This window comes from Rutidosis leptorrhynchoides, chromosome 2 (assembly GCF_046630445.1).
Source record: "Rutidosis leptorrhynchoides isolate AG116_Rl617_1_P2 chromosome 2, CSIRO_AGI_Rlap_v1, whole genome shotgun sequence".
In the NCBI taxonomy this organism is placed as follows: domain Eukaryota; kingdom Viridiplantae; phylum Streptophyta; class Magnoliopsida; order Asterales; family Asteraceae; genus Rutidosis; species Rutidosis leptorrhynchoides.
This window is the reverse complement of record NC_092334.1, coordinates 461259345-461331433: the sequence shown is the minus strand read 5'-3', so window position 1 is coordinate 461331433 and position 72089 is coordinate 461259345. Positions and strand designations below refer to the sequence as shown.

General features: G+C 33.4%; 2 protein-coding genes and 2 long non-coding RNA genes across 7 annotated transcripts; 2 read left to right on the top strand and 2 right to left on the bottom strand.

Annotated features, from left to right (window-relative positions):
* Window positions 1-287: 287 nt before the first annotated feature.
* Window positions 288-2072, top strand: LOC139892538 (uncharacterized). The gene is made up of 3 exons (XR_011774127.1): window positions 288-516; window positions 969-1030; window positions 1641-2072. It is a non-coding gene; the product is annotated as an uncharacterized lncRNA (long non-coding RNA).
* Window positions 2073-2865: 793 nt separating this feature from the next.
* On the top strand, window positions 2866-8492 carry LOC139892537 (uncharacterized). 4 transcript variants are annotated; one of them, XR_011774124.1, is made up of 3 exons: window positions 2866-3449; window positions 3747-7800; window positions 8063-8492. It is a non-coding gene; the product is annotated as an uncharacterized lncRNA (long non-coding RNA). The 4 variants fall into 4 exon arrangements; XR_011774123.1 differs by having other exon boundaries at window positions 2866-5106; window positions 5212-7800; XR_011774126.1 differs by having other exon boundaries at window positions 2866-5860; window positions 5975-7800.
* A 20305-nt stretch (window positions 8493-28797) lies between these two features.
* LOC139889323 (UPF0481 protein At3g47200-like) lies at window positions 28798-31906 on the bottom strand. Its single transcript, XM_071872283.1, has 2 exons — window positions 31505-31906; window positions 28798-30159 (listed from the first exon to the last, which is right to left on the bottom strand). The coding sequence occupies exons 1-2, from the start codon at window positions 31904-31906 to the stop codon at window positions 28798-28800; spliced, it is 1764 nt and encodes a 587-aa protein (XP_071728384.1).
* Window positions 31907-33577: 1671 nt separating this feature from the next.
* Window positions 33578-44583, bottom strand: LOC139889322 (uncharacterized). The gene is made up of 3 exons (XM_071872281.1): window positions 44004-44583; window positions 43274-43911; window positions 33578-33640 (listed from the first exon to the last, which is right to left on the bottom strand). Exons 1-3 carry the CDS (start codon window positions 44581-44583, stop codon window positions 33578-33580), a joined length of 1281 nt encoding a protein of 426 aa, XP_071728382.1.
* Between the last annotated feature and the right edge of the window lie 27506 nt (window positions 44584-72089).

Sequence of the window (72089 nt, the reverse complement as noted above, 5' to 3'; positions counted from 1 at the left end):
AATGAAGTTTAAAATAACCGACCCAATTGGTATGTGCTACATAACTAAATACTTATATAACTATACTTTCTTTATATGTTTTTTTTTTTATGTTCTTGCACCAATATGTATTTTTTTATTTTCTTGCACCAATATGTATTCATGTATCAGCAGGAAAAAAAGTAGAATATAAATAATCATTTTTTAAGTTAACTATATCAGTATACATATAATGTACCATTAACAGAATGATTCTTTCAATTTTGAGAGCATTGACAGTTTTTTGTTCTTTTGATTCCGAAGTTTTTTTCCCCTTTATGTTAATGTCAATTTTGATTGATTTTTATTAGAATTGGGATTATACCTAATTAATAAGTCATCCAGCGGCGGGATTGATTACGAACAACAAACCCTAACCTTACGAGGAACACATAATGGAATGATACAGGAGATTTGAAGAAAAATGTTAGAACATGTTTTATATGTGGATGAATCAATTTCAGATGAATCAACTTGGAGGGGGTAACAACCTTTCAGGTATACATGTTTGTTTTTAAACGACAAGCATTTATTTTATTTGTAAAACAACGAGATTCTAGCAAGAAACTAGAATCTTAACAAGGAAATTACATAGGTATACATCTATTCTACTGTTACTAAATCAAGTTGTATTTTTAATAGTATTTTTACCTACTTATAAATTTGCTTACGATGGTTATGATTTTGGTTAAATGATTACTTGATTATTATTATTATTATGACTGTCTGTTAGAACCAGATTGGAGTATTAAGTGAAACCATTTGCTTTGTTAGTATGTAATTTTAACCTGTATACGTTTGTTAAAATAATATATGTGATTTAATATTAGATATTGTTACAATTCCAGGAATCAGCAAGTTACATTACAGCTAATTTGAGGTCGAATGGTTGGATCTAATAAATTTACTTTAAACTCAATAATATGTTTTTATAACTCTTGTACTTTCAGGTGCTGGCTTAACTGGTATAATTGGAGGTGGTTATGTACATAAAGCATGCGGACCTTAACTGGTAATTAATCCTTTTATTTCTTTCATCCATAATGTTTTGGATTCTCACTGATCTAGAAAAGAGCAATTGTTGCATTTAACAGGCGGTGGTGTGCTTAAACAAATTATCATCATGTTATTATTAACATAATTTGGTATTAGTATAATGTTATCATCTCTGACTTTAGTTGTTAAGTTATATATTGGCAGACACATTACTGTAGTATTATTAAAACATTTATATTAATTGATGTATGGCAAAAAGATGATGTTGTGTGCTTCGAAGTAGATAACACAGTTTGTGTGAACGAAGAAGGCATTGATGTACTTTCTGAGTTTTGTGTACCTCGTAAATACTTTAAGAATAGACTGCTAGGTTAAAAAATTTTTGTGGTTAGTTTAAAAATGGCTTTGCTTTAGTACATCAACTTCATTATATCAGTTTCATTAATTTCTTTTTTACTAATTTCAGTATATCATTATTTTTGTTCACTAATTTTAGTATATCAATTTCGCATTCAAAGGAATTATCAGTCAAACATATTAATGACGAGTACCTATTTTTTATTGTCGAATACGGACAACATGACTGGTGAATTTGATGATGTTGTTTGTTGTGTTGATGATTATAGGTAAATTGGATAAGGGTCTAGGAAGCTTTGAATTGGAAGAATGATGTGAGTTCGACTGAAGACTATCATATCTCTAATAATTATTTGAAATCATTGACTACCTGAAGCTGAAGGTAGATGATTTTGGTAACATTAGCTTAAATTTTCATGTGCTCATTTTCATTTTACTAAGTTACAACTATGTGTTTATTGTTTCTTCTATCTGGATGTGGCAATCTGAACCTCAATAACAACATGGTTCAAACAGGGATGGTGTTACTTTAATGGGGGCATGACCCTGCCGTAAAGTCAATCAAAAGAGTAGATAACAAGGGCCATGTTTTAGTGTCAATGACTTCATTTTTGCCATGGTTTATTTTACATGGAAAGATAATGAACAAAGTGTGTGTGAAGTTCGTGGTATTATTAACTTATTAAGAATATAATTTTAGAATCATGTATAATAAAATATATTTTTAGAATCATGTATGATAAAATACTCACGAATGCGCGGGTTATCTATAGTTAATATTAAAAGGCTATAATGATGACATCATAAATAGTCATTTTCCTTCATTGAAAAAAATCAAAATAAAAATAGAAAAAAAATCTAACCTACTTGGATGACATCATAAATCAATTTAATTTACAATTAAAAGTTAATCTTGACAATTAGTTATAATTTAATTTTTATGATTAAGATATAAAGGCATTTATTATTAGTTATAATTATTATTAAAAATATAAATACTCAATTTTTAAGCAAATTTTATTATTATTATTATTATTATTATTATTATTATTATTAATTATTATTATAATAATTATTATTATATTATTAATATTCAAATATTGATTCTCTTTACGAGATTAATTACGTTACATATGTATGTGAAAATACATGTCTCTATATGTTTGTAAAAACAACGACAAGTTTCTTAGTCAGAATCCGTGGTTTTACGGGTCATTAAACTAAACGACTTTAACATTTACATTCACTTAATTTCTAAAAACATATCATTAAACTATTTTGTTTAACCAAACCCGTGGTTCCACGGGTCATTTCACTTGTAAACTAGTTATTTCTAATTAGGGTTTTCTTTTGATTTTGTTATTATGTTATATATTCTGAGTATCATATATCATATACGAGATTAGGGTTTTTTGTTTTATCTGTTGTTGTTAAAATTCTTAAAAACTAGTTTTTTTTATCTTCTTTTCTTTTTATTTCTTTTATCATGATCTTTACTTTAATTTTCTTACGAAATTATGACTCTTTTTTTTTTTTCCTGGTGTTGTTAATTTATTTTAAAAATTAGATGCTGAATTTAGGGTTTCTTATTTTTTCTCAGGGTTTCTTTTGATCTTGGTCTTTTTATAATTCGAATTAGGGTTTTTTTCTTCTGATATTGTTAACATTTTTTAAAAAACTGGGTTGTTGTTTTGATTTTGTCAAAATTAGGGTTTTTCTTCTTATTCTGTAATTTCCATAAAAAAAATTAGAGATTTTGGTTGTACTTATGAAATTGGTTCTGTTTTGTTAAATTTAAGTCAAGAGGTTTTAATTCTCACCTTAATGGTAAACGTAGCGAAACACAGTGGCTCTTTGTAAGAGTTCTTTAATGCAAGAAAAAGGACCAAGAATCTAGCAAGGTAAAGTTTAAGGCATGGTGACAGACAGGGTGATATAGTGTGAGTATATAATTGTAAAGAGTTCTTTAATGCTCTCCAATTCCTAATTTATTAACCCAGATTGATACGGACAGTTCGAAGATTTCCAACTTCGGATGACAAGGAGTTTATTCATGACCCTGATCGAAGACCCATCAAGTAAAATCGTATATTCTACTTTTTTCATAAGTTGTTTTGGTTGATTTATATTTTCTACTTTGGCATTTCGTTTATTATATAAAACTTTATATGATATGATGCACACGACATGGATGCATATATATATATAGCTTAATAAACCGAGTCATGGATATACGCTAGGTTTAAAGGTCATTAAGGAACCAGTGGCCAAGAAGTTGAAACTTAAGACATTATCACATAGACAATAGCTTCAATATCCAACTGTAAGAGTTTTGTGTAGTTCTCATCAAATACTTATTTATATTGATATGACAGCCTGAAGATTATGACGAGGAGTTTATTCCTGACCCTGAAGACAAGAAGCCTGAGGTAGTAAGTAATATATATTCATGTATTCTATTTAATATTCAAATGTGAACACTTAATAGTAATATGAAAGTGTTGATAATCATAAAGAGGTTTAAGAAATGTTCTGGAATGTTTTCAAGGTATCAGTATATGTATGTATATTAAGTGAACTCCATGTGTCAAGTAGGTGGTGACTTATGATGAGAAATTAGTTGGAAAATTGGCTTTTATATTATCAAGTAAGTTAGGTTGCTTTTGAACTTTTGTTTTTGTTAAAAGAAGAGTGTTGTAAATATATTAGTGTGAAGATAGAACATGGAACAAGTAAAGGTGAATTACGATATTGATGTTATGATACAAAGGATGTAAAATTAGGAGGTAGTGGGCTGGTCGCGTGTAATCTATGCAATGTTAGCACTTGCTGGTTTATGTGTAACATGATTAATATGAAATATAAGATAAGATGATTAGCACTTGCCGGTTTATGTATAACATGATTATAAAGATAAACATTTTTTATACTGTTTATTAAACCTTAAAAGGTGTGGGACGGGATGATCAGTAGATGGTTTAAAGTAGTGAAATTGATTAAAGTAGTGAAATTGATGTTTAGTTAAATGATAGACGACTGACTGACTATCGTATGTTACGTGCTCGTCTTGCATCTACTTGATTTTAGGTATGTTGAGTGCTCTATGTTGGATTTATTGGTTGCCTTACATTTTTCTATTCATTTTTACATAGGCTGAATTTTGTTTAATTTTCTTTCCGGTTCCTTGCAGTTAAGGGTGCTCCCTATTTTCTTTGTATGCATAGTTTCACAGTTTTCCACTTCTTCCGGAAACATAATAACTAATATATATATGAATATATGATCACTCAAGTTTAGATCTTTTTATTCTGGACCTTTTTCTAGTGTAGTTGATAACAGTGCTTCCAATTTTCAAACATTGGTGGCTAATTTGCAGTCAATCGCGCAGTCTGCTTATAATTATATGGACATATAATGAAGTTCCCAGGCATGCGTATGTAGGATTTGAACGAGATATTAAATTTGAATCACTGGATTTTTTATTTTCTGGTTTAGGCTGACAGCAGTGTGCCTAATTTCGTTTCAGTATCTTACACAAATTGGTAAGAATTGTTTGGTCATTTCATTATTAGAAAAGTCTTGGTTAATGTTATCCCTTGACCCTAATAAGTGAATATTTACTTGTCCTATAACGGCTATTCATACATTTTGCTTGTTATGAATGCTTCTCCAACCGATATCACATTCACAATACCTGTATTACAAGGCAAAATTCTCCAATTGCACCGAGTTCAGGTAGGTTTTGCTACTAATAAAATAAAATACCTGCTTTTAAACCACCTTTGCTTTAATTTGTTTTAATGATGAATAAACTTATGTTAATATTTTTTTGGTGTGCAGATGATGTCAACTGAAAAAATTGGTGAAGAACTCAGCATATGATCCATCATCAGGATGCTTGAGGCTTTCATCAACTTATGTGTTTGTTAGGCCTAGAAACATTCATTCATGAATAGATGAAATTGGCAAAAACTGTTCCCCGAAAAGAGTTGACTTTGGTACGTTTAATCCTACTTTTGTTTATGAAGAGCCTGTCTACCACCTAGCACTATGCATATAGAAAATGATCCATATGCCAGAAGAAGGTACAGTACGGATACTATGCGTGCTTTGGAAACTTATATATTTCTTTATCAGATGTGACAAAGATGGACGGTTTGATTTTAACGGGTAAAAACATGTTTTTGGTTGAAACTGGTCATTTATGGCACAAGTTAAATGGGCCGACACTTTGTATTGCCCATTTTCAATAAAAGCTAGTTATCAGTGACTAACAACATGTTGGTGGTGTTGTTGTAAACTTGACCCTAAGTGAATATTTTTGTACTAATAGTATATATATCCTTCCGGTGCCATAAACAAGTCAAGTTCTTACTTGTCCTGTAATAGCTATTCATACATTTTGGTTGTTATTAATGCTTGTCCAACTGATATCACATTTACAAGCCCCATATTACAAGTCAAAGTGCTGTAATTGCACCGAGTTCAGGTATGTTTCACAACTGATAAAACACCATGTTTTGACACTACCGTTTCTTTAATTTATTTTAATGATACAAAAAAAGTTATCTTAATTTTTTTTTCTTTACTTTTTTTTGGACAGCGATTGGGATCACCCGAGGGGGACTAAACCACCCGTTGCGATCATAACCTCCAAGTAAAACTTATCTTCCAAGCAATCTTGATTTTCTTTCCTTGTTTAAAGTTTCCATATCTCAACAGTAATGTGATTCGATTATTCTGCTTTAATTGTTATGTTTAAAAAGATTTACTGATGAGTTTGTTTGGTTACATATTTTCTAGCAGAGATATATGATGATATGATATAAGAACATCTGCAACATTAAATTGTTTTTAAACTTATTTGAACCATTACATGTAAATATCAACTGACACTTAGTTTATAATTATGCATACACATAGCTCAATGTAAACACTGAAGATTAATACAAAGTAGAACATATCTGGACCAGATGACTTAGAGAAACGCATGAACCCGAAACAGAGAAAAAAAAAAAAAAAAAAGACACACAAAAGCTGAAATGTGTTTGTTGTTTTCATTAGCTGCTAGTGACTAAGTATTTGGGCCCTTGATGGTAAACACAGTCTGAACTATTGTGAGAGAAAATAGGATGATTCCAGCAACTAGTGCAATTGCACTCCATGGACTATTAAAATACGTACTTCTCAACCGCCTAAGATTTCTTAGCCAAGAACTGCTGTAATAGTTTGTCAACTGCATCAGGTCTTGATGTGAACTGAAATCTTCTAGCACGCATAGTTGTCCTATTGCTTGGAGCATATTCGCAGCCTCTTTCTTTGAAGATAGATGGCTGTCAAGGACATTTAGTTCTACTAATGTTGCTACATCTTCTTCATTGTCAACTATAGAATAAAGGGCAGTTGCATATGACGTGAAGTAGTTATGAACGACGTTAGGAAAGGAGTGCTCATATGCAACTAAATTCCTCAAAATTTGCTCAGTTGAGGCGCTGATGTGAAGTGTTGGCACTAGTAAAGTAGGCTTACCCCGACACCAGGAAAAACAAGCAGACAGAGATGATTTGACTTGCATGGCTAGTTCTTTGCCGCGGATCGTAGTTTCTGTTCCGGCTGTCGATGGCGTAGTACTCACAGGCTTGTAACATCTGTGCAGATAACCAAGAATATGATCAGGAGTTGACTCACTGTCAGCGTCTGCGTACGGAAACTCTTTATTATTATGTAAATATTCGAAATGATCGGCACATTCTCCTAGAATATAATTCAAAAGTTGAGTAAGAGGTGGTGTCGAGGCTATTCTTCCACAGGTGCAATCGTACATATCCTGAAGGACAAAAAAGGGGATTTGATTTTCCATTATAATCAAATCAGTGACAGTATCAATGCGTAGTGTCGATGGTAATTCCCCTTTCAACATTTTATCAAAAGGATCTTCTTGATCCTTGAGGCAGAATTCAAGTATGAAACAAGCATCTATAACCATCATATTGGCAAGGTCGGTGTCACTAAAATGAATTACAACCGCATACGATGCCCTGATTTGGTCCATTGAAGCCTTCACCTTTTCCACACATTCTTTTAGTTTTAGTACTTGCTCTGGCGGTGAATTACTAGTACGCTGCAATAGGTCATGCAGGTAACGCTCTTTCACCACTTGAAATTCTTTTGTTTTTTCGTCATCTTTGTGCAGAGGTCCTATAGACACCACCAGAGGGGTGAAACATTCTGGACTAGCATCTCTAAACGAACTATTAACCACACAAATCTTTGGTGGATTTTGCGTGCCACGTTTTCGTCCTCTTTCTAAACAACCAAGGAGAACTTTGAGAGAGGTTCTATCAACATTTGACATCGAAGATAATGTTAACTCGGTTTCGTTTGTAATAGTATCTGAAAGATCCAAGGGAAAACTAACTTCAATCAATGGTAAGACATCATTAATTATTTTATTTTATTATATATTATAAATAAAAATTTATAAATTATGAATGATTGTTTTAACACTTTAGTTATATGTACTTATATATGGTTAATAAAATTTCATTAGCAACCATTTTGATAAACAATTCTTCAACTGATTAATAACGTACATATCATTAGCAAAAAGAGGCTACATTTATACCTGATGTTTCTTGCATAACTTGAGGATCATAAATACGTTGTAATTCATCCCAAACATCTTTTGCAGTGAAATCTGCGGTTGGACGTTGGGATGTAAGATAATCAACAACGTTCATGGCTGCTTCTTCAGAGATGGTTCCAAGAATCCAACTTTTGACGAGTGCATCTGATCTAACTTCCATATCTCCCGCTTTCTTCTTCACATTACCCTCTGGATTTAAGAATTTACCCTTGATGAAACCGACCATATTATGACTAGTTAACAGGCTTAACATCTGTGTTTTCCACACTTTGTACTTGTCTTTACTATTCAGCTTTACAAAAACAAGGTTTGGGGCAGTGGCATGTGATGGGTATGGGTAATATTCTTCTCCAACAGCTTCTACTATGAAGCTTGGATTATTAATGGCTGCCATCTTCACTAGCTAATTGTTTTTATTGTTTCATCTCTTTCACTCAATATATACGTAAATATTTTCTTTATTTTTCTTCTCTTTCACTCAATGTAGAGTTAAAAGTTCATTCGAGAATCATGATAAACGTACAAACTGCGATAAACATTATTTAAGAGAAGGAAATGTTAACGAAGATTAAGGTTAAACTCAAAATAGTTTGAAAATGATTAAAATTAAAATTAACTTTAAAAAATTACGTTTATATTTTTCATTCAGATGTTTACAACGAATTTCAATTTAACACACATTTTGTGATTTTTAACTTGTTTTGACAATAATATGAACGATAAATAACATTAATAAGTATAAATATATTTTGATTTTGATGTGTTTTAGTGTTTACATACATACAAACCATGATTATGTAAAGTAAAAGGTGACAATATATGCATATATTTTTCTTTATTTTCCTTCTCTTCCACTCAATATTATATTCAGTATATATTCGTAAAGTATACAGTGGAATTTAATTACTTTATGCTTTGTGAAACATGATTATGCTTCGTGAAACATGATGCATGGGCCATTTTCACTTGATTATTGAGATTTTTTGTTTAAAAGGCCCATACCAAATTAAAAATCTGGGCCAGGTGTATTTAAAAGGCCCATACAAAATTCAAAATCTGGGAAACATGGTGTTTCTAAGGCCCATACCAAATTTCACATGAAGAAAACCCCAAAAAGGTTTAGTTATAATTCTACAACCTAGACCTCCAAATACTTCTTTGTTGAGGTGGCCTCTGAAGATTACAAACTCAACCATTTTAACCGGCAGCCGAATCAGTAGCAGCAGCAGCAATGGTGAGTTCATACCGCATATTATTTATTGTGTGTTGAGTGTTTTGAATCGATGTTAATTGTTATTAACGTTGATCTATTATATCAGGTGAAATACAAATGTAATTAAGTTAATAAGTTCACGTTTTTTTACTTATCTTACATTATTATCACAGTGATTTGAAATTTAGGTTTATTTAGTGTATATATAGATAGATGTACTTATTAATTTGTATATGCATCGATTGTTTTTTATGAGCTTGCAAAGCTAGGGGTGCTGATCTTAGGTTCCATTTCAAGGTATCTACATCTACATGTTCATTAATTCTTTATATAAAGTTTTTGACAATTTAATTGTTAATATTTTGTTTGGGTGTTACAAGTCCACTGTTTTAAAAGCAATTGTTCTGTCTATGATACGACTTGATGATTGTAGGATTTGCTTGAATATTCAGTGCTGTTATGATATAATGATTTGATATATTTTATACATATAAGCATACTTACAATTATACTTTGATAGTCTGATGTTTTGTGTTGTTTTGTGATGTTTTCTGTAATAGTTTTATACACAAGAAACACACACTCTGGTGCTATTATTTACAGCCACATATGTTACAAAATTATATGTTTTTTGTGTGCTTTTATGCTGATAAAGCTGTTGTATCTGTTTAGAACACCCGTGAGACTACCCATGCTCTTCGTAAGATGTCTTTGATCAAAGCTAAGAGATATTTATAGGATGCTTTGGCCCATAAGCAAGCCATTCCATTCACCCGTTTCTGTCGTGGAGTTGGGCGAACTGCACAAGCCAAGAATTGTCATTTTAATGGACAAGGACGTTGGCCCGCTAAATCTGCCAAGTATATCTTGGATCTTCTGAAGAATGCCGAGAGTAACCCAGAAGTAAGTGGCGTACTTATTATGATCTTCAAAAGCTAGCTTTACAATCATACTTGTTTCAAATTATTATTAGGTCAAAGGGTTGGATGTGGATGCTCTTCACATATCACACATCCAGGTCAACCAAGCACAAAAACAGAGACGTCGAACATACCGTGCTGCATCTTCTTCATCTTGAACTATATAATGAAGGGCAGTTATATATGAATCAAATAGTTGTGAACTTTGGGGAAAGATAGAGCTCATATGCTTTTGCTTCTAATTCAGACTTTCTTTTGTAAAATTGGATGTTAAAGTTATACAATTTCATAATGCATGCCTCAGATATATGATATATGATGATATTATTTAAGAACATCTACACATTTATTTTATAACTTTGTAATTTAACATCTACAAATATCTAAACTCTCTGTAATTCCATCTCTCTTAATTGATTCATATTTACAACATACAAGGAGGATATATATAGACCCGAGATACAAGACCTGACAGCCCAATAAATGCACCAACTCAACTAACTATATTAATTGCACTGACTCAACTAACTACATTAATTGCACCGACTACCTACTAACATTTAATGTGTATACGTATGTATTGTAACACTCCCCCTCAAGCTGGAGCATAGATATTGATCATGCCCAGCTTGTCACAAAACTGACGGATGTAATTTCCAGGTAATGCTTTGGTGAATAAGTCAGCCAACTGTTCATTACTTTTGATATGGGGTGTTTGAATAATTCCTTCTTCTAACTTTTCTCGAGTAAAATGACAGTCAACTTCAATATGTTTGGTCCTTTCATGGAAGACGGGGTTGCTTGCAATATGAATGGCTGCTTTGTTATCACACCATAAATTCATTGGTTCGGACTGAGCAAAACCAATCTCGCTAAGAAGATTACGAACCCAAATAAGTTCACAAGTTGTCTGGGCCATGGCTCGATACTCAGATTCCGCACTTGAACGAGATACCACATTTTGTTTCTTACTTTTCCAAGATACAAGATTTCCTCCAACGAAGACACAATAACCAGTTGTAGACCGCTTAGTTGCAGGATCACCATTATAATCAGCATCAGAAAATCCCTCGATAGTGTGATGACCATGATTCTGGTATAAAAGACCACGACCAGGTGTACCTTTTAAGTACTTTAAGATATGAGTGACAGCATCCCAATGTGAGGTTCTCGGAGATGACAAGAACTGACTAACAACACTCACCGGGAAAGCAATATCAGGACGGGTGAGTGTAAGATAATTTAGCTTGCCGACAATCCTTCTATATTTTTTTGGGTTCATAAGAAGTTCTCCTTCGTCAGTTTTTAGCTTTATACTCGATATCATTGGTGCTTCACAAGTTTTTGAGTTAAACATCCCAGAATCACTGAGCACATCAAGACAATACTTTCTCTTAGATAAGAAAATACCTCTTTTATTTCGAGAGACTTCAATACCGAGAAAATATTTCAAAGGACCAAGGTCCTTTGTTTGAAATTGAGTACTTAAGAATGTTTTTAACCTGTGAATTCCTTCTTTATCACTCCCAGTAATTACAATGTCATCCACATAAACAACAAGCAAGATGCACCCGGAGTTTGATGAAGCGAAGAATACGGAGTGATCATATGCACTTCTTCTTAGGCCAAAGTTCCTAACTACCGCATTGATTTTTCCGAACCAGGCACGAGGAGATTGCTTCAAGCCATAAATTGCTTTTCGTAATTTGCATACTTTACCAGACTCCCCCTGAGCAACAAACCCAGGTGGTTGCTTCATATAGACTTCTTCCTGCAAATCTCCATATAAAAATGCATTCTTCACATCAAGTTGGTGAAGTGTCCATTGATATGTAGTAGCTAAAGAAATGAATAATCTGATAGATGTGAGTTTAGCAACAGGAGAAAAGGTCTCAGAATAATCCACCCCATATGTTTGAGCATAACCCTTAGCAACTAAACGAGCTTTCAACCGTGCCAAAGAACCATCAGGATTAACCTTTACTGTGAAGACCCACTTACAACCAATTGCCTTTTTAGAAACAGGTAAGTTAACTAATGCCCAAGTGCCATTATGATCGAGTGCATTCATCTCCTCAATCATAGCAGCACGCCATCCAGAATGAGCCAAAGCTTCACCAACAGTTTTCGGAATGGAGACAGAGTCTAAAGTGGCAACAAAAGCACGAGAAGAGACGGAAAATTTATCATAAGAGACAAAGGAAGCAATAGGATAAGTACATTTACGTTTACCTTTTCGAAGAGCAATCGGTATATCAGAATCTGAATCGGAAGATTGAGTATCATGAATATCACTAGAAACATTACTCGGTGACTCACCGGGAGGATCTACCGACGATGACTGTGGCTAAGGAGCGGGCACTGATGTAGGACGGGGGTGTCGACTGTATACATATTGAAAATGGTTAGTTTTTTCTGATGGTGTGGGCTCTGGTATGGGATCTGGTGTGGGATCTGGTGTGAGATCTGGTATAGGATCTGGTGTGGGATCTGGTATGGGATCTGGTATGGGATCTGGTGTGGGTACTACATATGTCAATAAGTCATCACTTTCCTGATGATTGCGAGAGGTGGACATCGGAAAGAAAGGTAACTTTTCTTCAAATGTGACATCTCGAGAAACAACATAACGTTGAAGAGTAGGGGAAAAACATCTGTAACCTTTCTGAAGACGAGAATATCCAAGAAACACACATTTGATGGACTTAGGATCTAATTTAGTGAGGTGAGGTTGAGTGTCCCGAACAAAACAAGTACTACCAAAAATCTTTGACTCAATCGGAAATAAAGATTTCGTGGGAAACAAGACTGAATATGGAATCACCATTAAGGACAGCGGATGGCATTCGATTTATAAGGAAACATGTAGTTGAAATAGCGTCAGCCCAAAATGGTTTTGGAACATTCATTTGAAATAAAAGTGCTCGAGCTACTTCAAGAAGATGTCGATTCTTTAGTTCCGCAACCCCATTTTGGGCTGGTGTGTCAACACAAGATGACTCGTGAAGGATACCATTCTGAAGCATATATGACGAAAATGATTCAGAAAGAAATTCTTTAGCATTATCACTTCTCAAGGTTTGAACCGGAACCTAAAATTGCGTTTTTATTTCAGTAACAAATGAGCAAAAGTGAGTAAATGAAATGTCCCGTTCTTATTGATTAAAAACGTTCCATATTAATTGATTTCGTTGCGAGGTTTTGACCTCTATATGAGACGTTTTTCAAAGACTACATTCATTTTTAAAACAAACCATAACCTTTATTTCATAAATAAAGGTTTAAAAAGCTTTACGTAGATTATCAAATAATGATAATCTAAAATATCCTGTTTACACACGACCATTACATAATGGTTTACAATACAAATATGTTACATCGAAATCAGTTTCTTGAATGCAGTTTTTACACAATATCATACAAACATGGACTCCAAATCTTGTCCTTATTTTAGTATGCAACAGCGGAAGCTCTTAATATTCACCTGAGAATAAACATGCTTTAAACGTCAACAAAAATGTTGGTGAGTTATAGGTTTAATCTATATATATCAAATCATAATAATAGACCACAAGATTTCATATTTCAATACACATCCCATACATAGAGATAAAAATCATTCATATGGTGAACACCTGGTAACCGACAATAACAAGATGCATATATAAGAATATCCCCATCATTCCGGGACACCCTTCGGATATGATATAAATTTCGAAGTACTAAAGCATCCGGTACTTTGGATGGGGTTTGTTAGGCCCAATAGATCTATCTTTAGGATTCGCGTCAATTAGGGTGTCTGTTCCCTAATTCTTAGATTACCAGACTTAATAAAAAGGGGCATATTCGATTTCGATAATTCAACCATAGAATGTAGTTTCACGTACTTGTGTCTATTTTGTAAATCATTTATAAAACCTGCATGTATTCTCATCCCAAAAATATTAGATTTTAAAAGTAGGACTATAACTCACTTTCACAGATTTTTACTTCGTCGGGAAGTAAGACTTGGCCACTGGTTGATTCACGAACCTATAACAATATATACATATATATCAAAGTATGTTCAAAATATATTTACAACACTTTTAATATATTTTGATGTTTTAAGTTTATTAAGTCAGATGTCCTCGTTAGTAACCTACAACTAGTTGTCCACAGTTAGATGTACAGAAATAAATCGATAAATATTATCTTGAATCAATCCACGACCCAGTGTATACGTATCTCAGTATTGATCACAACTCAAACTATATATATTTTGGAATCAACCTCAACCCTGTATAGCTAACTCCAACATTCACATATAGAGTGTCTATGGTTGTTCCGAAATATATATAGATGTGTCGACATGATAGGTCGAAACATTGTATACGTGTCTATGGTATCTCAAGATTACATAATATATAATACAAGTTGATTAAGTTATGGTTGGAATAGATTTGTTACCAATTTTCACGTAGCTAAAATGAGAAAAATTATCCAATCTTGTTTTACCCATAACTTCTTCATTTTAAATCCGTTTTGAGTGAATCAAATTGCTATGGTTTCATATTGAACTCTATTTTATGAATCTAAACAAAAAAAGTATAGGTTTCTAGTCGGAAAAATAAGTTACAAGTCGTTTTTGTAAAGGTAGTCATTTCAGTCGAAAGAACGACGTCTAGATGACCATTTTAGAAAACATACTTCCACTTTGAGTTTAACCATAATTTTTGGATATAGTTTTATGTTCATAATAAAAATCATTTTCTCAGAATAACAACTTTTAAATCAAAGTTTATCATAGTTTTTAATTAACTAACCCAAAACAGCCCGCGGTGTTACTACGACGGCGTAAATCCGGTTTTACGGTGTTTTTCGTGTTTCCAGGTTTTAAATCATTAAGTTAGCATATCATATAGATATAGAACATGTGTTTAGTTGATTTTAAAAGTCAAGTTAGAAGGATTAACTTTTGTTTGCGAACAAGTTTAGAATTAACTAAACTATGTTCTAGTGATTACAAGTTTAAACCTTCGAATAAGATAGCTTTATATGTATGAATCGAATGATGTTATGAACATCATTACTACCTTAAGTTCCTTGGATGAACCTACTGGAAAAGAGAAAAATGGATCTAGCTTCAATGGATCCTTGGATGGCTCGAAGTTCTTGAAGCAGAATCATGACACGAAAACAAGTTCAAGTAAGATCATCACTTGAAATAAGATTGTTATAGTTATAGAAATTGAACCAAAGTTTGAATATGATTATTACCTTGTATTAGAATGATAACCTACTGTAAGAAACAAAGATTTCTTGAGGTTGGATGATCACCTTACAAGATTGGAAGTGAGCTAGCAAACTTGAAAGTATTCTTGATTTTATGAAACTAGAACTTTTGGAATTTATGAAGAACACTTAGAACTTGAAGATAGAACTTGAGAGAGTTCAATTAGATGAAGAAAATTGAAGAATGAAAGTGTTTGTAGGTGTTTTTGGTCGTTGGTGTATGGATTAGATATAAAGGATATGTAATTTTGTTTTCATGTAAATAAGTCATGAATGATTACTCATATTTTTGTAATCTTATGAGATATTTCATGCTAGTTGCCAAATGATGGTTCCCACATGTGTTAGGTGACTCACATGGGCTGCTAAGAGCTGATCATTGGAGTGTATATACCAATAGTACATACATCTAAAAGCTGTGTATTGTACGAGTACGAATACGGGTGCATACGAGTAGAATTGTTGATGAAACTGAACGAGAATGTAATTGTAAGCATTTTTGTTAAGTAGAAGTATTTTGATAAGTGTATTGAAGTCTTTCAAAAGTGTATAAATACGTATTAAAACACTACATGTATATACATTTTAACTGAGTCGTTAAGTCATCGTTAGTCGTTACATGTAAGTGTTGTTTTGAAACCTTTAGGTTAACGATCTTGTTAAATGTTGTTAACCCAATGTTTATAATATCAAAAGAGATTTTAAATTATTATATTATCATGATATTATGATGTACGGATATCTCTTAATATGATATATATACATTAAATGTCGTTACAACGATAAACGTTACATATATGTCTCGTTTCAAAATCATTAAGTTAGTAGTCTTGTTTTTACATATGTAGTTCATTGTTAATATAATTAATGATATGTTTACTTATCAAAATATCATGTTAACTATATATATAACCATATATATGTCATCATATAGTTTTTTTACAAGTTTTAACGTTCGTGAATCACCGGTCAACTTGGGTGGTCAATTGTCTATATGAAACCTATTTCAATTAATCAAGTCTTAACAAGTTTGATTGCTTAACATGTTGGAAACATTTAATCATGTAAACATCAATCTCAATTAATATATATAAACATGGAAAAGTTCGGGTCACTACAGTACCTACCCGTTAAATAAATTTCGTCCCGAAATTTTAAGCTGTTGAAGGTGTTGACGAATCTTCTGGAAATAGATGCGGGTATTTCTTCTTCATCTGATCTTCACGCTCCCAGGTGAACTCGGGTCCTCTACGAGCATTCCATCGAACCTTAACAATTGGTATCTTGTTTTGCTTAAGTCTTTTAACCTCACGATCCATTATTTCGACGGGTTCTTCGATGAATTGGAGTTTTTCGTTGATTTGGATTTCATCTAATGGAATAGTGAGATCTTCTTTAGCAAAACATTTCTTCAAATTCGAGACGTGGAAAGTGTTATGTACAGCCGCGATTTGTTGAGGTAACTCAAGTCGGTAAGCTACTGGTCCGACACGATCAATAATCTTGAATGGTCCAATATACCTTGGATTTAATTTCCCTCGTTTACCAAATCGAACAACGCCTTTCCAAGGTGAAACTTTAAGCATGACCATCTCTCCAATTTCAAATTCTATATCTTTTCTTTTAATGTCAGCGTAGCTCTTTTGTCGACTTTGGGCGGTTTTCAACCGTTGTTGAATTTGGATGATCTTCTCGGTAGTTTCTTGTATAATCTCCGGACCCGTAATCTGTCTATCCCCCACCTCACTCCAACAAATCGGAGACCTGCACTTTCTACCATAAAGTGCTTCAAACGGCGCCATCTCAATGCTTGAATGGTAGCTGTTGTTGTAGGAAAATTCTGCTAACGGTAGATGTCGATCCCAACTGTTTCCGAAATCAATAACACATGCTCGTAGCATGTCTTCAAGCGTTTGTATCGTCCTTTCGCTCTGCCCATCAGTTTGTGGATGATAGGCAGTACTCATATCTAGACGAGTTCCTAATGCTTGCTGTAATGTCTGCCAGAATCTTGAAATAAATCTGCCATCCCTATCAGAGATAATAGAGATTGGTATTCCATGTCTGGAGACGACTTCCTTCAAATACAGTCGTGCTAACTTCTCCATCTTGTCATCTTCTCTTATTGGTAGGAAGTGTGCTGATTTGGTGAGACGATCAACTATTACCCAAATAGTATCAAAACCACTTGCAGTCCTTGGCAATTTAGTGATGAAATCCATGGTAATGTTTTCCCATTTCCATTCCGGGATTTCGGGTTGTTGAAGTAGACCTGATGGTTTCTGATGCTCAGCTTTGACCTTAGAACACGTCAAACATTCTCCTACGTATTTAGCAACATCGGCTTTCATACCCGGCCACCAAAAATGTTTCTTGAGATCCTTGTACATCTTCCCCGTTCCAGGATGTATTGAGTATCTGGTTTTATGAGCTTCTCTAAGTACCATTTCTCTCATATCTCCAAATTTTGGTACCCAAATCCTTTCAGCCCTATACCGGGTTCCGTCTTCCCGAATATTAAGATGCTTCTCCGATCCTTTGGGTATTTCATCCTTTAAATTTCCCTCTTTTAAAACTCCTTGTTGCGCCTCCTTTATTTGAGCAGTAATGTTATTATGAATCATTATATTCATAGATTTTACTCGAATGGGTTCTCTATCCTTCCTGCTCAAGGCATCGGCTACCACATTTGCCTTCCCCGGGTGGTAACGAATCTCAAAATCGTAATCATTCAATAATTCAATCCACCTACGCTGCCTCATATTCAGTTGTTTCTGATTAAATATGTGTTGAAGACTTTTGTGGTCGGTATATATAATACTTTTGACCCCGTATAAGTAGTGCCTCCAAGTCTTTAATGCAAAAACAACCGCGCCTAATTCCAAATCATGCGTCGTATAATTTTGTTCGTGAATCTTCAATTGTCTAGACGCATAAGCAATCACCTTCGTTCGTTGCATTAATACACAACCGAGACCTTGCTTTGATGCGTCACAATAAATCACAAAATCATCATTCCCTTCAGGCAATGACAATATAGGTGCCGTAGTTAGCTTTTTCTTCAATAACTGAAACGCTTTCTCTTGTTCATCATTCCATTCAAATTTCTTCCCTTTATGCGTTAATGCAGTCAAGGGTTTTGCTATTCTGGAAAAGTCTTGGATGAACCTTCTGTAGTAACCAGCTAGTCCTAAAAACTGGCGTATGTGTTTCGGAGTTTTCGGGGTTTCCCACTTTTCAACAGTTTCTATCTTTGCCGGATCCACCTTAATACCTTCTTTGTTCACTATGTGACCGAGGAATTGAACTTATTCCAACCAAAATGCACACTTTGAAAACTTAGCGTACAATTCTTCCTTCCTCAATACTTCTAACACCTTTCTCAAATGTTCACCGTGTTCTTGGTCATTCTTTGAGTAAATAAGTATGTCATCAATGAAAACAATGACAAACTTGTCAAGGTATGGTCCACACACTCGGTTCATAAGGTCCATGAACACAGCTGGTGCATTAGTTAAACCAAACGGCATGACCATAAACTCATAATGACCGTAACGTGTTCTGAAAGCAGTCTTTGGAATATCATCTTCTTTCACCCGCATTTGATGATACCCGGAACGTAAGTCAATCTTTGAATAAACAGACGAGCCTTGTAGTTGATCAAATAAGTCGTCGATTCTCGGTAGTGGGTAGCGGTTCTTGATGGTAAGTTTGTTCAACTCTCGATAGTCGATACACAACCTGAATGTACCATCTTTCTTCTTGACAAACAAAACAGGAGCTCCCCACGGTGATGTGCTTGGTCGAATGAAACCACGCTCTAAAAGTTCTTGTAATTGGCTTTGCAGTTCTTTCATCTCGCTGGGTGCGAGTCTGTAAGGAGCACGAGCTATTGGTGCAGCTCCTGGTACAAGATCTATTTGAAATTCAACGGATCGATGTGGGGGTAATCCCGGTAATTCTTTCGGAAATACATCGGGAAATTCTTTTGCAATGGGAACATCATTGATGCTCTTTTCTTCAGTTTGTACTTTCTCGACGTGTGCTAGAACAGCATAGCAACCTTTTTTTATTAGTTTTTGGTGCCTTCAAATTACTAATAAGATGTAGCTTCGTGTTGCCCTTTTCTCCGTACACCATTAAGGGTTTTCCTTTTTCTCGTATAATGCGAATTGCATTTTTGTAACAAACGATCTCTGCTTTCACTTCTTTCAACCAGTCCATACCGATTATCACATCAAAACTCCCTAACTCTACTGGTATCAAATCAATCTTAAATGTTTCGCTAACCAGTTTAATTTCTCGATTCCGACATATATTATCTGCTAAAATTAATTTACCATTTGCTAATTCGAGTAAAAATTTACTATCCAAAGGCGTCAATGGACAACTTAATTTAGCACAAAAATCTCTACTCATATAGCTTCTATCCGCACCCGAATCAAATAAAACGTAAGCAGATTTATTGTCAATAAGAAACGTACCCGTAACAAGCTCCGGGTCTTCCTGTGCCTCTACCGCATTAATATTGAAAACTCTTCCACGGCCTTGTCCATTCGTGTTCTCCTGGTTCGGGCAATTTCTAATAATGTGGCCTGGTTTTCCACATTTATAACAAACTACATTGGCATAACTTGCTCCGACACTACTTGCTCCGCCATTACTCGTTCCGACACCATTTGTTCCTTTCGTTCTATTAACCCCTGGTCCGTAGACCTCACACTTCGCCGCGCTATGACCATTTCTTTTACACTTGTTGCAAAATTTGGTGCAGAACCCCGAGTGATTCTTTTCACACCTTTGGCATAGTTGCTTCTGATTGTTGTTGTTGTTGCGGTTATTATTGTTGTTGGGATGATTGTTGTAGTTGCTGTTGTTGTTGTTGTTATTGTTGTTGTTGTTGTTGTTGGGCCGTTTGTTGTAGTTGCGATTGATGTTGCGATTGTTGGGATAATTGTTGCGATTATTGTTGTAATTGCTGTTGTTGTTGTATTGGTGATTCTTATCACCGTTTTCCTCCCACTTTCTTTTGACTTGCTTCACATTGGCCTCTTCAGCAGTCTGTTCTTTAATTCTTTCTTCAATCTGGTTCACTAGTTTGTGAGCCATTCTACATGCCTGTTGTATGGAGGCGGGCTCGTGTGAACTTATATCTTCTTGGATTCTTTCCGGTAATCCTTTTACAAACGCGTCGATCTTCTCTTCCTCATCTTCGAATGCTCCCGGACACAATAGGCACAATTCTGTGAATCGTCTTTCGTACGTGGTAATATCAAATCCTTGGGTTCGTAACCCTCTAAGTTCTGTCTTGAGCTTATTGACCTCGGTTCTGGGACGGTACTTCTCGTTCATCAAGTGCTTGAATGCTGACCACGGTAGTGCGTACGCATCATCTTGTCCCACTTACTCTAGATAGGTATTCCACCATGTTAACGCAGAACCTGTGAAGGTATGCGTAGCGTACTTCACTTTGTCCTCTTCAGTACACTTACTTATGGCAAACACCGATTCAACCTTCTCGGTCCACCGTTTCAATCCGATCGGTCCTTCGGTTCCATCAAATTCCAAAGGTTTGCAGGCAGTGAATTCTTTGTAGGTGCATCCTACACGATTTCCTGTACTGCTAGATCCAAGGTTATTGTTGGTATGTAGCGCAGCCTGTACTGCGGCTATGTTTGAAGCTAGAAAAGTACGGAATTCCTCTTCATTCATATTCACGGTGTGTCGAGTAGTCGGTGCCATTTCCTTCAAAATAGTTAAATGGAACAAGTTAATCATACAGAATATTAAGAGTAGTTAATAGTATTTCGTAGCATAATATGAACTCATTTATAAAAGCTTTTTCTTCATATTAGCGTTTTATAAGTTTAAATTCGGGTAGTACCTACCCGTTAAGTTCATACTTAGTAGCTAATATACAATTCAACTACTACAATTCTATATGAAAAACTGATTATAATAATATTTCGCGTTCAAACTGTTATACAATATTTTACAAACTTACAATACCGCTTATTTTACATAAAGCATGAAATATAGCACACAATAACTTTGATACAAGATAGTTGTGAAGACAATTCTAGCTAGTACACAAGTCGTTCAGCAAAGGCAATAAAGACACGTAATTCATACGTCCAGAAACAAGTCATGCATTCTGGTTTTACTAGGACTACTTCCCATCCTTGGTCTTGTGCAACATAACCGTTATGGCCGTTGATAAGACAGCGTGTTGTAACGTCATCAAAGGGACGAGGGTTACGTAATGTCCAACAGTCCCGTAATAATCTAAAAACCTCATTTCTTACCCCAATTACCGACTCCGTCACTTGTGGAAACGTTTTGTTTAATAGTTGTAGCCCGATGTTCTTGTTCTCACTTTGGTGAGAAGCGAACATTACTAATCCGTAAGCATAACATGCTTCTTTATGTTGCATGTTAGCCGCTTTTTCTAAATCACGAAGTCCAATATTCGGATATATTGAGTCAAAATAATTTCTTAACCCGTTGCGTAAAATAGCATTTGGGTTCCCCGCAATATATGCGTCAAAGTAAACACATCGTAACTTATGGGTTTCCCAATGTGATATCCCCCATATTTCAAACGAAAGTCTCTTATAAACCAAGACATTCTTGGAACGTTCTTCGAATGTCTTACAAACTGATCTCGCCTTAAATAGTTGTGCCGAAGAATTCTGGCCGACTCTAGACAAGATTTCATCAATCATGTCTCCGGGTAGGTCTCTTAAAATATTGGGTTGTCTATCCATTTTGTGTTTTTAAACTGTAAAATAGACAAGAGTTAGATTCATAAAAAAATACTTATTAATACAAGCAATTTTTACATATATCATAAAGCATAAGAACACTATATTACATATATTACACCACACGAATACAACTATCTTATTCCGACTCGCTCGTTTCTTCTTCTTCGGTTTTGGTTCGTTTTGCCAAGTTTCTAGGGATATATGATGTTCCCCTAATACGAGCCGTCGTTGTCCACATTGGTTTAGAAAAACCTGGTGGTTTAGAGGTTCCTGGGTCATTGTTACAACTTAAGGACTTCGGGGGTTGACGATACATATAAAGTTCATCGGGGTTGGAATTAGATTTCTCTATTTTTATGCCCTTTCCCTTATTATTTTCTTTTGCCTTTTTAAATTCAGTTGGGGTAATTTCTATAACATCATCGGAATTCTCGTCGGAATCCGATTCATCGGAGAATTGGTAATCCTCCCAATATTTTGCTTCCTTGGCGGAAACACCATTGACCATAATTAACTTTGGTCGGTTGGTTGAGGATTTTCTTTTACTTAACCGTTTTATTATTTCCCCCACCGGTTCTATTTCTTCATCCGGTTCCGATTCTTCTTCCGGTTCCGATTCTTCTTCCGGTTCCGACTCTTCTTCCGGTTCCTCTTCGGGAACTTGTGAATCAGTCCACAAATCATTCCAATTTACATTTGACTCTTCATTATTATTAGGTGAGTCAATGGGACTTGTTCTAGAGGTAGACATCTATCACATAATATCAAACACGTTAAGAGATTAATATATCACATAATATTCATATGTTAAAAATATATAGTTTCCAACAAAAATGTTAAGCAATCATTTTTAAAGAAAACACGGTCGAAGTCCAGACTCACTAATGCATCCTAACAAACTCGATAAGACACACTAATGCAAATTTTCTGGTTCTCTAAGACCAACGCTCTGATACCAACTGAAATGTCCCGTTCTTATTGATTAAAAACGTTCCATATTAATTGATTTCGTTGCGAGGTTTTGACCTCTATATGAGACGTTTTTCAAAGACTACATTCATTTTTAAAACAAACCATAACCTTTATTTCATAAATAAAGGTTTAAAAAGCTTTACGTAGATTATCAAATAATGATAATCTAAAATATCCTGTTTACACACGACCATTACATAATGGTTTACAATACAAATATGTTACATCGAAATCAGTTTCTTGAATGCAGTTTTTACACAATATCATACAAACATGGACTCCAAATCTTGTCCTTATTTTAGTATGCAACAGCGGAAGCTCTTAATATTCACCTGAGAATAAACATGCTTTAAACGTCAACAAAAATGTTGGTGAGTTATAGGTTTAACCTATATATATCAAATCATAATAATAGACCACAAGATTTCATATTTCAATACACATCCCATACATAGAGATAAAAATCATTCATATGGTGAACACCTGGTAACCGACAATAACAAGATGCATATATAAGAATATCCCCATCATTCCGGGACACCCTTCGGATATGATATAAATTTCGAAGTACTAAAGCATCCGGTACTTTGGATGGGGTTTGTTAGGCCCAATAGATCTATCTTTAGGATTCGCGTCAATTAGGGTGTCTGTTCCCTAATTCTTAGATTACCAGACTTAATAAAAAGGGGCATATTCGATTTCGATAATTCAACCATAGAATGTAGTTTCACGTACTTGTGTCTATTTTGTAAATCATTTATAAAACCTGCATGTATTCTCATCCCAAAAATATTAGATTTTAAAAGTAGGACTATAACTCACTTTCACAGATTTTTACTTCGTCGGGAAGTAAGACTTGGCCACTGGTTGATTCACGAACCTATAACAATATATACATATATATCAAAGTATGTTCAAAATATATTTACAACACTTTTAATATATTTTGATGTTTTAAGTTTATTAAGTCAGATGTCCTCGTTAGTAACCTACAACTAGTTGTCCACAGTTAGATGTACAGAAATAAATCGATAAATATTATCTTGAATCAATCCACGACCCAGTGTATACGTATCTCAGTATTGATCACAACTCAAACTATATATATTTTGGAATCAACCTCAACCCTGTATAGCTAACTCCAACATTCACATATAGAGTGTCTATGGTTGTTCCGAAATATATATAGATGTGTCGACATGATAGGTCGAAACATTGTATACGTGTCTATGGTATCTCAAGATTACATAATATATAATACAAGTTGATTAAGTTATGGTTGGAATAGATTTGTTACCAATTTTCACGTAGCTAAAATGAGAAAAATTATCCAATCTTGTTTTACCCATAACTTCTTCATTTTAAATCCGTTTTGAGTGAATCAAATTGCTATGGTTTCATATTGAACTCTATTTTATGAATCTAAACAAAAAAAGTATAGGTTTCTAGTCGGAAAAATAAGTTACAAGTCGTTTTTGTAAAGGTAGTCATTTCAGTCGAAAGAACGACGTCTAGATGACCATTTTAGAAAACATACTTCCACTTTGAGTTTAACCATAATTTTTGGATATAGTTTTATGTTCATAATAAAAATCATTTTCTCAGAATAACAACTTTTAAATCAAAGTTTATCATAGTTTTTAATTAACTAACCCAAAACAGCCCGCGGTGTTACTACGACGGCGTAAATCCGGTTTTACGGTGTTTTTCGTGTTTCCAGGTTTTAAATCATTAAGTTAGCATATCATATAGATATAGAACATGTGTTTAGTTGATTTTAAAAGTCAAGTTAGAAGGATTAACTTTTGTTTGCGAACAAGTTTAGAATTAACTAAACTATGTTCTAGTGATTACAAGTTTAAACCTTCGAATAAGATAGCTTTATATGTATGAATCGAATGATGTTATGAACATCATTACTACCTTAAGTTCCTTGGATGAACCTACTGGAAAAGAGAAAAATGGATCTAGCTTCAATGGATCCTTGGATGGCTCGAAGTTCTTGAAGCAGAATCATGACACGAAAACAAGTTCAAGTAAGATCATCACTTGAAATAAGATTGTTATAGTTATAGAAATTGAACCAAAGTTTGAATATGATTATTACCTTGTATTAGAATGATAACCTACTGTAAGAAACAAAGATTTCTTGAGGTTGGATGATCACCTTACAAGATTGGAAGTGAGCTAGCAAACTTGAAAGTATTCTTGATTTTATGAAACTAGAACTTTTGGAATTTATGAAGAACACTTAGAACTTGAAGATAGAACTTGAGAGAGTTCAATTAGATGAAGAAAATTGAAGAATGAAAGTGTTTGTAGGTGTTTTTGGTCGTTGGTGTATGGATTAGATATAAAGGATATGTAATTTTGTTTTCATGTAAATAAGTCATGAATGATTACTCATATTTTTGTAATCTTATGAGATATTTCATGCTAGTTGCCAAATGATGGTTCCCACATGTGTTAGGTGACTCACATGGGCTGCTAAGAGCTGATCATTGGAGTGTATATACCAATAGTACATACATCTAAAAGCTGTGTATTGTACGAGTACGAATACGGGTGCATACGAGTAGAATTGTTGATGAAACTGAACGAGAATGTAATTGTAAGCATTTTTGTTAAGTAGAAGTATTTTGATAAGTGTATTGAAGTCTTTCAAAAGTGTATAAATACGTATTAAAACACTACATGTATATACATTTTAACTGAGTCGTTAAGTCATCGTTAGTCGTTACATGTAAGTGTTGTTTTGAAACCTTTAGGTTAACGATCTTGTTAAATGTTGTTAACCCAATGTTTATAATATCAAAAGAGATTTTAAATTATTATATTATCATGATATTATGATGTACGAATATCTCTTAATATGATATATATACATTAAATGTCGTTACAACGATAAACGTTACATATATGTCTCGTTTCAAAATCATTAAGTTAGTAGTCTTGTTTTTACATATGTAGTTCATTGTTAATATAATTAATGATATGTTTACTTATCAAAATATCATGTTAACTATATATATAACCATATATATGTCATCATATAGTTTTTTTACAAGTTTTAACGTTCGTGAATCACCGGTCAACTTGGGTGGTCAATTGTCTATATGAAACCTATTTCAATTAATCAAGTCTTAACAAGTTTGATTGCTTAACATGTTGGAAACATTTAATCATGTAAACATCAATCTCAATTAATATATATAAACATGGAAAAGTTCGGGTCACTACAGTAAATACTTCGGAACGACTTTTCATCAAGTAAAGCCAGGTAACTCGAGAATAATCATCAATGAAGGTAACAAAGTACTTAAAACCGGGTTTGGAAGTAACTGAACATGGTCCCCAAACATCAGAGTGAACCAATTCAAATGGAGCTGAAGCTCGTTTATTGACTCTGGGAGGTAAGTGGATTCGATGGTGTTTAGCAAACTGACATGACTCACAATATAGAGACTATAAATTAGAAAATTCAGGACATAATTTCTTCATACTCTGAAGAGAAGGATGTCCCAACCTACAATGCATCTCATAAGGGGATGATGACTTAGAGCATACGAAAGAGTGTGGTATTTTAGTTTCAGGTTCAAGTATGTATAGGCCATCAGATACCCTTCCTTTACCAATAATCTTCTTTGTCGATAGATCCTGGAAGACACAACAATCAGGATAGAGTAAAGCAACACAATTCAAATCTCGAGTAATTTTGCTAACGGACAACAAATTAAATGAGAAGTTAGGTAGATCAAAAAACCGATGACAACGAAATAGATGGGGTAAGATTGACTGTACCGAAACCAAGGACAGGAGAGGTAGTACCATATGCAATTGTAACATGAGATGGTTGTGATTTAAAATCGGAGAAAAGATGATGATTACCTGTCATGTGATCTGAAGCACCAGAATCGATGACCCATTTAGAGGCCGATGATAATAGGCATGTATTAGACTTACCTGATTCAGCAAAAGCAGCAAATGGTGTCGTGAGTTTTACGGATCCTTTCAATTGAACGTATTCTTTATATTCCTCCGCAGAGATAGTAAATGTGGAAGAACATTTCACTTGTGATGAGAGTTTATTTTCATCACCCATGATTACTTGTAATGACCATATATAAAAAGGAGCAAATATGTACGGATATAATATAAGCTTGAAAAATAACCAAATCACAATTCCACCAAATCCATAAATATCCGACATATTCATATCCGTATCCGTAATATGCATCAAACTGGAAGCAAAAATAGCAGCCATAAAAAAACCAATCCCCCTTTTTTTTTTTTTTTGCACAAAACCCACTTGGTGTTTATTTATTATATTATTATGATTTTTATTTTAATTACACCAATCATGCACACACCATATCCCCCATCACCTTCTTTTTTCTTTTTCTGGCCACATAATACAACTTTGAAGACTTTTATTTCACCTTTGAAAAATCAACAGCAAATCATACTTGTAAATCAAGAACCCACTTGAAAAAACAATCAACGTATTTTTTCACCACCCATTATTTCTTGCACTCTTCACCTACCTCATATTATATCATACCTTAACTTTATCATAACTCAACTCTGTTTTATTATTATTACAGAAACACACAACCCCAAAAACACCAATTGGATTCGAAAAATCGACATATCAGAATAGACCGAAACACGCCTGGGTTTGGTCGGACTTACATAACGAGCTGATCGGAAGAAGGAACGGCAGCTGAGGTAGTCCCACGCGCTCTCACGCGCATGTGAGTGGGTTGACTGTGACGGTGGCTGGCGGCGCGTGGAAGTTGTGTGGATGTCGTAAATGCAATTAACTTTCAGGGTCAGCAATTCATAGACGTATGTATCAATTGGCGGGGGTGGTGAGACTCAAAAATGACTCGATGTGGATGAATTCAGATGGCAGTGGCGGTACGGTATTTTTTATTTTTATTTTTTTTCTCACTCACACAGAAACTAAATGAAGAGAGTACTCACAGGGTACTCACGACACTTGATTTTGGTGACTTGAAGGGACAACAATCACTCTCGCGGGTGATTTGAAATAGCAGTGGCGGTGGATGGTTGTACTCACGGGATATAACAATGGGCTCAACTTTCACACGTAAATCACTCTTCCTGGGTGATTCTACGTCTCTGACTAAGCACTCTTGTGGGTGCTCTTTCTCACTGTTACACACTCCTGGGTGTAACTTCTAACAAAGTACTCATCGGGTACTTTCACAGGTAACCATTCTCCCGTTACCTAGCTCTGATACCATGTAATTTAACATCTACAAATATCTAAACTCTCTGTAATTTCATTTCTCTTAATTGATTCATATTTACAACATACAAGGAGGATATATATAGACCCGAGATACAAGACCTGACAGCCCAATAAATGCACCAACTCAACTAACTATATTAATTGCACCGACTACCTACTAACATTAAATGTGTATACGTATGTATTGTAACAAACTTATTTGAACCATTACATGCAAAATCAACTCACACTTGATTTATAATTACGCATAGACATAGATCAATCTAAACACAGAAAATCAATAAAAAGTACAACATATCTGGACCATATGTTTGTTGTTTCCATCAACTGGGAGCGAGTATGTATATATAGGATGATTATAAAGGGCCCTTGATGGTAAAGACTGTCTGAACTATTGTGAGAGAAAACATGATGATTCCAGCAACAAATGCAATTGCACTCCATGGACTACTAAAATACGTACTTCTCAACCGTCTAAGATTTCTTACCCAAGAACTGTTGTAATAGTTTGTCAAATGCATCAACTCTTGATGTGAACTGAGATGATCTTCATCAGGGATTAGTTTGCTTAGTGCATCGATCATATATGCAGCGTCTTTGTGAGGTTGATGGTTTTCAAGGATATTTAGTTCTGCCAATGTTGCTACATCTTCTTCATCTTTAACTACAGAATAAAGAGCATGTACATATGATGTAAAGTAGTCATGAACTTTAGGAAATGTTTGCTCATATGAAATTAGATTCCTCAAAATTTGCTCAGTCTGATCATATATGCGAAGTGTTGGCACTATTAAATTACTAGGCTTACCCCGACACCACCACGAAAAACATGCAATCATATATGATTTCATTTTCATTGCTACTAGTTTTAATTTGCGGTTTGTGGTAGTTTCTGTTGTTGCCGGTGTTGTTGGGATCGATGGCATATGACCCGCGAGCTTGTAACATGAGTGCAGAAGGCCAAGAAGATGATCATGAGTTGACTCATTATTGTGAGTGTCTTGGTTTAGAATGTCTTCATTAGAAGAACGATATACGAAAGGATCTGTATATCCTTCCATAACAGCATACAAAAGTGTAGTAACAGGTGGTATCGAATCTCTTCTTCCACATATGCAATTGAACAAATCCCGAAGGACAAAAAACGGGATTTGATTTTCTATCAAAATCAGATCAACGGCAATAACAACGAGTAATGTCCCGTTTAATATATTTTTATAGTTTTCATAACCAAGCTTAATTTCATCTAGGTGCTTCAAGCAGAACTCAAGTATGAAACAAGCATCTATAATCATCATCTTGGCAAGTTCAATGTCACTAAAGGGAATTATAACGGCATACGATGCCCTGATTTGGTCTATTGAAGCAATCACCTTTTCCACACATTCGTTTAGTAGTTGCTCCGGTGGCGATGAATTAGTACGACACCTTAACAATAGGTCGTGCATATAACGCTCTTTCACCATTTGAAATTCTTTCGTTTTTTCATTATCTCTGTGTAGAGGTCCTATAGACACCACCAGAGGGGTGAAAGAACTTGGACTAAGATCTCTTAACGTGCTAGGAACCACACAAATCGATGGGAGCTTTTGCTTGTCACGGTTTCGTTGTTTTTCTACACAATTAAGAAGATGTTCAAGAACAGTCTCTGCATCGCCATTTGCCAATGAAGGTGTTAACTCTGTTTCCTCTGTAATATTATCTGAAAGATCGGAAATCTTCAATGGTAAGACATTATTTGATTGTTTTAATATTAAACAATTCTTCAAATGATTACTAATAGAAGTGTTGTAAAAGACATCCATTGCGTCCGTTACGACGCCCGTTGCGACATTTTGGTGACTAGCCCGTCTCGACCCAGTCCCGGCGTTTAATAAGTCGAGAAAAAATAAACCGAAAAAAGTTCCCCACATTGGGAGTGAAAAGAGAAGACTACGGTTGGTCAATGGTTACAAATCGGGTAAAATGTGGAAAACGTTGGGTCAACTCCGGTCAAAAGTAAAAAAATTTGTGAAAATCGTTCAAATCAATCAAAACTGACGTAATTTAGTGTTAATTTTCTGTATTTATATTAACGATAATAGCGATTATAGGTACAAACTGGTCAACAAAGGGGTTTGGCTTTAAAATATGTGTGTGTGTGTGTGTGTATGTATGTATGTATGTATGTATGTATGTATGTATGTATGTATATATATATATATATATATATATATATATATATATATATATATATATATATATATATATATATATATATATAGGGGTACGATCCATGACTAAGCTTAAAAACGTCTAAGAATGGATAATCAAAATTTCAATAAAAAAAATTCGAAAAAATTATCTTTTTAGGGTCACTTAATATGCAGATTGAAGAAAACGCAAAAATTAAAAATTAAAAAAAAATGTAATAGTTAAAAAATCGATGATGAATGATAATAATCATGATGAATGATTATTTTATCATTCATCTGAATAGTGATGAATGATAAATTAATTTTTCATCACTATTCAGATGAATGATAAATGAATCAATCATCACGATTATTATCATTCATCATCGATTTTTTAACGATTTCAAATATTTTTTTTACTTATAAAAATATAGATTATGAAAGCATTTTGATGCAGATTTATGAATCTAAAAAAAAAAAAAAATTTCTTTTTATTTTGCTTATCTCCACTTAGCCACTACAGTTGCTTAACCATGGATTATATATATATATATATATATATATATATATATATATATATATATATATATATATATATATATATATATAATCATCAAGTGGGAAACACTTTTTTGTGGAGAAGTAATTTTTATTTTATTTTTTTAAACATTAAAATCACATGAAAATATGAACATTTAAAAAGGACATTTTGTGACGAATGTTATTATTTTGGCGAAAAATCGCTCGAAGAAGTAAATGATAACATTCATCAAGAGTAATGTTTTAATCGGAGTTTATTTGCATTGTTTTGTTTTCAACTTGTGTGCAATATTTTTTAAAAAAATTTTTTTTGTATGTAAATTTATGTATTTTTCAATAAAGTACATACCAGAACGTTAATGTTGGATCCATCTACAATCTGCATGAATGATGGGAATCTCCTGTAATGGGCATTTTCGAACAATTTTAGCTGCAATTCTGTAACTTTGACCCAATTTTTGGTGATATTGAACCAGTTCTTTGGAGCCATTGTTCTTTTCGAATAAATAACTAACTCATAATTGAATACGTCAATAGCTGTAATACATAGAATGTCAGGCATTTTGATTTTAAGATCGGTAATGATTTTGCCAAATCCTTCGCTAAGAAATAAAGTGAGATCGTGTATGCTGAAAGCCACTTCACCCTTATAGCCTTGTAAAGTGAGGAGCCAAACGTTTTGTGTAGGTAATGTCTCATGATAATATTCACGAAACCAAGATAATGGCAGAGCCTGTTTTGAAGAAGACATTTTTTGTATTAAAAGACAATTGTATATGACAATGAACAATAAATGAATACAGTCGAATAAAAATGTAAAGATCCAACATTAACATTACCACTAATATATCATCTAAACGGGAGAATGTGTGAATGAATGACGGGCGATGCAGGTTGCTTTGCTCGTTCGACATTGAATCTGTAAAATTTCACAATTTGTTAAGGTGCCGCATTAATAAGATGTACTTTTTTGGGCCATGTATCTGTTAAACATAAGTTGAATTGTTTGAATATGTTGTTCTAACATACTTGTATAATAAACTAAAGAACCCTAATAAACAGAATTTTATTGAAGTTTAGTTGTATTAAGAAGTACTCGCATTTTTAAATGAATATGATTTTTCAACAGAAACTTAGAATAGAGGAGTAACAGTTTTACAGAGTTTACATTATTAGAACATTCAGTCAATCAGTTGATAAGTAACTTATTTATATAAATATGAAAGTGAAATAAACTGGGGTTCATAATTTATAATATTTTTTCAAAAAAAAACATTTTTACATTATAGAATTTATTCTAATAATATGATAGGTGTTATTTAGTCTTTTGTGATTATTCAGTCAATAATAACAAATAAACACTAAAAACTAATATTAGAAATAATATGACAGCTTATATGGTTGTGTAAATTCAATTTGAAGATGCTGTAACATTCAAAGTATAACATCTGACAACTAAGTTCGTAATATTGAACAAACCTAATGATGAGTCTTGAATATTCATATAATTATGATTAATTTCAATGGTTTGTATTTCACAATAATTATATGTAATCAGTTTAGTGTATTGCTTTGAGACTAAAAATCACTTATTCCTGGAAGTTCAAACAATTCGTAAATAAACAGATAAGTTTAAAGGAATGAATAAAGCATACCTGACGAAAAAATGACAGGGTATTGTTACCGGCTGTTGTCTATTGTGATCAGATGGGTAGGACGTACGTAGATGATGGCGCTTAACAGATTCTTTTAGAGGACGACGACGGTTTTATGTAACATGAATGTTTGCAGTCGATTGAACTATTGAACTGCCATTTGTTAGGGTTTGTTGCTGAATAGGTATTTGTTTTTATGTGGCGGTTCACAAATTAAGTTGTTTTTAAATGATTGGGCCAAATAAATTATTTGGGCTAACAATTTTAATTAATGGGCAGTTGAGCTAAATTACTTTGAAGTTATGTAATGGACCAATTTTTTATCCGAAGGTTTGTAAACATGTAACTAAAAATAAGTATTAAATTTCTTAGCTTACTATTGAGTAAATAATCAATTAGGTGATGAAATTGAAGTTAATAAAACAATTTTTCAATCGGATTAGAAAATCATTTAAATGAGTAATACAAAAGGATGTAATCAGAAAGCATGATAAATTCAATATCATGCAAATGATGAACAGAACATTGTTGTAATTAGTACTACAAATTGAGGTAAACAGAAAGCATCATTAATACAAAATGCTAACTACAAAATGAAAGTTAAATATACAAAACCCTTTAAATGCTGACAACAAAATAATGTAAAGACAAAGTTTCATAGGCATGTAAATAAACTTTTGTCTTTAATCTCAGAAGTTAGTTGTAAATACACCCGCATTTAAAATAAGAAATTGAAATTGATAAACAAAAAAACAGTAAGGGAATCACTATCTAAACTTTATCTCAAGCAATAATGTCCAACAGTCTTCACTTTCATAATGCAATCCAGTCTGTTAGAAAAAAAAAAGAGAGAACAAAATTTAAAAATACAAACAAACACATGATAATGGAATCTGCAAATATGAGCACTAATTTGAATAAATTGATTACTTGCCTTATAGGTGCTGCAACACTTCTTTGAATACGACATTTTTTGTTGTATTCGTTAACTCGTTGTCTTTGTTCAAAATTAAGACCTTTAAACCCTCTTTGGAAGTCACCCTCGACAAAGCAACATATAATTGACCATGTGAAAGGACCCGTCCTAATCCACTTGGACGAAGTCATCAACATTTGGTCCCATTGCGATGATCGGCTCCAAGTAATGTCCTTATATTGAGCAAATGCACAGCGGAAGACTTAATTCGTACCTGAGAATAAACATACTTTAAAGTGTCAACCAAAAGGTTGGTGAGTTCATAGGTTTATCATAACAATCATTTCAATATGTTAATAGACCACAAGATTTCATAATCATAAACATAATACACTCGCAAGTGTATGTAAAGCATTCTAAGTGGTTGAGCACTTGGTAACCATACTTAACATTTAATCAACGTCGCATATTCCCTTTATTATGAAATCTCACTACACCGTACCAAGTGTAGTCACCAAAACGAAGTACTGTGCAACCGTTGAATACTGGTCGTCCAGTCCGGTTGGGGTTGTCAGGCCCGATAGATCTATCAACAGGATTCGCGTTTACAATACCCATGTAAATAGTAGTTACCAAGCTACAGGGAAATATGCCAGTGGTACAACTCAACGTAGAATATATTTTTAAGTACTTGTGTCTATTTTGTAAACATTTATAAAAGCAGCGCATGTATTATCAGCCCAAAAATATATATTGCAAAAGCAATTAAAAAGGGAGCAAATGAAACTCACTTTTGCCTTGAAGGTATTTAATTCGACTTGGTCTCCGATAGATATCACGAACCTAACCATATATATAATATATCAACATATTTTCTTTTTAAGTAATCGTTACATATATATATACTTTTAATACTTTTAATATTTTCTTAGTCCGTAGTTAGCAGTCCGATGTTATTGGTCCACAATTAGTTGCTTAAATAAAACAAATAAAAACCCCATCGTATTCGTATTGATCAGAATTAATCTCGACCCATGGTACCATGTTGTCAAATGACGTGTTGCGTACATGAAGTACCGTGTTGTCAAATGACGTGTTGCGTACAATCATGAGGTCTTATGATTAATCTTCTCGTGTTGTTTACGGGTGGTCCTGAAATATATAAAATCAAATCATAAGTAATTATATATAAAATATCATATTAATTAGAAAAGATATGATTAATTTACTTTTTCTCCAAATATTTTCGTAGCTAAACTAGCTTCGGATACCCAATCTTGTTTTAGTCGTAGTTTCTTCATTACAACTCCGTTTTTGTTGGTTCAACTTGCCACTTCCTTGGATCAAGTCAAATTTTAAGAATATGAACTGAAAATACCTTAGTTTGTATTCAAAATTATAGGTTATAGGTCAAACTTTGGTGAAACTTATGAAAGTGATCATTTTCCATCATAAAAACAACATTTAATGATCATTTTTCTAAAAATACTTACACTTTGAGTTAAACCATGAAATTTTTATGTGTTAACATATTCATAAGAAATATCATTTTTCCAGAACATGAACTTCCAATTCAAAGTTCAAGATGGTTTTTAATTATCCAACCCAAAACAGCCCCCGGTTGCACTCCGACGACGTAGATTCAGTTTTTAAGATGTTCTTTGTAAAACCAAGTTATATCTTGTTAGGTTAGCATATCATTATGATATATTACAGGTCTTGCAGTGTTTTAAAAGTCAAGTTAGAAGGATCTATTTAGTTTGCGAACAAGTTCATTCAAACTATGTTCCTGTTGTTAAAATTTTATACCACAAAATAAGATAGCTATATGAATATGAATTGAATAAGATTATGAACAAGGTTACTACCTCAAGTTACTTGGAAAAAGTTACTGCAAAAGATAAGAAATAATCTTGGAATCAAAGAGTGGTGAAGTTAGATCAAAAGGTTGGAAGTAAACTTCTTCAAATGGGTGGTTATTTTGATATGTTCTTGAAAGAGTTTTCTTATGGTGTTTAAGGCTTGTAATTGAAGCTAAATGATAGGAAAAATGTTTGGAAATGATCAAGTATGAAGTTAGGAGTATTTTGAGAGAGAAATGAGGGTGTAGGTATGAGAAAATGGAGTGAAGAAATGGTGTTCATTTATAAAAACGTTTTTAGTTTATAAAAAAAGAAAAGGATTCCTAATTTTGTTTTCTTACTAATAATTCATACTACTTGACAAATCCTAGTTACCTCATATCTAGGGTAGTAATAATGTTGATTAGGATGTTGATTTGATGTGTATATATACCAATAATAAATACGTATAGAAGCTGGGTATGATACGGGTACATATACCCTAGATATACGTATAGAAATCTTGAGGAAACGGAATGAGAATTCAAATATAGCTATCTTTTGTGAATATACTTATATTGTTTTATGTATTTAAGTCCTTAAAAAGTGATTAAATACATTATATATACGATACATGTATAAGCATTATAGATTATAAGTATATATATCAAAGAATGTTACGTATAGTTATCGTTTTGAAAACTTAAGTTAGTAGTTTCAAAATATACTTATAACTCATTGTCATTATTACACAATGAGATGTTAAACCATCCTTAGATCATGTTAAATATATATAAATATATATATATATATATATATATATACACAAACGTATAATTATCGTATGTTATATAGTTCGTGATATCATCGGTCATATTGGACGGTCAAACGTTGTGTAAAACTCTTTTTAAAAACACAAGTCTCAACAATTTGGATTGCTTATCATGTTGGTATGGTTTAATTTATGTAAATATTAATCTCATAAGTATAATTTGGTCGGAAAATTCCGGGTCATTACAGTACCTACCCGATAAAGAAATTTCGTCCCCTAAATTTGATAGAGGTTGTTATGGATAACAATAAGAAGGTTTTCATGACAAATATAAGGTAATAATGGAGTTTTATTATCATTGAGTAATGTAGATAAAACGATTCGATTATGCGAAGAATATAAATGAGACTATCGTAAAAGAGTGAGATGAGTAAAATATATTCGTCTTAACCGATGACGTAGTTATGATTGATTTTCGGGATTTAAGGGATTTAAAGAGAATCTTACGTAATAAGATTTGGTTCTTTGGTGATTAAGGAAATCAGGATCTTCTTTGATTATATGCAATAATCTGTTTCGATTGCTCTGTCGGATATTTCACTATAAATTCACCCCTTCGTTTCCTTATTTTCCACGACTCACACCTTCTATTCTTTCTCCATTGATTCTTACTTTAAAGCATTCATCAATATGCTCCATCCAGTCCTGATTCTTGATATACTCCTAACTTTTATATCTGTCATTCTTCTTTTTCATCTACCACCAGAAGAATCTATTTACTTCTACTATACTCTTGTGTTTATAGTGTTTCTAATTCTCCCGTGTCTCTATATTGCTATCTGCATCGATATACACGGTTTGTAATTTCAGGGTTATTATCGGAGTTTATACTCTTCATTATTTTTCGGAGCTTCATGCTTTCGTTTTCTCTTCCCGACTTCGAGTCAAGCGAGTAATGGTCCAGAATTCATAGATATGAAATTCAGAATGAACATAGCTAATGCTCTAAGAAGAAAATGGTAATAGAACGATTTTGATTTGTTAAATTACCAGAATACCCTGGAGAAGACCGAGTCATCCAGAAAAATATTCTCTTGATATGTTTAGAGATTAGATAGAATGTAAGAGTCGTGTAAATGGCACATGATGACGGTACTGTGAATCATCATGCTTCATTAGAAACTCAGCATGACTTACTGTAATATAATGACGTTGATCAAGTGTCATTATATTATACTAATCCATGCTTCAGTTCCCAACACTACTTCAAAACATTCATATTTTAAACTCGAAGGTTTCAGAATTTAGAAACTAACACAGTTTCTTTTATGTTGCAGATATTACGGAGAGATAAATGATCTCAGATAAGAATAGTTGTGAAAATATCGCCAGAAATATGGAGGATATTTATAATAGAACATACGAGAATATCTTAGAATTTCTAATATCAATGGATGATGAAGAAGATTTGTCTGTGAAGGTTTAGAATGAGAAATAAGATGTTTGCTAACGATTTCAGCAGGCACAGAATCATTTGGATTCTTTAAAGGCAAACTTATTCTTTGTGATTTGTCCACTGCTTTCTTCATAGTTTCCCATAATCTGCTTTTCGGTACTAAATTTTCTATCGAGCGTTCCTAACACTCCTTTTTTTATCATCAAACTTTTGGCCATTAAGATCATCTACAACATGCTGCTTCGTCAGCATTTTCAAAGTTAACTGATCTGGGTCATCGGTTATCAAACCGAGGTAGTTTCAGGAGAATTATGTTTTTAGAATGATTAATCGCTGATGGTAATATTGTGGAATATAAAAGGTTCCCCAGTAACAATAAAGAGTATGCATATATATCGCGGTTATAATAAAGTTGTTTCGGATGAAAAGTCGGAGTTGACTTGCTGGAGCTGTGACAAGATTAGCTACTTTGGAAAGGGATTGCAAAACGATCTTCGGTAATAACAATGTCAAAGGAACTAGAACAGATACGTGTCAAACGTTTACTCAGTTTCTGAGGGTTTTTCAGGTGCATAACTATATGCATCAATCTTTTCTTCCATAGATGAAGTGCGGTTGGTTTATCCTCTCGATTGAGGTGTTTTTAAAAATCATGACAGATTTGAACGCTGATTGTAATTGTCGAGATACAATGAGGTTTAAGATGAAATCAAGTGGCAATCTTGATGAAATGTTTAGTTTCATATGTTATAATCAATATTTTAATTCATTTTAATTGTCCAATGTCATTAGTCCACAGTCGATAGTCCACAGTAACAGTCCAATAATTCATATATAGTTCAATATATAATATACGAATTAATTAATACGTGTCGTGACCCGTATACGTCTCAGACTCGATCACAACTCAAACCCTGTATAGAGAACTCGATCATTACTGTATATAGAGTGTCTATGGTGATTCCAAATAATATATATAGATGCGTCGATATGATATGTCAAAACATTGTATACGTGTCCCGATATTTAAAGTGCGTAAAATAATTACAGAAATTAAATGACGATAAATAAAAGTGCGATAATTAAATTGCGATAAATAAACTGCGATAAATAAAATGTAATCAGTTAGCTAGGAACAATTAGCTGGAACAGTTAGCGTGAATTCTTAACAAAATTTTTCATAGTTAATTTGTTTGTTTTTAACAGATTTTATTTTGTCATATGTTTTCTTCATATGCCATTTGTTGGAATCTGGGAAGTCAAAATCCAAATATGAAATTGAATGAAAATGGTTATTCTGCGGTGGTTGTAAGTAGGATAGTAAATGATTGTTGAATCAGCTTCGACGAATGTACAATGTAACTTATTAAGATGAAATCTAATTATTCCTCGGGTATTACCTACCCGTTAAAAAAAAAATTTCACCATTAATATTTTGTACAAAAGAACTTTTAATTACAATCTTTATGAAAACATATATACATATATATTTTCTTCAGATGAAATCATGAATTTAATGAGTTAATATGATATTAATCTCATTTGCTTTTCGGTTTGAGCTAGAATAAGAAATCTCTAAAACTTTTTGAAACCACATATTCTTCGCAGAATATCAATGAAGTTATGGATCAATACTTCATCGTTCATTATTGTTGGTACTCCTTGGTATCTATGGTGCGTATGATATTGATGTTTGTGGGACAGATTATGATGTCGAGACGTGTGATGCGGATGTTGTTTGTTAGTGGTGATGATGGTATTGTTGATTTTATTGATGGTGGTGATGATTATGCTGCTGGTGCTGCTGCTGGTATATGCAACCTTCGCACCATGTTCTCCAAAGCCGTCACGCGAGCGCGAAGTTCGTTAACTTCTGCTAGTACACCAGGATGATTGGCTGTTGGATCGAGAGAATGAACAAGATTTGTAATATAGGATAGTATATAATCGTGACGAGATACTCTAGAAATGAGAGAGAAAATGGTGTTTCGAATAGGTTCGCCGGTAAGTGCTTCAGGTTCATCGCCAAGAGGGCAATTTGGTGGATGGAATGGATCACCTTCTTCTTGTCTCAAGTGATTTAGTATATTACGAACCCATCCCTAATTCATCCATAATAGATGATGGGAAATTGGTTGATCCATTCCGGTGACGCTGCTTTCGGAGCCCGAATGGAAATCCATATCGGCATAACTGTCGGAATCTGAAGAATTCGAACTAGATGCGGAATCCATCTTGTATAATGGGGAAAATGAATTTTTGGTATGGAATAGATTATAGGAGTTAGATTTGGTACTCTTCAATACATAATTTACATATGTATATATAATACCAAAATTCCGTAAATTACGGAGAATCTTTGAAAAGATATCAATCAAAGTTCGCAATAACAGATATGCTAAGATAAGAATTCATCTATACACTATCAATGCAGTAAATGCAGTAAAATGTGTCTAGACTTATGAATGATAAGCAGGTAATTTCCTAAGGATGATAAGCAGATGATTTCCGACTAGAAATGATAAGCAAAACTTTTGACATCTAGACACGGTCGAAGTCCAGACTCATTAAAGCATCCTAACAACTACTAGTTAGACACACTAATGCAAGACCTGGTTAGCTATGACCACCGCTCTGATACCAACTGAAAGGACCCGTCCTAATCCACCTGGACGAAGTCATCAACATTTGGTCCCATTGCGATGATCGGCTCCAAGTAATGTCCTTATATTGAGCAAATGCACAGCGGAAGACTTAATTCGTACCTGAGAATAAACATACTTTAAAGTGTCAACCAAAAGGTTGGTGAGTTCATAGGTTTATCATAACAATCATTTCAATATGTTAATAGACCACAAGATTTCATAATCATAAACATAATACACTCGCAAGTGTATGTAAAGCATTCTAAGTGGTTGAGCACTTGGTAACCATACTTAACATTTAATCAACGTCGCATATTCCCTTTATTATGAAATCTCATTACACCGTACCAAGTGTAGTCACCAAAACGAAGTACTGTGCAACCGTTGAATACTGGTCGTCCAGTCCGGTTAGGGTTGTCAGGCCCGATAGATCTATCAACAGGATTCGCGTTTACAATACCCATGTAAATAGTAGTTATATATATATATATATATATATATATATATATATATATATATATATATATATATATATATATATATATATATATATATATATATATATATATATATATATATATATATATATATATATATAAGCTACAGGGAAATATGCCAGTGGTACAACTCAACGTAGAATATATTTTTAAGTACTTGTGTCTATTTTGTAAACATTTATAAAAGCAGCGCATGTATTATCAGCCCAAAAATATATATTGCAAAAACAATTAAAAAGGGAGCAAATGAAACTCACTTTTGTCTTGAAGGTATTTAATTCGACTTGGTCTCCGATAGATATCACGAACCTAACCATATATATAATATATCAACATATTTTCTTTTTAAGTAATCGTTACATATATATATACTTTTAATACTTTTAATATTTTCTTAGTCCGTAATTAGCAGTCCGATGTTAGTGGTCCACAATTAGTTGCTTAAATAAAATAAATAAAGACCCCATCGTATTCGTATTGATCAGAATTAATCTCGACCCATGGTACCATGTTGTCAAATGACGTGTTGCGTACATAAAGTACCGTGTTGTCAAATGACGTGTTGCGTACAATCATGAGGTCTTATGATTAATCTTCTCGTGTTGTTTACGGGTGGTCCTGAAATATATAAAATCAAATCATAAGTAATTATATATAAAATATCATATTAATTAGAAAAGATATGATTAATTTACTTTTTCTCCAAATATTTTCGTAGCTAAACTAGCTTCGGATACCCAATCTTGTTTTAGTCGTAGTTTCTTCATTACAACTCCGTTTTTATTGGTTCAACTTGCCACTTCCTTGGATCGAGTCAAATTTTAAGAATATGAACTGAAAATACCTTAGTTTGTATTCAAAATTATAGGTTATAGGTCAAACTTTGGTGAAACTTATGAAAGTGATCATTTTCTATCATAAAAACAACATTTAATGATCATTTTTCTAAAAATACTTACACTTTGAGTTAAACCATGAAATTTTTATGTGTTAACATATTCATAAGAAATATCATTTTTCCAGAACATGAACTTCCAATTCAAAGTTCAAGATGGTTTTTAATTATCCAACCCAAAACAGCCCCCGATTGCACTCCGACGACGTAGATTCAGTTTTTAAGATGTTCTTTGTAAAACCAAGTTATATCTTGTTAGGTTAGCATATCATTATGATATATTACAGGTCTTGTAGTGTTTTAAAAGTCAAGTTAGAAGGATCTATTTAGTTTGCGAACAAGTTCATTCAAACTATGTTCTTGTTGTTAAAATTTTATACCACAAAATAAGATAGCTATATGAATATGAATTGAATAAGATTATGAACAAGGTTACTACCTCAAGTTACTTGGAAAAAGTTACTGCAAAAGATAAGAAATAATCTTGGAATCAAAGAGTGGTGAAGTTAGATCAAAAGGTTGGAAGTAAACTTCTTCAAATGGGTGGTTATTTTGATATGTTCTTGAAAGAGTTTTCTTATGGTGTTTAAGGCTTGTAATTGAAGCTAAATGATAGGAAAAATGTTTGGAAATGATCAAGTATGAAGTTAGGAGTATTTTGAGAGAGAAATGAGGGTGTAGGTATGAGAAAATGGAGTGAAGAAATGGTGTTCATTTATAAAAACGTTTTTAGTTTATAAAAAAAGAAAAGGATTCCTAATTTTGTTTTCTTACTAATAATTCATACTACTTGACAAATCCTAGTTACCTCATATCTAGGGCAGTAATAATGTTGATTAGGATGTTGATTTGATGTGTATATATACCAATAATAAATACGTATAGAAGCTGGGTATGATACGGGTACATATACCCTAGATATACGTATAGAAATCTTGAGGAAACGGAATGAGAATTCAAATATAGCTATCTTTTGTGAATATACTTATATTGTTTTATGTATTTAAGTCCTTAAAAAGTGATTAAATACATTATATATACGATACATGTATAAGCATTATAGATTATAAGTATATATATCAAAGAATGTTACGTATAGTTATCGTTTTGAAAACTTAAGTTAGTAGTTTCAAAATATACTTATAACTCATTGTCATTAGTACACAATGAGATGTTAAACCATCCTTAGATCATGTTAAATATATATAAATATATATATATATATATATATACACAAACGTATAATTATCGTATGTTATATAGTTCGTGATATCATCGGTCATATTGGACGGTCAAACGTTGTGTAAAACTCTTTTTAAAAACACAAGTCTCAACAATTTGGATTGCTTATCATGTTGGTATGGTTTAATTTATGTAAATATTAATCTCATAAGTATAATTTGGTCGGAAAATTCCGGGTCATTACACCATGACTGAATACCAGTTTCGGTAGGAATAAACCAACATTCGATAATGATTGTCCTTGGCTCTTGCTGATAGTCATAGCAAAGCATACCGCTACCGGAAACTGTCTCCTCTGAAATCTAAACGGAATTCGTTTGTCTGAAGGTACAATTAACATCCTTGAAATAGCTGTAAGTTTCCCAACATGTGTACCGGTCAAAATTTTAGCTTTAATAACCTTGTCACATAGTTCAATGACCTGCAACCTGGTGTCGTTGCACAGTCCACCCGATTGATCAATGTTCCTAAGAAGCATAACAGGTACTCCAACTTTAAGTGTTAGTGCATGTTTAGGTAATCCACCAATGCTGATGCTGTTCAAATAGTCCATTGTGTACAACTCACTATTAAAGTCTGCATCTCTAGAAGACTGACATATGCTGTCCGAGCTCAAATATGTCCGTGCTTCGCCATCCAGTGATTCCATCATCCTATCGTTTATGACATTAGCGTATTCGTGTGTTGGAGCAAGAATAGCACGTTCTTGATAGTAAGTTGGATTTCCAAGGTTTTGAAGATAATCTGGATAGATAGAAGCTATAATTGATCCAATTGGATCTTGGACATCATTTATTAATACATCTTCGGGCATTTCCACATCAGAAATTCCATCGTCTGTTGGATTAACATTACCATCACCAATGTTTAGCAACCAGTCTGCGAACTTTCTAATATCTTCCATTTTTTTTTCCGTTCTCGAGAAGTACCTAAAGGAACTGATGAAAGACGCATATTAATTGTTAGTTTCAGAACAGTTACATGATCCCATATGTACGATGAGTTAAGTGATGCGTTCACAATATCCTCTCTTTTGCCTTGAGTTATAACAGGTAACACTTGTCTGAAATCACCCCCAAAAACTACAACCTTACCTCCGAACGGTTTGTCAATGTTATCTGGATTAATAGTTCTGCATATGTCACGAAAGGAACGATCCATAGTTTCTACACAAATCCTTTTAACCATTGGTGCTTCATCCCATATAATCAACTTAGCCCTTCTTATCAATGCAGCAAGGTTACTGTTGGGCAAGATGCGACAAAAAGATTCATCGGTAGGGTCAATAGGAATTGCAAATCGAGAATGTGCAGTTCTTCCACCAGTTAACAATAATGCGACTATACCACTGGAAGCAACATTGATGACAATTTGTGTTTTCCATACGTCGTACTTTTCTTTACCACTCAGCTTTACAGTAACAAGGCTTGGTGCATTGACATGAGATGGGTATGGGTAATGTTCTTCTCCAACTTCTACTATAAAACTTGGATTATTAATGGCTGCCATCTTCACAAGCTAATTAATTTTTTTTTTCTCATCTCTCACTCAATATATATGCGTAGATATTTTCTTTATTTTTCTTCTCTTTCACTCAATGTAGGGTTAAAAGTTCAATCGAGAATCATAATAAACGTACAAACTGCGATAAACATTAATGAAGAGATGGAAATGTTAATGAAGATTAAGGTTAAACTCAAAATAGTTTTTTTTTTTGGTAAACGAGGAAACTCTTCTATGAACGATTACATTGGCTCCCCCATAGAAGGTAAAAACTCGGGTAATCATTAAAATTAACTTTATAATTTTTTTTATATTTTTCATTAGCATATTTACAATTAGTATGCGAACATGTGTACATGTCATAAATTTTTTTAATATAACACGCATTTTGTGATTTTTAACTTGTTTTGAGATTTGACAATAATATGGACGATAATTATCATTAATAAATATGTTGATGTCTTACATTCATACAAACCATGATTATGTAATGTAAAAGGTGGCAATATATTCGTATATATTTTTCTTTATTTTCCTTCTCTTCCACTCAATATTATATTCAGTATATATTCGTACATATGTATAGTATACGGTGGAATTTAATTACTTTATATAATGCGTCGTGAAACATGATTATGCGTCGTGAAACATGATGCATGCCATTTTCGCTTGATTATCGAGATTTTATCTTTAAGTAAAAAGGTCCATACTAAATTCAAAATCTGGGCCACGTAGGTCCCAAACCTTATTTAAAATTTGGGCAAGTGTCAAAGGCCCAAAAAGGTGTAGTTATAATTCGAAACCCTAGACCTCCAAAATACTTCTTTGTTGCGCTGGCCTCCGAAGATTACAAACTCAACCATTTTCACCGATAGCCGAATCAGTAGCAGCAGCAGCAGCAGCAATGGTGAGTTCATACCGCCTATTATTTGATGTATATTTATTATGTGTTGAGTGATTTGAATCGATGTAAATTGTTACTATTAATGTTGATCTATTATCTCAGGTGAAATACTCAATGGAACCTGAAAACCCTACCAAATGTAAGTTTCTAAGTTCACGTTACATATTAATTTTACATTATTATCACAGTGATTTGGAAATTAGGTTTTATCTAGGGTATTTATAGATGTATTAGATTAATTTGTTTATGTATTGATTGTTATTCTGTTTACTGATACCGTAATCGTACTTTTTAGAACACCCGTGAGACTGCTCATGCTCTTCGTAAGATGTCTTTGATCAAAGCTAAGAATCGCCATTCCAATGGACAAGGACGTTGGCCCGCTAAGTCTGCCAAGTATATCTTGGATCTTCTGAAGAATGCGGAGGAGGGTAATGCCGAAGTAAGTAGTAAGACAATGAATATATGTGCACTTATTATGATCTTCAAAAGCTATCTTTACCATATAATTCTTGCTTCAAAGGGTTGGATGTGGATGCTCTTCACATCTCACACATCCAGGTCAACCAAGCACAAAAACAGAGACTTCGAACATACCATGCGCATGGAAGAATTAACCGTGAGTCCTAACATCATAATGTTGTCACATTTTCGAATAACGTGGTTAACTGGTAAATGGTAATTTGTGTGTTGGAGTAATGTTGGAAATGTGTTTTCTTTTGTGCAGCTTACATGTCTTCTCTGTGTCACATTGATCTCGATCACTTTGTTTGAGAAAGAAGAGCTCGTTAAAAAGGAAGTACGTTAAACTGCAGTTTGTTATCTTGTACATACATGTTGCTGTATAGTTATGAATGCCTGTGGTTTGAGGTTTCTTTGCTAACTGTGAACTATTTGTGGATGTTGCAACCCGAGACTCGGTTAGCTCCTAGAACCAAGCATAAGTCAGGGGTGCATGCTGTTGAGGAGTCAGTTTGTTGGTAGTAAGAGGTTTTTTTTTTTTTTTTTTTTTTTTTTTTTTTTTTTTTTTTTACTTTGTTATCTTAATACCATGTTTTTCCGTTTATAGCGATGCTAATTCTATGTCTAATTATGAGATTAAAATATTGAACATGTCTTGCTTTCATTTTTTGTTAATTGCCCGTTTGTTTGTTTGTTTGTTTGCGTGGCAGATACCAACATATGATTGGTGAGTCAGCGCGCAATACATATTCATCAAGAAATGTTTGGCATCTGCCGATCGGCATAAAAAACGTGGCCAGTACTTTTTGTTCATCGTGTGTTCAGATATTCTCCAAATGATTGTTACAGAAAAGAAGGTTCCTTCGATGAACTCATGGGTCGAGAACATTGTAGTAACAATTATGGCAAAGGTATAAGGTTTATATTTCCTTCTTTGGACATGTTCATAGTTACTAAAGAGTTTTTTACTACTTATCAAGTACAACCTGATCCATTCAGATATAATGAAAGACATGTTTTGTATTCACAAACTGTAATGACCCGTTCTAATTCACCTGGACGAAATCTTCAACAGATGGTCCCATTACGAGGTTCTGACCTCTATATGCCATGAATGACTCCAAGTAGTATCTTTAAATTGAGCAAATGCACAGCGGAAAGTTTCTTTCATACCTGAGAATAAACATGCTTCAAAGTGTCAACTAAAAGGTTGGTGATTCGAAAAAAATTAAGAAGACGCAAGTTATACAAATGGTCTTGTGATTTTGCAGAAGAAAAAGAGAGAAAAAAAAAGAGAAGATAGTGATGAGAGTTGTAAATATTCTAGCATATGTATTGTATGTAAATATATAAGAGAATAGACATAGATAGATGGAATCAGAAAACAGTATCGCACAGTACTTACTTTATTAATATCTATTACTTAACAGATTCAATCATCCGTGAATATAAATATATAATATAATAATAATAAAAGCATAATCAAATTGAAATGTGTACATATATTAATAATAAAAGGAAACACCCGTGATCCTCAATCGTCTCATTGTACTGACAGTTTTCACGGACTGCTAAATCGTACTCCGTTGTTAAATCAGTGGCGGATAAAAAGGTCTAAGAAAAATTCCAAACTTTTAAATTAAATATATTTATTTATTTAAGTAATTATGGTGTAAAATTTGATTATTAACTACTAAATAAAAATTACATCACTATCCGCGCTCGATCCCAGGTAAAATATAAAAAGTGTTAAAATTTATTATTTAGCTTCTAAATATATTTTTAATAGGCCTATGATTCATATAACTTATTTTCGGATTACCATTTATTTTAAAATTATATAAATTTGAATTTAGACTTGTCTAATATCAATCGGAACATCAAACGAGTATTACAATCATTTAATATTTATTTTTAATATACTTTTATGTATATATAGATATGTTTTAAATAATAATTATAATATCATATTTCATAAAAACAACATTCAATATTTCAAATTATACATCCAATTATTATTTATATATACACACATATCTATTTACATATAGTTGTTCGTGAATCGTCGAAAATGGTCGAAAGTCAATTCAATATATGAAACAGTTCAAATTTTTTGAGACTCAACCTAACTAACTTTTCTTATCGTGTCAAAAATATTAAATCGTATCGAGAGTTTGATTTAAAATTAGTCGAAATTTTCCCGGTCGTCACAGAACCTACCCGTTAAAGAAATTTCGTCCCCGAAATTTGATAGAGATGGTCATGGTTGACAATAAGTATGTTTTCATGACGAATATGAGTTGATAAATAGAGTTTTATCACCATTGAGTAATAGGGATAACATAATTTGATTGTGTAAAGAGTACGAGTGAAGCTATCACAAAATAGTGAATTGAGAAAAATAAGATTCTTCTTGACTTTAAGTAAAGCGAATAATGGTCCAGAATTCGTAGGTATAGAGTTTCGAATGACTATAATATTCTAAGCAGAGAGGAACGTAATAGCACGATTTGATTTGTCAAATTAAGAGAAGTTACAGAAAAGATAGAACTATCAAGAATATATTTTTTTGATATATTTAGAGGTTAAGTAGAATGAAAGAGTTATGTAACATAGCACATGATGAGGGTGTGATCTGTGAACCATCATCGCATTCCATTAGAAATTCAGCATGACTTACTGTAATATAATCACGTTGGTCGGGCGTCATTATATTATACTAACTCATGCTTCAACTCCCAACACTTCTTCAGAAATCATTCATAATTTAAACTCGAATTTTAGAGAAATTTAGAAATTAAAATAGTTTCTTTTATGATGTAATATAGATAGCACGAGGAGATAGATAATTTCGGACAATGAAGATATCTTCAGAAATATCGAAGATATTTATAACAATAGATACGATGATATTTTAGAATTTAAAATATCTAGAATCGAAGGATGATGCAGAAACTTTCCCGCAAGGATTTAAGTTAAGTAAGGAGCAAGGTATTCGCTAAAGATTTCAGCAGGTACTGGATCATCTGGATTCTGCAATTACAGGTTTAGTCCTTGTTATTTATTCACAGCCTCCTTCATAGTTTGCTCAATCTGTTTTTTTTTTTTTTTAGTTCCAAATCTGAGCTTTTTCAACACACCATTCTTTATTATTAAGCTTCTGACCATTAAGACCATCTATAGCTTTTGCTGCTTCATCAGCACTTAATGTTATCATATCTGAATTATTGGTTTTCAATTCGAGGTGTTTGCAAGAATTTCAAAGGGTTTGAACGCAGATCATAATCGTTAAAATACAAATGATGTTTAGGATGAAATCAAGTGGCAAAATTGAAAAAAAATGTTTAATTGTAGATGATGTAGCTTATTAACGATGTTTCAAATCAAAATGTATTATAATTTATATTTCCTATTCTGTTAATGCTTTTTAATTGTCCAAGGTTAGTAGTCTAATAGTCCAATAGTCCAATATATAATCTCAGAATTTAAAATATCTAAGATCAGAAGTGAAGAAATTTTACGTAATTAATTAATTGGTTACTAATCAATTTTATTTTATTCATTACTTTCTTCATTATGCCACTTGTCAAATCTTGACTTGGATTTTGATTGGCAGAAACTCGTATATGAAATTGAATTGGAATGAAAATAGTTATTCTTTGGTGAACAAATACGTGTATGTGTGGTTGTATGTAGGATAGTAGACGACTGTTGAATCGGATTTGAAGAATGTACAGTGTAACACATTAATGTGAAATCTAAATATTCCTCGGGTATTACTTACCCGTTAAAATATTTTCACCATTAACAATTTGTACAAAGGAATGTTTAATTACAATCTTTATGAAAATATACTGTGATGACCCGGAAAATTTCGACTTATTTAAACCAATTCTCTATATGATTTAATATTTTCGACATGATAAGCAGTGAATTTTGACAAGTTTTAAAACTTTTGAAAATGATTTTTTATATAACGGTTGACCACCCTGTTTGTCCAACGATTCACGAACGTCATAACATGTATTATATACATATTTTAATAAATATAAGAGTTTTCGATATATACGGAATCATGCGAATAATATTTATATACGAAATGATTAAAAATTTACTATTAAACGATGCTATTTCAAATTAAAATTTTTACGTATTAAGTCATTTTATTTTTATGATATAATTTTTGTATTTTTTTTAAAAAAAACGAAGTTAAATTAATAATGTACAATTTGTAAAGCACAACGTACAACGTGTAGCTTAAATAGTTGAATTTAAATTAATTCATTTACTATTCACATGAAAACGACATGATAGAAATTATTAATTATAAGTTACATAGAATACCCCTGAAGTATTTAATAAATATGACTTTTTAAAATTTTAAATTCGATTTACGTATTATATTAATATGTCGACACGCTAGTGAACAAATAAGATGTGAGCTAGAAAATGATGCCATGCGATCGCATGGCAAAATGCCCATAAGCCCATGCGATCGCATGGGCAGGTGGGACATGTCTGATCCTATAAATATCGAACGTTTCTGTTTTTCTGTATCCATCTATCTCGCATCTATCTCTCAATATATATTATATTTTGTTATAATTCAGTAGGCTTATAACTACCTTTAGTGGTTTAAACTTACTATAGATATTATAGTAATGCAAGAGTAAGAAATGAAAGGATGAAAAGTACTTGAAGTATGTGTTCAAGAAAAATGGTGCAATTTTCATTCTTACATTCAACACTTATTTATACTACTTGATTACTGTACAAAATATTGTCACCATATATCAACTTGCAAATTTGTCTTTGACTTTTATGAAAGCATTAAATTGTTATCCATCTACTTTGACTCATATGATCATAACACTTTCCCTTGGATGACAATTTTGATTCGTTAGAGATCAACTTGTACTGCCTCATTAAAAACATTGCTAAAGAAAACCCAGTGGGAAAAAACTTTAGCTAAGGAAAAAAGAGTGCAACATAGAGTCAACTTCCCCTCAAGTAGACATCGCTGAGTTGTTACATCTTTTGAACATGCCTCATGCCAATATCGTGAACGTGTTTTCTGAAAGTAGCAGTCGGGAGTGCTTTGGTGAAAAGGTCGGCAGAGTTGTTACTGGATTGAACATATCTCATTTCAATCTGGTTATCTTTAATGAGATTTTGAGTATATGAGAAGAATTTAGGAGGTATATGTTTTGTTCGATCACTTTTGATATACCCTTCTTTCATTTGTGCTATGCAAGCTGCTAGATAGTTGTTGGACTTTTATCGCGTTCTAGTCCACAAGAATCAGTAATGAGTTGTGTCATTGATCTCAACCAAAAACATTCCCGAGTAGCTTCATGTAATGCAATCACTTCAGCATGATTTGATGATGTTGCAACAAGTGTTTGTTTTTTAGAACGCCATGATATTGCGATACCTCCATTTAGGAATACATATCCAGTTTGAGATTTAGCTTTATGTGGATCAGATAAATAACCTGCATCTGCATAACCAACTAAATCTTGTTTTGAATCGTTAGAATAAAATAATCCCAAATCAGCAGTTCCTCGAAGGTAGCAGAATATGTGTTTGATACCATTCCAGTGTCTTTTGGTAGGAGCTGAGCTGAACCTTGCCAACAAATTAACTGCAAAAGAAATGTCATGTCTTGTACAATTTGTAAGATACATAAGAGCTCCAATTGCACTAAGATATGGTACTTCTGGTCCCAGGATATCTTCATGATCTTCACAGGGACGAAATGGATCAGTGTCAACATTAAGTGATCTAACAACCATAGGAGTACTTAATGGTTTTGTGTTGTCCATATTGAAACGTTTTAAAATCTTTTCCGTATAAGTTGTTTGATGTACAAGTAAACCATTAGGCATATGCTCAATCTGCAAACCAAGGCAATACTTGGTTTTTCCGAGATCTTTCATTTCAAATTCTTTCTTTAGAAGTTGAATGGCTTCATGGATCTCTTTATTTGTACCTATGATGTTAAGATCATCGACATAAACGGCTATGATCACATATCCGGATGTTGTTTTCTTAATGAATACACATGGGCAAATAAGATTATTGGTATACCCTTTGCTTATCAAGTAATCACTTAATTGTTTATACCACATGCGACCCGATTGTTTCAACCCATATAAAGACCTTTGTAACTTGATTGAGTACATTTCTTTGGGTTTTGCACTGGTTGCTTCTGATACCTTAAATCCTTCAGGTATCTTCATATATATATCATTATCAAGTGATCCATATAAATAAGCAGTCACAACATCCATGAGATGCATTTCTAAATTTTTAGAAACTGCCAGGCTGATTAAGTATCTAAAAGTAATTGCATCCATAACAGGAGAATAAGTTTCCTCATAATCAATTTCTGGTCTTTGAGAAAAACCTTGAGCTACAAGTCTAGCTTTATACCTCGTAACTTCATTTTTCTCATTTCTTTTTTGCACAAAAATCCATATATATCCCACAGGTTTCACATCTTTAGGTGTGAGAATGATAGATCCGAAAACTTTTCTTTTATTGAGCGATTCAAATTCAGCTCATATTGCTCCTTTCCAATGATCCCAATCATGTTTATTTTGACATTCCATGACAGATTTTGGTTCTGAATCATCATCATCATTCATGATGTCATATGCAACATTATATGAAAATATCTCATCAAGATTTTTCATTTCATTTCGGTTCCATAATATTTTTGAATGTGCATAATTGATTGAAAATTCCGTATTGACATCATCAATCTCCTCTGCAGAAGGAGTATTGATTTGTGGTTCTTCTTGAACACTTTCTTTTACCTCATTATCAGCTGATTTTCTTTTTCGAGGATTTTTATCTTTGGAACCAATTGGTCTTCCACGTTTCTGGCGTAGCAAAGACTCAAGAGTGACATTATTGCCAGCTTTTGAAATTTCAATTCGAGCTGGAGCATTTGCTGCTGGTATATATGATTTAGTCACTCTTTTTGTATCTGTAAATGCATCAGGCAATTTATTCGCAAGTTCTTGCATATGCATTATTTTTTGAACTTCGGTCTCGCATTCTTTTGTGCGAGGATCAAGATACATTAATTGAGGTTCACACCATGAAACATCATTTTCTTTATTTTTTATTTCTCCTCCTAATCTAGGGAACAATGTTTCATTAAAGTGACAATCAGTAAAACGTGCTGTAAAAACATCACCCGTCATGGGTTCAATATATCTTATGATTGAAGATGTTTCATATCCAACATATATTTCCATCCTTCTTTGAGGACCCATTTTAATGCGTTGTGGTGGTACGATAGGAACATAAACCGCACAACCAAATATTCTAAGGTGAGAAATATGTGGCTAATGGCCAAAAGCAAGTTGCAAGGGAGAATATGTATGACTTGCACTTGGTCTAATGCGAATTAATGATGCAACATGTAAAATTGCATGACCCCATACAGATACTGGGAGTTTTGTTCTCATTATCAATGGTCTATCTATTAACTGCAATCGTTTAATTAGTGATTCGGCTAAACCATTTTGTGTATGTACATGAGCAACATGATGTTCAACAACAATCCCAATAGACATGCAAAAATCATTAAATGCTTGAGATGTAAATTCACCAGCATTATCCAATCTCACCCTTTTAATAATATAATCAGGGAAATGTGCTCTCAATTTAATAATTTGAGCAAGAAATTTTACAAATGCCATGTTTCGACTTGATAATAGACAAACATGAGACCATCTACTAGATGCGTCTATTAGGACCATGAAATATCTAAATGGTCCACATGGTGGATGAACTGGTCCACATATATCACCTTGAATTCTTTCAAGAAACATTGGTGATTCTTTTTCAACCTTAAGAGGTGATTGTCTTATTATCAATTTTCCAAGTGAGCATGATGTACATGGGATAATTGCATCATGAGGGATCTTTTGATCCGTCAATGGATGTCCATATGTATTTTGAATTATTCTTTTCATCATTGTTGATCCTGGATGGCCTAATCTTTCATGCCACAAATTGATCATTACAGGATCACATGCCTTTTCATTAACTACCATGTGTGTTTTTGGTACATTTATATATGTATAATGTAAACCAGAACTAAGTCTTGGTAGTTTTTCAATCACGTGCTTCTTGTCAGTGATACTTAAATATTTATCATTTTCTGTAGTCACTGACTGATAATCATATCCATTTTGGTATATGTCAGAGAAGCTTAACAAATTTCTCTTTGACATGGGAGAAAATAAGACATTTTTTATCAGAAAATTTGTACCATTTGGTAACATGAATTTTGCTTTTCCCATTCCTTTTATTAAATCCGCAGGACCTGATATAGTATGTACCGTTCCTTCTGTTGCTTTAAAATCAGTGAAATATTTTTTAGATTTGAGTATAGTGTGTGTGGTACCACTGTCTGCAATACAAAGATCCCCACCATTTGACTGATTTTGCACTCCAGTAGTGTACATCATAAACTACAAAATATGAGAAACAAATAATGAGTACATAATTCATCAATATATTACATTCAAAAATATGTTATAAACGAAAGTATATAATAAGGAAACATATAGTAAAGTAGATATGGTATAGATCGTAAATCTACATCCATTTATTTGATATGGACATATAATAGGAAATTTATTCATTAAAGTAGTCACTTGTTGGCTCAGTGATTTTTGTATCAAGGTCATCCACAAGGTTTGCCTCTTTTCCTTTTCCTTTTAGGGATTCCTGATATTGATTAACAGAATATTGATTTGTTCGACAGTTTTTAGACCAATGGCCAATTTTACCACATCGATAACAAGAATCTTCAATATTCTTTGAATAGCTTCCTTCAACATTATGATTTGTGAGATTGTATGGTGGTTGAAATTTATAATTTTGTGAATTATTATTTCTTTGTCCACGACCACGACCACGACCACCGTAACCATTACGACCACGACCACCACCACGACCATTACCATAAGGGTGATTTCGAACATAGTTATGATTTTTATTATTGTTATGGTAATTTTCATGATGATGATTTTGGCCAATATGACCACGTCCTCGTCCAGGTGCATTTCTTTTTTTATTATTATTATTGTTAATAGCATTAGCTTCAAGGAATGCTAGCGCACCCGTAGGACGAGATTCTTGATTCTTCATCAGTAATTCTTTATTCACTTCTGCAACTAAGAGATAAGTTTGAAGTTTGAAAAAAGTTTTGTAATTCTGCAATCTTAAATTTTCTTGTATAGTAATGTTTGCAGAATGCATTGTGGAGAAAGTTTTCTCCATCATATCAACATCACTTATTTCTTGACCACATAATTGAAGCTTTGAACGGATCTTGAACATGGCCGAGCTGTATTCACTTACCTTTTTAAGGTCTTGGAACCTTATATTTCTCCATTCTTTCCTCGCAGCTGGGAGTAATATTTCCTTTTGATTATCGAATCTACTCTTGATACTTTCCCATAAAACATGTGGATCTTTGATAGTGAGATACATATGTTTTAAGGTGATATCAATATGTTTGCGAATAAAAGCAATTGATTTTAATTTATCTTGATCAGAACAAGTATTGTTTTCTTTTAAAGTTTATAGAATACCCAATGATCCAAGATTTATTTCTACATCCATGACCCATGATGTGTAGTTTGTTCCCGATACGTCTAGGGCATCAAACTCAAGCTTTGATAAGTTTGACATTTTCTTGATTAGTGACTTGTGCTTGCTTAGATAAACCTTGATTATACGGAGCACTTCGTGCTGATAACGTGTTATAATTCAGTAGGCTTATAACTACCTTTAGTGGTTTAAACTTACTATAGATATTATAGTAATGCAAGAGTAAGAAATGAAAGGATGAAAAGTACTTGAAGTATGTGTTCAAGAAAAATGGTGCAATTTTCATTCTTACATTCAACACTTATTTATACTACTTGATTACTGTATAAAATATTGTCACCATATATCAACTTGCAAATTTGTCTTTGACTTTTATGAAAGCATTAAATTGTTATCCATCTACTTTGACTCATATGATCATAACATATTTATATATTATTATTATTATTATTATTATTATTATTATTATTATTATTATTATTATTATTATTATTATTATTATTATTATTATTAAGATTAATATTATTATTAATCTTAATATTATTAGTAGTATTATTATTAATTAGTATTATACATAAAATACTACGACGAGGTCATGAGCGTGTCATTTTCAAAATATGTTTTCGAGCGGGATAGAGCTAAGGAAATTATGGGTTATTGCCAAGGAGGTTATGGGTAATGTTCGGGAGTATATTTATGAATCAAACCTAGTATTTATCATCTCCGTTACGTCTACATACTTTCCTACAATATTGAATCTCAATATTGATACGTAAGCACTCATATTTTATCTTTTATATTTTAATTGTGTATCCATGTCTAGTGATCGAGTATATATATTTATACATACGTGTATGCTAAATTTCGTTGTTAAACAGTTTATAATGAATCACGAATTAAATACATATATTACTGGTAAAAGGTATATGATATACATGTTTTTGGAAAGCTGATGAAAAATCAATAACTTTTCATTTAGGAATCGCGTAATTTCGATGAACGAATTAAAAGATATGGACAACTGAATTATGATTAACGATAATTGGAATTGCTTTTAAATCTGCAATTAATATTTAAACAACTTGTTTGTAAGATTGATAAATTGGATTTTTGAGTATTACCAACTGAGTAAATGAATCCTTATATAAGGTACGTCTCGTTTTGTTGAACTATTGTCAAATTTGACTTTTTGAAATGACTTTGGATAACTTTTGTATGTCGATCTAGAGCATTAGGATTGTGATACACTATGACCAGACCTAGCTTGATAGACATTTATTGACCAACATATGTTCTCTAGGTTGAGATCTATGGTTAATTTTGCATTCCGAGTTTCAGTCACATTTTGGTGAACGACTTTATATGCTAAGGTGAGTTTCATATGATCCCTTTTACCCTTTACATTTTTTGGGCCGAGAATACATGCAAATGCTTTATTAACTGATTTACAATATTTATATGCGTGAGTTTCATTTGCTCCCTTTTTAATTGCTATTGCAATCTATATTTTTGGGCTGAGAATACATGCACTTTATTTTAAATGCAATGGATACAAGTTCATACTAAATTCTACACCGAGTTTGAACCGAAAATCCCTTAGCTTTAGTAACTAGTAACTGCCGGTTATAAGAACTGGTGGGCGCGAGTAGTTATATATGGATCCATAGGGCTTGATATCCCCGTCCGAGCTAGAGCACTAGCCTTTTAACGGACGTATGCTATTTGAGAAGCGTACACGTTGGTTGCGTGTATTATTAAGATGATTATACAAAGGGTATAAATTATATATACATTAAGTTTAGTTACCAGGGTGCTCAATTTCGTAGAATATTTTGATAAACGTTTCTAGATGAAACAACTGAAATCTTGTGATCCACCTTTATATACAGATTATGCGCAACATTAAAACTATGAACTCACCAACCTTTGTGTTGACACTTGTTAGCATGTTTATTCTCAGGTTCCCTAAAAGTCTTCCACTGTTTGCTTATATGTTAGACAAGCTATGTGCATGGAGTCTTACATGGCATATTTTTCAAGGAAACGTTGCATTCACCAAATCATCACCATGTATCTTATTTTGACTGCATTGTCAACAGAAGTACTATTGTAAACTATTATTTACGGTGATTGTCTATATGTAGATATCATTAGATGTCGAAAACCTTTGATTTAAATATTCATTTATGGTGTGCCTTTTCAAAAGAATGCAATGTTCACAAAACGTATCATATAGAGGTCAAATACCTCGCAATGAAATCGATGAATGACGTGTTCGTCCATATGGATTTGGAGCAATCGTCACAGTTGGTATCAGAGCGTTGGTCCTAGTGAACCAGGTCTTGCATAAGTGTGTCTAACTGATAGTTGTTAGGATGCATTAGTAAGTCTGGACTTCGACTGTGTCTGCATGTCAAAAGTTTTGCTTATCAGTTCTTTTCAGAAATTACCTGTCTATCATCTTAAGTCTAAACGCGTCTTATTGCATTGATTGCATAGATAGTGTATAGACAAAATTCATATCTTGGCATATCTATTATAGTAAACTTTGACTGCCATTTTCCGAAAATTTCTCCGTAATTTACGGAATTTTGGTATTATATATACATATATAAATTATGTATTGAAGAGTACCAATCTAAATTCTATAATCTATTTCATATCAAAAATCATCTATCTAATTATACAAGATGGTTCCCGTATCTAGTTCAAATTCCTTAAATTCCGACAGCTATTCCGATATGGATATTCACCTGAACTCTGAAGAAAGTGTAACCGGAATGGATCAACCAATTAGCCATCACCTATTCTGGATGAATTGGGGATGGGTTCGTAGTCTACTTAATCATTGGAGACAAGAAGAAGGTGATCCCTTCCATCCACCACATTGCCCTCTTGGCGAAGAACCTGAAGCACTTACCGGTGAACCTGTTCGTAATACCATTTTCTCTCTCATTTCCAGAGTATCTCGTCACGATAATATACTATCTCAAATTCTGGATCTTATTCATCCGCTCGTCCGAACCGCCAATCATCCCAGTGTAGTAGAGGAAGTCTTCGCGCTCGGGTAGTGGCTTTGGAGAATATGGTGCAAAGATTACAAGCACCGGCAGCATCACTGGAATCAATAGTACCACCATCATCAACACCAACAGTATCATTACCACCACCACCAATAACAACCGCACCGCAAACCTCAACTTCACAATCTGTCCCACGAGCATCAACGTCATACGCACCATAGTTACCAAGAAATACCAGCAACAATAACCGATGAAGTATTAACTCATTTCCCCTGAAGAAATTTTATGTATATTTAATATATATGAATTTTGAAATCAAAATAAATCTTTTCGTACTAAGCTATTACGTGTGAATCTTAACTGGTAGGTACTACTCGGTTAGTTCATATTACTAATATGCAATGATGTACATCCTTCCTTAACAACTTAACCATTGTTAACTACAATCTCTGTTTCAACTTTAACCATTGTTAACTACAATCTCTGTTTCAACTTAATGAATTTCATTTCATAATAAACCAAGTGTATTATTCAATTACATAATTGATTTTACAATTTCATTTTCGATGTACTCAAAACTTTCCAGAAAACATCATTTGTGCCTTGTAAGGTTCACAAAAATTCCACGAGCATCAACATCCTTCACCGAGAAATAAGAATAAATAATGAAGTATCGATTACATTAGCGAAATACTCGGCAAAGATTATGTAATCTTTAATGTTTTAGAGATTAATCATTTCTAAGTCAAGCCGAAAATTAAATGAGCTTAATATGATATTAACTCATTAAATCTGTGTTACATCTGAAGAAAATATACATACACATATTTACATAAAAACGGTAATAAAAATTCTTTTGTACTAAGTATTAATTGTGAAATCTTTAACGGGTAGGTAATACCCGGAAAATATATAAGTTCGCAATTAATATGTTACACTGTACATTCTTCAACTTTGATTCAAAAATTATTAACAATGCTCACAACGATATACAATCGTTTTCATACAAATTCAATTACATATTCTGATATTGACGGATCAGAATCAAAGTCAAGATTTAACGGGTGACATCATTCTTAGATCTCTACATTTTTCAAAGCTATACTTTGACTTCAAAAATGTGAAAGATCCTTTAGCGTTGTTTTTACTGAAAATAATCTTGCAAATCCTTTTCAAAGTATCCCGTTTTATCACACTTTCAACCAGTCAACTTCGATTTTTTTTTCAGATTAGCCTTATTGTAATCTGGACATATACGTTCTTGTTACCAGGGAACCTTTCATGTTCCACCACATTAGCAGTAAATTTACCAACAACTTCATTGATCTTTGACCTTCCGAAAAATCATAATACTCATTGAAACCCTATCATTTACTCATTTGCATCTTGTAACGAAAATTGCCATACGAATTATCGGGAATTAGCAATCAGTATTTTGAAATCTTGCAGCACGTCTATGCCAACAGTTATATGTGTACATATAACGTCTACCTCCTGGACTTACATACTTCGAATGTGAAGTTTCTGAAAAACACCCCAAACTGCGAAACTAGTTCTCCGAATTTTGGAAAAATGCTAATAAAGCAGCAAAAACTGTAAACGACTTTAATAGTCAAAAGTTTGATGGTAAAGTGTAGTGTGTTGGAAAAGCACAGAAAAAGAGAAAATTTGGTACTGGAAAACGAATTGAGCAAACTATGAAGGAGGCTGTAGACAAATCACAAAGACTAAACCTGCCTTCAAAGAATACAAATGATTCAGCATCTGCTGAAGTCATTAACGAATGCCTTGCTCCTAACTCTAAACCTTCACAGACAAATCTTCTTCACCATCCGTTAATATTAGAAATTCTAAGATATTATCATATCTTTCATTATAAATATCTTCAATATTTCTGAAGATATCTTCATAACTATTATCATCCGAAATTATTTATCTCTTCACGTTATCGGTGTTACCTCATAAAAGAAACTATTTTAGTTTTTAAATTCTGAATTCTTCAAGTTTAAAATATGAATGTTTTGAAGTAGTGTTGGGAACTGAAGCATGAATTAGTATAATATAATGACACTTGATCAACGTGATTATATTACAGTAAGTCATGCTGAGTTTCTAATGGAAAGTGATAAAGGTTCACAGATCACACCCTCATCATGAACCATGTTACATAACTCTTTCATTATATTTAACCTCTAAATATATCAAGAAAATATTTTTCTTGATGATTCGGTCTTTTTCAGATATTCTGGTAATTTAACAAGTCAGATTGTGCTATTACCATTTCTTTCTTAGAACATTAGTTATGTTCATCTGAAACTTCATACCTACGAATTCTGGACCATTATCCGCTTGACTTAAGGTCGGGAAGAGAAAACGAAAGCATGAAGCTCCGAAATATAATGGAGAATATAAAGCCTGATAACAACCCCAAAATTACAAACCGTGTATATCAATGTGTATAGCAATATAAAGACACGGGAGAATGAAAAACACTATAACCCCAAGGTAATAGTAGAAGAAAATAACTTCCTCTGGTGGCAATTGAAAAAGAAGATTGAAGGATACGATAGCCAGGAAAATATCAAGAATCAGAACTGGATTAAGCATTTTCACAAACTATTGGGATGTATGAAATAAAAAAGAAGATTATAGGAGTGGTGAAAATAAATGAAACGGAAGAGGTCAATTTATAGCGAAAAATCAGACATAACAATCGAGGCAGATTACGCATTTAATCAAAGAAAATCCTAATTTCCATAAATTCCAAAGAATCAAATCTTATATAGATTATGAAGATTTTCTATTCCTTAAATTCCGAAAATCAATCGTTGATACGTCAAAAGTTAAGATGAATCTCTATTCCCTCATTTCACTTTATTACGATAACTTCCCTCATACGCTTCGAGTAATTGGATTGTTTTATCCATATTATTCAACGGTGATAGAAATTCTATTTATCAACTCATATTCGTCATAAAAACATTTTTATTGTTAACCATGATGACCTCACTCAAATTTCGGGACGAAATTTCTTTAACGGGGAGGTTGTAGTGACCCGAACTTTTCCATGTTTATATATATTAATTGAGATTGATATTTACATGATTAAATGTTTCCAACATGTTAAGCAATCAAACTTTTTAAGACTTGATTAATTGAAATATGTTTCATATAGACAATTGATCACCCAAGTTGACCGGTGATTCACGAACGTTAAAACTTGTAAAAACTATATGATGACATATATATGGATATATATATAGTTAACATGATACTATGATAAGTAAACATATCATTAAGTATATTAAGAATGAACTACATATGTAAAAACAAGACTACTAACTTAATGATTTTTAAACGAGACATATATGTAACGATTATCGTTGTAAAGACATTTAATGTATATATATCATATTAAGAGATATTCATACATGATAATATCATGATAATATAATAATTTAAAATCTCATTTGATATTATAAACATTGGGTTAACAACATTTAACAAGATCGTTAACCTAAAGGTTTCAAAACAACACTTACATGTAACGACTAACGATGACTTAACGACTCAGTTAAAATGTATATACATGTAGTGTTTTAATATGTATTTATACACTTTTGAAAGACTTCAATACACTTATCAAAATACTTCTACTTAACAAAAATGCTTAAAATTACATCCTCGTTCAGTTTCATCAACAATTCTACTCGTATGCACCCGTATTCGTACTCGTACAATACACAGCTTTTAGATGTATGTACTATTGGTATATACACTCTAATGATCAGCTCTTAGCAGCCCATGTGAGTCACCTAACACATGTGGGAACCATAATTTGGCAACTAGCATGAAATATCTCATAAAATTACAAAAATATGAGTAATCATTCATGACTTATTTACATGAAAACAAAATTACATATCCTTTATATCTAATCCATACACCAACGACCAAAACCACCTATAAACACTTTCATTCTTCAATTTTCTTCATCTAATTGATCTCTCTCAAGTTCTATCTTCAAGTTCTAAGTGTTCTTCATAAATTCTACAAGTTCTAGTTACATAAAATCAAGAATACTTTCAAGTTTGCTAGCTCACTTCCAATCTTGTAAGGTGATCATCCAACCTCAAGAAATCTTTGTTTCTTACAGTAGGTTATCATTCTAATACAAGGTAATAATCATATTCAAACTTTGGTTCAATTTCTATAACTATAACAATCTTATTTCAAGTGATGATCTTACTTGAACTTGTTTTCGTGTCATGATTCTGCTTCAAGAACTTCGAGCCATCCAAGGATCCGTTGAAGCTAGATCCATTTTTCTCTTTTACAGTAGGTTTATCCAAGGATCTTAAGGTAGTAATGATGTTCATAACATTATTCGATTCATACATATAAAGCTATCTTATTCGAAGGTTTAAACTTGTAATTACTAGAACATAGTTTAGTTAATTCTAAACTTGTTCGCAAACAAAAGTTAATCCTTCTAACTTGACTTTTAAAATCAACTAAACACATGTTCTATATCTATATGATATGCTAACTTAATGATTTAAAACCTGGAAACACGAAAAACACCGTAAAACCGGATTTACGCCGTCGTAGTAACACCGCGGGCTGTTTTGGGTTAGTTAATTAAAAACTATGATAAACTTTGATTTAAAAGTTGTTATTCTGAGAAAATGATTTTTATTATGAACATGAAGCTATATCCAAAAATTATGGTTAAACTCAAAGTGGAAGTATGTTTTCTAAAATGGTCATCTAGACGTCGTTCTTTCGACTGAAATGACTACCTTTACAAAAACGACTTGTAACTTATTTTTCCGACTATAAACCTATACTTTTTCTGTTTATATTCATAAAATAGAGTTCAATATGAAACCATAGCAATTTGATTCACTCAAAACGGATTTAAAATGAAGAAGTTATGGGTAAAACAAGATTGGATAATTTTTCTCATTTTAGCTACGTGAAAATTGGTAACAAATCTATTCCAACCATAACTTAATCAACTTGTATTGTATATTATGTAATCTTGAGATACCATAGACACGTATACAATGTTTCGATCTATCATGTCGACACATCTACATATATTTCGGAACAACCATAGACACTCTATATGTGAATGTTGGAGTTAGCTATACAGGGTTGAGGTTGATTCCAAAATATATATAGTTTGAGTTATGATCAATACTGAGATACGTATACACTGGGTCGTGGATTGATTCAAGATAATATTTATCGATTTATTTCTGTACATCTAACTGTGGACAACTAGTTGTAGGTTACTAACGAGGACAGCTGACTTAATAAACTTAAAACATCAAAATATATTAGAAGTGTTGTAAATATATTTTGAACATACTTTTATATATATGTATATATTGTTATAGGTTCTTGAATCAACCAGTGGCCAAGTCTTACTTCCCGATGAAGTAAAAATCTGTGAAAGTGAGTTATAGTCCCACTTTTAAAATCTAATATTTTTGGGATGAGAATACATGCAGGTTTTATAAATGATTTACAAAATAGACACAAGTACGTGAAACTACATTCTATGGTTGAATTATCGAAATCGAATATGCCCCTTTTTATTAAGTCTGGTAATCTAAGAATTAGGGAACAGACACCCTAATTGACGCGAATCCTAAAGATAGATCTATTGGGCCTAACAAACCCCATCCAAAGTACCAGATGCTTTAGTACTTCGAAATTTATATCATATCCGAAGGGTGTCCCGAAATGATGGGGATATTCTTATATATGCATCTTGTTAATGTCGGTTACCAGTTGTTCACCATATGAATGATTTTTATCTCTATGTATGGGATGTGTATTGAAATATGAAATCTTGTGGTCTATTATTATGATTTGATATATATAGGTTAAACCTATAACTCACCAACATTTTTGTTGACGTTTTAAGCATGTTTATTCTCAGGTGATTATTAAGAGCTTCCGCTGTCGCATACTTAAATAAGGACGAGATTTGGAGTTCATGCTTGTATGATATTGTGTAAAAACTGCATTCAAGAAACTTATTTTGTTGTAACATATTTGTATTGTTAACCATTATGTAATGGTCGTGTGTAAACAGGATATTTTAGATTATCATTATTTGATAATCTACGTAAAGCTTTTTAAACCTTTATTGATGAAATAAAGGTTATGGTTTGTTTTAAAATGAAGCAGTCTTTGAAAAACGTCTCATATAGAGGTCAAAACCTCGCAACGAAATCAATTAATATGGAACGTTTTTAATCAATAAGAACGGGACATTTCAGTTGGTATCCGAGCGTTGGTCTTAGAGAACCAGAATTTTGCATTAGTATGTCTTATCGAGTTTGTTAGGATGCATTAGTGAGTCTGGACTTCGACCGTGTTTACTTGAAAAATGATTGCTTAACAAATTTTGTTGGAAACTTTATATTTTTAACATGTGAATATTATGTGATATATTAATCTCTTAACACGTTTGATATTATGTGATTGATGTCTACCTCTAGAACAAGTCCCATTGACTCACCTAATAATAATGAAGAGTTAAATGTAAATTGGAATGATTCGTGGACTGATTCACAAGTTCCCGAAGAGGAACCGGAAGAAGAGTCAGAACCGGAAGAAGAATCGGAACCGGAAGAAGAATCGGAACCGGATGAAGAAATAGAACCGGTGGGAGAAATAATAAAACGGTTAAGTAAAAGAAAATCCTCAACCAACCGACCAAGGTTAATTATGGTCAATGGTGTTTCCGCCAAGGAAGCAAAATATTGGGAGGATTACCAATTCTCCGATGAATCGGATTCCGACGAGAATTCCGATGATGTTATAGAAATTACCCCAACTGAATTTAAAAAGGCAAAAGAAAATAATAAGGGAAAGGGCATAAAAATAGAGAAATCTAATTCCAACCCCGATGAACTTTATATGTATCGTCAACCCCCGAAGTCCTTAAGTTGTAACAATGACCCGAGAACCTCTAAACCACCAGGTTTTTCTAAACCAATGTGGAAAACGACGGCTCGTATTAGGAGAACATCATATATCCCTAGAAACTTGGCAAAACGAACCAAAACCGAAGAAGAAGAAACAAGTGAGTCGGAATAAGATAGTTGTATTCGTGTGGTGTAATATATGTAATATAGTGTGCTTATGCTTTATGATATATGTAAAAATTGCTTGTATTAATAAGTATTTTTTTTATGAATCTAACTCTTGTCTATTTTACAGTATAAAAACACAAAATGGATAGACAACCCAATATTTTAAGAGACCTACCCGGAGAGATGATTGATGAAATCTTGTCTAGAGTCAGTCAGAATTCTTCGGTACAACTATTTAAGGCGAGATTAGTTTGTAAGACATTCGAAGAACGTTCCAAGAATGCCTTAATTTATAAAAGGCTTTCGTTCGAAAGATGGGGGATATCACATTGGGAAATCCATAAGTTACGATGTGTTTACTTTGACGCATATATTGCGGGGAACCCAAATGCTATTTTACGCAATGGGTTAAGAAATTATTTTGACTCAATATATCCGAATATTGGACTTCGTGATTTAGAAAAAGCGGCTAACATGCAACATAAAGAAGCATGTTATGCTTATGGATTAGTAATGTTCGCTTCTCACCAAAGTGATAACAAGAACATCGGGCTACAACTATTAAACAAAACGTTCCCACAAGTGACGGAGTCGGTAATTGGGGTAAGAAATGAGGTTTTTAGATTGTTACGGGACTGTTGGACATTACGTAACCCTCATCCCTTTGACGACGTTACAACACGCTGTCTTATCAACGGCCATAACGGTTATGTTCCACAAGACCAAGGATGGGAAGTAATCCTAGTAAAACCAGAATGCATGACTTGTTTCTGGATGTATGAATTACGTGTCTTTATTGCCTTTGCTGAACGACTTGTGTACTAGCTAGAATTATCTTCACAACCATCTTGTAACAAATTTATTGTGTGCTATATTTCATGCTATATGTAAAATAAGCGGTATTGTAAGTTTGTAAAATATGGTGTAAAAGTTTGAACGCGAAATATTATTATAATCAGTTTTTCATAAAGAATTGTAGTAGTTGAATTGTATATTAGCTACTAAGTATGAACTTAACGGGTAGGTACTACCCGAATTTAAACTTATAAAACGCTAATATGAAGAAAAAGCTTTTATAAATGAGTTCATATTATGCTACGAAATACTATTAACTACTCTTAATATTCTGTATGATTAACTTGTTCCATTTGACTATTTTGAAGGAAATGGCACCGACTACTCGACACACCGTGAATATGAATGAAGAGGAATTCCGTACTTTTCTAGCTTCAAACATAGCCGCAGTACAGGCTGCGCTACATACCAACAATAATCTTTGATCTAGCAGTACAGGAAATCGTGTAGGATGCACCTACAAAGAATTCACTGCCTGCAAACCTTTGGAATTTGATGGAACCGAAGGACCGATCGGATTGAAACGGTGGACCGAGAAGGTCGAATCGGTGTTTGCCATAAGTAAGTGTACGGAAGAGGACAAAGTGAAGTACGCTACGCATACCTTCACAAGTTCTGCGTTAACATGGTGGAATACCTATCTAGAGCAAGTGGGACAAGACGATGCGTACGCACTACCGTGGTCAGCATTCAAGCACTTGATGAACGAGAAGTACCGTCCCAGAACCAAGGTCAATAAGCTCAAGACAGAACTTAGAGGGTTACGAACCCAAGGATTTGATATTACCACGTACGAAAGACGATTCACAGAATTGTGCCTATTGTGTCCGGGAGCATTCGAAGATGAGGAAGAGAAGATCGACGCATTTGTGAAAGGATTACCGGAAAGAATCCAAGAAGATATAAGTTCACACGAGCCCGCCTCCATACAACAGGCATGTAGAATGGCTCACAAACTAGTGAACCAGATTGAAGAAAGAATTAAAGAACAGACTACTGAAGAGGCCAATGTGAAGCAAGTCAAAAGAAAGTGGGAGGAAAACGGTGATAAGAATCACCAATACAACAACAACAGCAATTACAACAATAATCGCAACAATTATCCCAACAATCACAACATCAATCGCAACTACAACAAACGGCCCAACAACAACAACAACAAAAACAGCAACAACAACAGTAACTACAACAATCATCCCAACAACAATAATAACCGCAACAACAACAACAATCAGAAGCAGCTATGCCAAAGGTGTGAAAAGTATCACTCGGGGTTCTGCATCAAATTTTGCAACAAGTGTAAAAGAAATGGTCATAGCGCGGCGAAGTGTGAGGTCTATGGACCATGGGTTAATAGAACGAAAGGAACAAATGGTGTCGGAACGAGTAATGGCGGAGCAAGTAGTGTCGGAGCAAGTTATGCCAATGTAGTTTGTTATAAATGTGGAAAACCGGGCCACATTATTAGAAAATGCCCAAACCAGGAGAACACGAATGGACAAGGCCGCGGAAGAGTTTTCAATATTAATGCGGCAGAGGCACAGGAAGACCCGGAGCTTATTACGGGTACGTTTCTTATTGACAATAAATCTGCTTACGTTTTATTTGATTCGGGTGCGGATAGAAGCTATATGAGTAGAGATTTTTGTGCTAAATTAAGTTGTCCATTGACGCCTTTGGATAGTAAATTTTTACTCGAATTAGCAAATGGTAAATTAATTTCAGTAGATAATATATGTCGGAATCGAGAAATTAAACTGGTTAGCGAAACATTTAAGATTGATTTGATACCAGTAGAGTTAGGGAGTTTTGATGTGATAATCGGTATGGACTGGTTGAAAGAAGTGAAAGCAGAGATCGTTTGTTACAAAAATGCAATTCGCATTATACGAGAAAAAGGAAAACCCTTAATGGTGTACGGAGAAAAGGGCAACACGAAGCTACATCTTATTAGTAATTTGAAGGCACAAAAACTAATAAGAAAAGGTTGCTATGCTGTTCTAGCACACGTCGAGAAAGTACAAACTGAAGAAAAGAGCATCAATGATGTTCCCTTGCAAAAGAATTTCCCGATGTATTTCCGAAAGAATTACCGGGATTACCCCCACATCGATCCGTTGAATTTCAAATAGATCTTGTACCAGGAACTGCACCAATAGCTCGTGCTCCTTACAGAATCGCACCCAGCGAGATGAAAGAACTGCAAAGCCAATTACAAGAACTTTTAGAGCGTGGTTTCATTCGATCAAGCACATCACCGTGGGGAGCTCCTGTTTTGTTTGTCAAGAAGAAAGATGGTACATTCAGGTTGTGTATCGACTACTGAGAGTTGAACAAACTTACCATTAAGAACCGCTACCCACTACCGAGAATCAACGACTTATTTGATCAACTACAAGGCTCGTCTGTTTATTCAAAGGTTGACTTACGCTCCGGGTATCATCAAATGCGGGTGAAAGAAGATGATATTCCAAAGACTGCTTTCAGAACACGTTACGGTCATTACGAGTTTATGGTCATGCCGTTTGGTTTAACTAATGCATCAGCTGTGTTCATGGAGCTTATGAACCGAGTGTGTGGACCATACCTTGACAAGTTTGTCATTGTTTTCATTAATGACATACTTAATTACTCAAAGAATGACCAAGAACACGGTGAACATTTGAGAAAGGTGTTAGAAATATTGAGGAAGGAAGAATTGTATGCTAAGTTTTCAAAGTGTACATTTTGGTTGGAAGAAGTTCAATTCCTCGGTCACATAGTGAACAAAGAAGGTATTAAGGTGGATCCGGCAAAGATAGAAACTGTTGAAAAGTGGGAAACCCCGAAAACTCCGAAACACATACGCCAGTTTTTAGGACTAGCTGGTTACTACAGAAGGTTCATCCAAGACTTTTCCAGAATAGCAAAACCCTTGACTGCATTAACGCATAAAGGGAAGAAATTTGAATGGAATGATGAACAAGAGAAAGCGTTTCAGTTATTAAAGAACAAGCTAACTACGGCACCTATATTGTCATTGCCTGAAGGGAATGATGATTTTGTGATTTATTGTGACGCATCAAAGCAAGGTCTCGGTTGTGTATTAATGCAACGAACGAAGGTGATTGCTTATGCGTCTAGACAATTGAAGATTCACGAACAAAATTATACGACGCATGATTTGGAATTAGGCGCGGTTGTTTTTGCATTAAAGACTTGGAGGCACTACTTATATGGGGTCAAAAGTATTATATATACCGACCACAAAAGTCTTCAACACATATTTAATCAGAAATAACTGAATATGAGGCAGCGTAGGTGGATTGAATTGTTGAATGATTACGACTTTGAGATTCGTTACCACCCGAGGAAGGCAAATGTGGTAGCCGATGCCTTGAGCAGGAAGGACAGAGAACCCATTCGAGTAAAATCTATGAATATAATGATTCATAATAACCTTACTACTCAAATAAAGGAGGCGCAACAAGGAGTTTTAAAAGAGGGAAATTTAAAGGATGAAATACCTAAAGGATCGGAGAAGCATCTTAATATTCGGGAAGACGGAACCCGGTATAGAGCTGAAAGGATTTGGGTACCAAAATTTGGAGATATGAGAGAAATGGTACTTAGAGAAGCTCATAAAACCAGATACTCAATACATCCTGGAACGGGGAAGATGTACAAGGATCTCAAGAAACATTTTTGGTGGCCGGGTATGAAAGCCGATGTTGCTAAATATGTAGGAGAATGTTTGACGTGTTCTAAGTTCAAAGCTGAGCATCAGAAACCATAAGGTCTACTTCAACAACCCGAAATCCCGGAATGGAAATGGAAAAACATTACCATGGATTTCATCACTAAATTGCCAAGGACTGCAAGTGGTTTTGATACTATTTGGGTAATAGTTGATCGTCTCACCAAATCAGCACACTTCCTGCCAATAAGAGAAGATGACAAGATGGAGAAGTTAGCACGACTGTATTTGAAGGAAGTCGTCTCCAGACATGGAATACCAATCTCTATTATCTCTGATAGGGATGGCAGATTTATTTCAAGATTTTGGCAGACATTACAGCAAGCATTAGGAACTCGTCTAGACATGAGTATTGCCTATCATCCACAAACTGATGGGCAGAGCGAAAGGATGATACAAACGCTTGAAGACATGCTACGAGCATGTGTTATTGATTTCGGAAACAGTTGGGATCGACATCTACCGTTAGCAGAATTTTCCTACAACAACAGCTACCATTCAAGCATTGAGATGGCGCCGTTTGAAGCACTTTATGGTAGAAAGTGCAGGTCTCCGATTTATTGGAGTGAAGTGGGGGATAGACAGATTACGGGTCCGGAGATTATACAAGAAACTACCGAGAAGATCATCCAAATTCAACAACGGTTGAAAACCGCCCAAAGTCGACAAAAGAGCTACACTGACATTAAAAGAAAAGATATAGAATTTGAAATTTGAGAGATGGTCATGCTTAAAGTTGCACCTTGGAAAGGCATTGTTCGATTTGGTAAATGAGGGAAATTAAATCCAAGGTATATTGGACCATTCAAGATTATTGATCGTGTCGGACCAGTAGCTTACCGACTTGAGTTACCTCAACAACTCGCGGCTGTACATAACACTTTTCACGTCTCGAATTTGAAGAAATGTTTTGCTAAATAAGATCTCACTATTCTGTTAGATGAAATCCATATCAACGAAAAACTTCAATTCATCGAAGAACCCGTCGAAATAATGGATCGTGAGGTTAAAAGACTTAAGCAAAACAAGATACCAATTGTTAAGGTTCGATGGAATGCTCGTAGAGGACCCGAGTTCACCTGGGAGCGTGAAGATCAGATGAAGAAGAAATACCCGCATCTATTTCTAGAAGATTCGTCAACACCTTCAACAGCTTAAAATTTCGGGACGAAATTTATTTAACGGGTAGGTACTGTAGTGACCCGAACTTTTCCATGTTTATATATATTAATTGAGATTGATATTTACATGATTAAATGTTTCCAACATGTTAAGCAATCAAACTTGTTAAGACTTGATTAATTGAAATATGTTTCATATAGACAATTGACCACCCAAGTTGACAGGTGATTCACGAACGTTAAAACTTGTAAAAACTATATGATGACATATATATGGATATATATATAGTTAACATGATACTATGATAAGTAAACATATCATTAAGTATATTAACAATGAACTACATATGTAAAAACAAGACTACTAACTTAATGATTTTTAAACGAGACATATATGTAACGATTATCGTTGTAAAGACATTTAATGTATATATATCATATTAAGAGATATTCATACATGATAATATCATGATAATATAATAATTTAAAATCTCATTTGATATTATAAACATTGGGTTAACAACATTTAACAAGATCGTTAACCTAAAGGTTTCAAAACAACACTTACATGTAACGACTAACGATGACTTAACGACTCAGTTAAAATGTATATACATGTAGTGTTTTAATATGTATTTATACACTTTTGAAAGACTT

Bases quoted from the DNA above. Each gene is read 5' to 3' on its own strand.
- LOC139889322 (XM_071872281.1), bottom strand. From the start codon at position 44,583: ATGGCAGCCATTAATAATCCAAGTTTTATAGTAGAAGTTGGAGAAGAA. The intron at 43,912-44,003 runs GTACTTCTCGAG...TTAATCCAACAG, and splicing joins TCTTTCATCAGTTCCTTTAG to ACGATGGAATTTCTGATGTG. The intron at 33,641-43,273 runs GTATTCAGTCAT...TTTTTCTAACAG, and splicing joins GTTTATTCCTACCGAAACTG to ACTGGATTGCATTATGAAAG.
- LOC139889323 (XM_071872283.1), bottom strand. From the start codon at position 31,906: ATGTCTTCTTCAAAACAGGCTCTGCCATTATCTTGGTTTCGTGAATAT. The intron at 30,160-31,504 runs GTATGTACTTTA...TTACCATTGAAG, and splicing joins GATCCAACATTAACGTTCTG to ATTTCCGATCTTTCAGATAA.